Below are 72,089 nucleotides of genomic sequence, written 5' to 3'. Positions count from 1 at the left end.
ATACTTTGATGAAATGCTTGTTTCTGTATGAGCCCAGTGTGTCGTTTACATGGAGAAATGGTGCCACCGCCTGGGACAGACCCGGCGCCATGGGCGGGCATTAGGGGGCCGGGCCCGCCCACTGAGTCAGCTGTGCCCACCCTGGATTTTTTTTTTTTTTTTAATCAAAGTCGACTATCCAAATCCTTAGTCGGGGACAGCCCTAGTGGGCACCGATGTCAACAACAACACTACTGAAGCTAGCATGGCACTCTGTGAGAATTAGTTTTCTACCCTCAAGAACGTCTTTACAGAACATCGCCTTATCAAAAAAGTTCAGGAATGAGTGGAGAGGGGCAGTGTTTTAAGAAGATTTCACTCTGTCCCCAAACGCCGTTTGCCGCTCTACTAATGATGGTGAGTAGCCTGTGGAGGAATTTTGTTTGCTTTTTTATGCACCTTATTTTTGGCAATTCAGTTCAGTTTGTCAGTGAATTCAGAAGTGTTGAATAAATAGAGACTTTTCAAAGATATAGAATAGAATAGAAATGTATTATCCTGAGGGAAATTTGACTGCAAATCACTCAACATTAAACATTTAGACAGAACAAGTCACGAATAAGAATAACAAAACAAATGGCCTAATAATAGAATAAAATGAAATAGAATAAAAATAGAATAAAAGATACAGTAAATAAATACAGTAAAAATATACTGAAGTCTACAGTAGGTGTAATATTGCTATATATATATAGTGCTGTTTAAAAAGTAAGAGTCCAGGAAGATGGTAACTGTCACTCTGTGCTCAGTGATGCAGTGAGGCACAGTGATGCATTGTATAGTCTGATGGCTGTCGGAATGAAGGACTTCCTGTGCCGTACAGTGCTGCATTTAGGTAGGGTGAGCCTATAACATGCTCCTCCTGTCAGCCAAGTCTGTGTATAGTGGGTGGGAGGGGTTTTCCCTTATGGCCTGGAGCATAGCAAGGTTCCTCCTCTCCGCCACCCTCGCTAGAGTCCAGCTCCACCCCAACCACGCTACTGGCCTTCGTGACCATCTTATCCAGCCTGTTTGTGTCCCCTGCTCTCAGTTCGTTGCCCCAGCAGGTCTGTTATATATATCCGTTCAGTCTGTTTTTGTATAAGTGAATGTTCTTTAAGATAGAGAGAAATTAGATTTTTAAATTGCCTCTCTAGTTTAGTTCAGCACCGTGGGCAGCGCCAAGCAAGCCACAGTGCCGTTGTCCCAGCTGAAATGTATAAAAGGGAACCTGTGTTGAAAAACCATTGTGCCCCCCCGAGAACATTTTATGCCCCCCCACTAATTTGTTTCTGCAGCCTGGTCTGGCCTGGAAAATGCGGTATTGCACACCTGGTATTATAAAAAAATATCGAGGTAAGGGGGGCCCACCCTATCCGCCCCCCTGCGACGTCACTGAACACGCACCCAAATCTGTCCCGTGCACCACTATCAACAGAGTTACGCCACTGGTTCCACCATTGTGGAGCGAGGACAGAGAATAGGCAGCTTCTCTTTGATGACTCTCCCAGAGCTCGGATAGGAGTGGGTCTGAGGCGGCTAGAAGATGTAGAGCGGAGGGGTCTTTCAATAGACTGATGATGAGGATGACAGCCTGGTATTTAAATAAAACCACTGAAACCCCACCACCTCAGCACCGCCCAAGGGCAGTGATGCAGTGGTGGTCCACAGGGAAGCATACTAGGACCGCTACTATTCCTAATTTATGCAAATGACATGTCGTCAGCTTGTGACTGCAACTTGTTCCTGTTTGCGGACGACTCAGCCCTGCTGGTCTCTGACAAGAACAAGTTACAGGTTGAAAAAGCCCTCAGCTCAGAACTAGGCAAAATCTGCATAACAAACTCAGCAAGACCGACGGCTTCTCGGTTACAGTGGGTGACAATATTGTCACAAGGAAAGATGAAATTACCTACCTGGGTTCCATCCTAGAGGCTAATCTTTCCTGTGACAAAATGGCATCCAATGTAATAAAAAAAAGTCAACCAACGAACTCGATTCTTGTACCGGATCTCCTCTCTGGTAAACAAGAATACCCTGAAGACTCTGGCAGGAGCACTCATTCAAGGGTACTACGACTATGCTTGCACCTCATGGTACCAAAGCACCTCAAAGGCACTAAAAAACAAATTACAAACATCTCAAAACAAGTTAGTCAGACTACAGCTTGACCTGATTCCTGGAACCCACCTCACCCCTGCCCACTTTGACAACCTAGGATGGCTTAGAGTAGACGACAGAGTACAGCAACTTGCAATGGGCCTGGTCTACAAGATACACTATGCGACCAAGGTACCCATGTACATGTCAAAATACTTCCCAAAGGTCAGTGAATACCACAATCACAACACCAGAGGGAGCTCCACAAATCATGTTAAACCCAGATTCGGCTCAAACAAGGGACTAAACACGTTTCGCAATTATGCCACATCAATGTGGAACAGACCACGTGAACGGATCGGCGCGGCCGAGAAATCCGCTCTTCGCTCTTTAAAGCTTGGTCCGCTCCGCTAATCACTCATGTTGACCCCGCCCCCAAGTCGCTCTCCGCTCGCTCCCCGCTCACCTTGAATCGAGCGCTCCCCGCGCCAGATCGCTCGGCAGTTTTTTTTCTTCTTTTTTTGGAGCATGGTGTAAATGAGCTCAAACTACAACAGTCTACACCCCCTGGGCCCCTTAACAATTGTTTGTATTGAGCCGCATTGTAATTGTAGCCATTCTGCAATGTTAAATAACGTTGTTTATCCATTCACTATCTCTATTAAGCGATGATAGGCTAGCCGAGCCACAATGCTACGGTCGCTGCCATTAACGTTAGCATGTAAGCTAACGTCAACAACAATGGCGTCGATATACTTTTTCTAACTGGAGTGAGTGTGGGCGTCTCTACAGTGACAAAGCCTGAACGAACAGCCTATCACAGGTTCACCATTTTCATTGGTTGAAAATGGCCTTCATGTTTGTACATCGCCATCTGTTGCTTTGGCATTGTACTGCATGTATATATTACATCAGTGTTTGGAGCGGAGGAGAACTCTCGCTCCGGACGTCGCGCCGACTCATTTTAAAACCCACTCCTCGCTCACGTCAAAACCGGCCGCTCCGTGCCCCGCGCCGCTCACGCTCCGATCCGCTCACATGCACTGATGTGGAACGCCCTACCCAAAGCTGTAAAGGAATGTGAATCACTACCCACTTTCAAAAACACTCTCAAAGAACACCTACGGGAGACTGCAATTCAAAACTGGCCCCTACAAATGTCCTAGCCCAGTTGTACAGTAAATTACCAAGTATGGCTTTGTCAGTATTCCAATGTACAGTGTACAGTGTCCCCCCCCCTACCCAATCCCCCACCCCCACCTCCAATGTACAGCCCATCAGCATCATCTGCACTGTACTTCACTTCGTGCACGTGCACTGAATAAAAAATTCCACCATGTACCTTTACATCCCAACATTCGTCTGGCCACACCCCCATCCGCTTTCCTTCATAAGCAGGTGTGTGGTCCCCTACTCGCCTCCTTCCCAAACTTTCACCACAAGGCGAGATCAAGGGCCGCAGCGATGTCTGATGCTGAGCGTCGCCATAATTCATAGAACTTGGTTATATACATAACCTTACGTTCTATTTCATTATGGCTTTCGCTCAGCATCATCTGCACAAGAGAGGCTGAGCGGGAGCCATAGCCCGACAAATGTACCCCGCTGAGGCCCCCCACAACCATCAGACCGGGGAGGACTGAGCCCCCCGACCCTCCCTAATGGAGGATACCCCCCCTATTGGAGGCTTACGGGAGGGAGATGGATCCGACCGTGCGAAGAGGAACTCAAGCAACTCAACGCACAGGGTGAGCAGACCGTGGCTTGACCCCACGACTACACACACGCACAACCCGCATGCCACCAGGGAACGAACGGAAGGAACAACCTCGTTACTGCCCCCAAAATCACGGGGTCAAGAGCAAACCCAACCCCGTGGCAAGGCTGTAGCAGCGGAGCGCGAAGGAAGACCTAGACCCACTGAAGGGACTGGATCCCCTGGAAAAAGGGGGCCCGGAGAGGTCAATGACGCCAGGCATCAAGACCCCACCAGGCGGTCACTTAGTGACACCGCCCCCCCACATCGCCAGCGTATTCGGATAAGGCCCCTCCAAGAGCGGGCCCTTTCCCCCCAATAGCACACCGCCTGGCACACTGACCCTGCAGAACAGGCAGTCAGCATGGCCGTAAGCACACAAAAAGGTTAACCAACGGAAGCAGGCAGCGCACCGGGGAAACCAGGCAGCAGGCTGTAACCTGAGCCTGGAGCACTGCGGACGAGACAGGCGCCAAAGGAGTCAGCTGAAAACAGACCCCCGGCGGAAGGGGCGTATGCTGGCGTTGTTGATCACCATGACAAAGCCTCCATTAAAAAAAACCCACCCAGAGGGGTCGAGGCAGAAAAGGCTGACATGATTGGCAGACGTCATGAACGTGCAGGGGCACACTCAACCGGGTAACCCGGGAGTTGACTCTGCTCCAACACACCAGGGAATCAACCACCCTCTCGGTGCACAGACGGTGGTTGTTCCTATAACCCCTCAAGAAAAAACTCCAAAACACACCTGCGGGTATACACTGGCTATACCGCAGTACAAGTGTTTCAGTTAGGTTATTCCAGGCCTACGGGTCGACGAAACATTACTTCGGACCGGGCCCGGCGGCTCGGGAAGCACAGAGTTACCAGAGGAGGTCCAAGACCACCCCAACAGCCCCTCTTCGCCACGCGTGAGAGAGGAGCGAAAAGAATGGCGAACCAGCCCTAAGCACACCGCACTTGGTATTCCCAGGCGGTCTCCCAACCAAGTACTAACCAGGACCGAACCTGCTTAGCTTCCGAGATCGGACGAGATCGGGCGTGTACAGGTTGGTATGGCCGTAAGCCATTACGATAGTGCAGAGTACAACATGTACCCAACAAAGGGTCTCCATAACGCCTAACCATGTGACACCCGGGCCGACCCGGCATTATTCCCCCCGAAAAAAGCACAAGTCCCTCAGGGTACCAGAACAGCAGATCTGCATCCCCGGCGGACAACGGGTTAACTGACCTGGACCAGCGCGACCAGACCAGTCCCGTGCCCTAACCACGCCGACATGCCCACTCCAGAAGAGGGGGTAGGTATGCGTGTCGATCTAAAACATGAAAAGAGGGCGCCACCCAGACGGTCCCATTTGTACCGCGCTCAGTGGCCCACCCCAAGGGCGTGAGACCCTTCTACCTATGTTCTGATCTATTCTGTTAACATCCCCCAGATATGAACGAGAATTCATCGAGACAACCTAGTAAACTGGCGCTCGGAAGAGACAAAACTCCATCCCAGTTGCCCTATAAAAACGCTGTTTTAATAACGAGCAACCAAGGCGCACTTAGCCCCTGCATGATTCTTAACAGAAACACCCCGAGCCAGCACTATGTACTGTACGCGTCGAGACCCAAACACATCAATGGATAGTCTAGCAAGACACCAAACATTGTTCCTCCAAGTCGCCTGGGAGAACGACACAGAGCCGTTGTGCTTCATGTTCCTTCCTCTTTTTATTTAAAAAAGAAAGAAACACAGACTGACATGAATCCCACGTGACGCAGCTGAGGGTAATTTTTTTTTACATTTTTACATCCCACCACCCTCGCCACAGGGAGGAGACGGAAATCCCCAGAGAGACTTCCCACGCGAGCTATATAGATTGAAAAGAATATATTGCAACATTGAGCTATGTAACACTTGGGTTAGGGCTCTCCGAGGAGGAGGCACTGAACCAATACACACTCAATAATCGAATTGAATCGAATACACACACAATAGAGCAGAACTCCTTTTTGAAGTTCTACTCACCTTGACAATCTGAGGAGGAGGCTCTGAAACTCTGAGGAGGCTCCCTCACAGGGAAGGAGAGTCCGAACTCACAGAAGGCACTTCTCCCCGAGGAGGAGCTTTGTGAGGATGAGCTCTGACAACTCCCTGAAACAGATCCATAACATGGACCTGAACAACCCACGGAAGTCTTACCAACAGAGCTCAGTGACGTACTCTATGGCGCGGGAATTTCCGCGGTGCACACGCCCAATCTTACATCGTATCCCCACAAACACAGTGACACAATATATTGTAAACAACATGTCTGAGAGGAGGGTGGGGAAGCCCCAGGGAAACCGGGGGGATCACCCCTCCTTCCTTACCCTTGATACGACCAAGTTGAACAGGTAACCGTGTTAATATGTGAACACACTGTTCATTGTCATTACAGGCTGAGAAAAGAATTCATTCCTCAATCACATGTCACTAAGCATAGCTTCATAGGTTAATTAACCCCCTTAGTTGTGAGTTCACGTTACATGAACACACATGTTCTCATCACAACTAACCAGATCATTTTTACACATGTAAACAACAACCCGATTTCTATGGAGAGAGAAGCTATACCAGTGACAAGACAATTCACACACAACACGCGTCGTATCCTCAATGTATTGCAGCAACACACGTTTTGGAAAACATCGTTATTACAAAACATTTAGAAGGGAAGGAAAGAAGAAGTGTTTAAAGTCCGGTCGGGACTCCTACCCTGAGCGCAGGCCAAGAGAACTGCAATCTGGCTAACGGGACACCGAAGTTGAACACAGCATCTCCTGTGTTGGTGACGAGGGTAATGTCGCTGCGCCACCCAGCCGCTACGTTTCTCCATGTTGACGCAGTCCTCGCTGGCAGGGCTCCCGGTGTAGGTTCGACTAACATCCTCTGTCAAAGATGACGTCGTAGTCAGAGTGTTTAAGGCATGTTATAGTCATAGAAACGTTCAACAGTGTAGCATTAAGCTAACAGCCGTCCGACTGATAGCAACAAGCTAACGTTTACTAGCCTGGTAAACACAGCGAGCTAGCGCCGCAGCTAACAGCTGACTGGCTAACACAGTAGGCCACAACTAGCACGCCAGCTAAACAGCTATCCGACTGATAGCAACAAGCTAACGTTTACTAGCCCGGTAAACACAGCGAGCTAGCGCCGCAGTTAACAGCTGACTGGCTAACACAGTAGGCCACAACTAGCACGCCAGCTAAGCAGCTATCACCTGAACTGTACACAACAACATAACAAGCCACACTTCAGACAGGCCGCTGTCCAAGTCCCTCCCCTAAGAGGGAAAAGAAAAAGAATGTCAAACACAGTTTTCAACGGTGATCCAGACATACAGCGGGGCCAGCACAATTCCCATTTTGGGCTGCAGCCGGCTTTGAGCATGGAACTCCCGATAAAGAAGATCCTATGCCCACATTTCCTCGTTAGGGTGTACTTTCATTTTTTTTTATCCACTTTTTCTCCCATTTTCTATATATTCTCCCATCCCAATTTCGTATCATCCAATTCAACCTTCCCCTGTCACGAACGCTGTTTCTTGCCTCCCACAAGCCGGCTGCAATGTGGACTAAGTCATACATAGCACAAGTCCCCTCCGGTACTTGAGGTAACAGCAGTCGCATATTTTCACCTGCGCAGCTCGATCTCTCAGTGGCGAGGAGTAACGCGTGGGAGGCTCACGCTGCCCCCGACACTTCCTGATTCTACTGCGCAGGCGCACCAACCGACCTGTAGGAGTCGCTGTCCACAGCGCCCGATCCCCACCCATCAGTTTCCCACCCCCTAATACGGCCAATGTGTATTAGTACGGACGACCAGCTAAACTGAAAGCAATGTGGAGCGCTGGGCTCGAACAGGCGAGCCCAGCGTCTCCAGTATTCGTGGCGAGCGCCTTGCCCACTACGCCACGTAGCCGCCCTGGTGTACTTTCATTTTTATGTGAAAGGTGGGGCCTGCACGGGACAGAGAAGCATCCGCTCGAGAATCATGGGTTCACCAGGACCTGGTCGCGGCCCACTAGATTGACCATCATGGGCGTCAGACCAAGATCCTCCGACCGCCGTTTAAGCCAAGCAGAGGACCCCAGTCTGGAGTCGGCATTTCGTAAAATTGTCAGCTAACCCCCACAGCATCAACAACAACCAGAGCTCGCAAGCAAAACAGTACGTACCCCACCCTGGAAACAACCGCTTCTCACAACAGTCGGTGCTTCCCACAGTCCAGCTGTATGGCCGGAGGGCAACCCCATCCAGCCGCAGCAAGGAGGACTGTAGCTGGGGAGCATGTCAGCGGCGTGAGCTCCTAATACGAAAAAGCCGTTGAAGGTCAGAATGATCATCATCTTCCAGACACTCCAGTAACGAAGACAATATCGCCGTATTTTCTCGAAATAGTGAGAGAGAAAATAAAGATATGATGTCAACGTATCTTCCCGTTCTTTTGTTTTCCAACGTTCTTCTACTAACAACCTCGTCAAGTGGGGATCTACCGAAGGCACTTCCTTGTGGTGAAAGTGAAGAAGGAGGCGAGTAGGTGACCACACACCTGCTTATGAAGGTAAGCGGATGGGGGTGTGGCCAGACGAATGTTGGGATGTAAAGGTACATGGTGGAATTTTTTATTCAGTGCACGTGCACGAAGTGAAGTACAGTGCAGATGATGCTGAGCGAAAGCCATAATGAAATAGAACTGTCCTTCTATAAACTGTAAGTTACATTGTTAATTTAGTTTGTATTTACTTTTCTAGTAAATTCAATTAAAGAAATTGTAACTACAATATTGTATCTACAATTATATTTAAAACATTGTTTGTTTTTCAATCATATCTGTTGACAATATAATTTCTTTATATATTGAAGGCTACATCCTGCTACCTTTTTCAGCTTCTCTATTTCAAGGCAATATTTACAAAAACTAAACTAAAACTAGTAATTTCCTATACAAACATGTTTCCTACTATTTATGCATAATAATCATCTGTTCTGTGCGACCGCAAGGGAACATGTATGCACATGCGTGGGAGCGTGTGTGCACGTGGCGTCCAGGCAGTTCTGATATTACGACTGCATCCCTGCCCAAGGGCGTTATGCAAGGACAAATAATGGGGAGGGGGCAGACATGTGTGTGTTTTGCTGTGCTGTCTGGCACTTTACCACCTATCTATCTCTCTCTCTTACTCTCCTTTGCAACTTTGCATAAAATCCTTTGCATAAATTCACATAAAAAGACTATGCACAATGCTAATAAATTGAGAGAACATAGATAATAAAGCCACAGCTGAAAGGAACCTAGCAACGTGGTAATAGTTGTAGTTGTAACACAATGCATAGGAAGCAGCATTCACTCACCGACAGCTCCCAAGCTACTATGTTTTATATTTTTTGTGTGCCTCATTTTGCTTGTATCATTGTATAGCTTTTTGTACAATATCTTTTTATTCTTGAGGGCCCACAGGGGGTCACAGGGGCCCTTAGCAGGCACTTAGTTGGTTGTGTCGGCCCAACCCTGAATAAAACAAGTACCACATTTGCATTGGTGGTACAAGAGTGTGGCTACTTCTTTTGAACTTTATGATTGATTATTCTAACATAACAGTGACCACATTCACTCTGCCAACTTTTCATGTAGTTGTTTTTATCTTATTTTTGTATTTGTTTTAAGACTTTGGTCTCTATTGCACAATTTATCTCAATTGATTGATTGATTGATTGAAAAGTTTATTAACAGATTGCAGAATGGGTACAGTACAGTACAGCTCAATACATACAATTGTTAAGGGGATGCAGACCAGAGAAATACTTGTGTCTTGTTTACATCAGGGTCCCCCATTTTCAATTCATCATAACATATATGACATACATGACATACAGATAGATAGTACTGCTACATCTATGACATATCAGATTTGCAAATACAGTACTGTTTGTGATACAAAAGTGTCCAGAAAAAGAGTGTATATACATTTGGCGTAGAAACTGTACATTGGAGGAGGTTGGGTGGGTGGGGTGGGGTTGGGTGGGTTGGGTGAGGGCTGTACATTGGAGGTGGGGGGGGGGGGTTTGGTAGGGGACACACACACATTTTACACTGTGCATTGGAATACTGACAAAGCCTTACTTGGTCATTTACTGTACAACTAGGTTAGGACGTTTGTTAGGGCCAGTTTCGAATTGCAGTCTCACGTAGGTGTTTTTTGAGAGTGTTTTTGAAAGTGGGTAGTGATTCACATTCCTTTACAGCTTTGGGTAGGGCGTTCCACATTGATGTGGCATAATTGCGAAACGTGTTTAGTCCCTTGTTTGAGCCGAATCTGGGTTTTACATGATTTGTGGAGCTCCCTCTGGTGTTGTGATCGTGGTATTCACTGACCTTTGGGAAGTATTTTGACATGTACATGGGTACCTTGGTCGCGTAGTGTATCTTGTAGACCAGGCCCATTGCAAGTTGCTGTACTCTGTCGTCTACTCTAAGCCATCCTAGGTTGTCAAAGTGGGCAGGGGTGAGGTGGGTTCTAGGAGTCAGGTCAAGCAGTAGTCTGACTAGCTTGTTTTGAGATGTTTGTAATTTGTTTTGTAGTGCCTTTGAGGTGCTTTGGTACCATGAGGTGCAAGCATAGTCGTAGTACCCTTGAATGAGTGCTCCTGCTAGAGTCTTCAGGGTATTCTTGTTTACCAGAGAGGAGATCCGGTACAAGAATCGCGTTCGTTGGTTGACTTTTTTTTATTACATTGTATGCCATTTTGTCACAGGAAAGATTAGCCTCTAGGATGGAACCAATCACAGTCTTTTAGGTCAGCTTTTTCCAAAGGGACAGCAATGTTTTGAATGTTCCTTATCATTTGTAGCTCGTTATCCAGGCAGTGCAAAAAGGAAACCCAAAAAAACACCACTGCAGACGTCTGTTTATTGATCGGCCGTGGTAAACACATTTCGAACCCCTTTTTTTTTGATAGAGTGAAACATGAAAGAAAGTATTTCATACCACATTCATCATCTAACATCAGAAAAGTAGTTTATTAGCGGTGAATCCTAAATTAGTGCATGTGACTTGAAGACAAGCTCTCATGTCACTTAATTTGACCTCTGCAAAGTACACATTGACTTTTGATGATCCATCGCTATAGTTACTCAGTCCAAGGAGCCACTTTATTGAAATGTATCATCAGCCATCAGGGAATAAAGCTAGATCAAAGGCCCTCAAAATGTCCACTGGATTCATGTGTGTGTGTCTGCATGTGTGTGTTGGATGTAATTAACTGGATTGTAGAGAGAGATGGGGGCAGGACAGTTTTAAAGCTTAAATTTGTCAAGCCACACTGACCTTGGCAACAAAGTACCCCACCCCGGCCCCACCCCCAGCCCCCTCCTCCAAACATATTCACCATAATTGGGCCTAATTATACGACATGTAAAAAGAGAGGGAAATTATAGAGGAGCATTCAATTCAACAATGGTTGGAAAGATTGAAAAACGGTATTATGGCAGGTCAAATGGAACCAATAGTGTCCATAATCGTGTGTGTGCGCGTTCATCAAAGCTATTGAAATGTAACCATGAGTAATTTTCAGTAATTTTAAAATGACCAAATGACACCAATTAAATGACCATAGTTGGAAATAGCTGTATAAGTTACTACATAAAGCAAAAGACAAATCAAACACCATGTTAATAAATATGCTACTATGTTGTTACAACACTAATGCCTGGCACGCACTAGAAGATATTCCAAATCCTAACCGATATTGAAACAGTGGTAGACCCCACATATAACGTCATATTTCACAGATATTTTGTCTTTCATTCGCTAGAATGCACACATTAGTCAACTGAGCACCATGCACGTGAAGATTACAACTCTCTGAGCGTATAATCTTGCAAGCACTGCAGGGCTTATTAACACAGCCACCTGCCAAATGTAGGTATAGAATTCAGCTAAAATTGGCTTTTTTGTTCTTTTGGTGCCGACACCTCCATCATGTTTGCCATTGAAAACTGCCCGTGGGACTGCCCTGTTTCTCCGTTAGATTATTTTGGAAAGTTGTGCATCGAGAGAAAAGAGGGAAAGAAAAAAAGGCACACAATTTGACATTTCGACACAACCCTGGGCCATGGATAAAATGTACCCGGATTGAGGCATGACACTGTTCAACTCTTTGGTTTCTGTTCTGCAGTTCCCCAACACTATAGGCATTTGTTTGATACTCCTGATATTTATTGGCTTGCAAGCAGATCATTAGGCTTCTGAATTTGAATCTGTCACCACCTTGGAATAGGATAATCAAGCTGATAATTGGTTCCAACCAGCCTGAAATCAGGAATGCCCCTGTAATTGTCAGGAGGGGAAAATCTGGCCTAAAACCATCCCAATTCTCATTCAGTGCATTCCAGGCTTAACCTCTTAACTCATTCTGCGCCATTGCTTAATGCGCCAGAGGGCGCTATTACGCCAGAACTGTAAGTCAATGGGGCGCTTTGTTCACTTGCGAGTGCTTAAAATATATCTTATATTATATCTATGGGTCTAATACACCCTTCGGTTGTCAGTGAGTTGCTTCCAGTCAACATCCATGAAACAGATTGTTTTTTCATATGTACATTTCCGTTTTATACCGTTTTGAATATGAATACAGTTTGGGTGTTTCTGCGTAATTCCGGGAAAATATGCGATAATAGCCCTTTAGTGGAATACACTAAACACGTTGAAATTTTTCGCCTGATTATCGAATCTTCCTGAAATCAACGCTAGATCATCATTATTATCCTTCCTCATGCAAGAATGAAAGGAGCCCTGGACCGCGGGGCTCTGCCGCCACCTCCTCCCACCCAACGGCACACAGCCACACACACACACACACAGAGACAGAGACAGCGTCGATCGCGGTAGAAATATCAGATCAACGTTCAAATTTATATATAGTGTTCTTACCTTGTCTCTGATGTAATGCAAAAGAAATAATCCAATTATCTGATCGCCATTCCAAATACTGCTTGTGGAGGTCCGTCCCACATTACCGACCGTTACACATGAACGGGCGGGCGGAGTTACTGTTCCATACCATCGTTGCAAAGGCCTACCTCGCCTGAGCACCTAAACCCTGCCCGCACGGCTCGGATCGTCCCAGAAAAGAAACTACACCATTTCCAATGGAGTGCAATACCAGCTGGAAGGCGGCGGTAGGCGGCGGTATTTGCCCTTTTGCGAGCTCAGACCCATTCCCAATGATAACATCAGGCTGGATGGATGAAAATGAATGGATATAGCTAATAAAAGAAATAACGATTAAAACCCGAGTTTTCTCGTGATTGGCACTGAACGGTTGGCGAGTTAACCTGACTTTTCTCATGGCTGGCGTAGAATGAGTTAACAGGCGGGCATATTTTTTTGAAAACGCCTGAAAATTGCATACCCAAAGTAATCTGCAATGTATTTGTTAAGAGCTACAGGTGTCTCCATCTATCTAAACACCTATTTGAGATAAAACCCTGTGGCCGCTCGATATCCCTCAGTGAGGCGCTACACTCACTAAGTTCTTGAGTCAATTCTCAATCCTAATCATGCCATGTATTAAGCCCCAGAACCTCTGATTAGTTCAGCAACTCCATGAACCAGTAGCCTTGGTACTCCTCACAACAGCGTCCTGTTGTGATAAATCTCAAGGCTGCGGATAATTTCATGAACTTGCCGACACAGAGTCTCTGATGCTTGCTTGGAATCCCTTCCATGCGCCCTCATTTATCAACAATTCTTAGAAAGTGTTCTATTTTTGTTCTTAAGCACAGAATTTAGAATGTGTGTACGCACAGAAAAATCGAGATTCATCACACGTACGTACACGGGTCGTACGCACACTCCGTGTTGATAAATACCATTAAGTTCTACGCTCCACGCTCGTGCCTGATTTTAAGTATTTCCATATAGCACCACCCGTAATTAACCATATACGGTAATGGAACACCCCCATGAAATGTGGAAAAGTGGACTAAGCTGAGCGAAGCGTGTTATGGGAGAAATACGAGACAGGCTGACAGACATGTACACGTACGGTGATGTCGGATATGATATCTATTAACTTAAAGACCATATTAACGAATAAAGACTGTGCTGGAATATGACTGCCTTTTTCCGTTTCATTCGATTAATACCCAGGGATTAAAGTTCTCCTCAATTTTATTCCAAATCGCGACGGATTTTCCGTAAATATTCTACCTGCTGCATATGATTTGTAGAGGCATACAATCTATTTTGATATCGGTATTGGGTAGCCTATATAAACAATAATACGCGAGCATATACAAGAACAATGAATCTCACTGCCATGTATGATGTAGCCTACGCCATGTGTAGCCTGCCTATGTGATCAATACAAACTTGAACTTGAATTCCATCATGTCTGTGTGCGGGTCTGCGGGAGCAATGTAAATAAGAATGTGCACTGAAAAGTTACAGTATGTGGTTGGTTGATTATTTGTATCAGTAAACCCTTGCAAAAAGTATCCGTTTTATTTAATGAATTGAAAACATGCAGCATGCCTTTCCTCCCGGCATGCAGCAACAACATGTAGCAGGCAAATGCGCATCACTGAGTGTAATCCCTTTCTATTCACATAACTGCATTTGTGATGGAGTTTTGACAGCTACAGTAACAGTCTATTGCTCGATCCATCTCCAATATCACGATGGACCGTGCCATGTATAGCCTGCCTATGGATCAATAAAAACGCAAACTATTTATATGTTGTGTCTGTCCATATGTTTGTTACTTTGTTATTTCCCCCCCCTATCTATGTAAAGCGACCTTGGGTCTCTTGAAAGGCGCTATAAAAAATGAAGCTATTATTATTATTGTTATTATTATTATTATCACGTCTGTGCACGGAGCTCACAATTTTTTTTTAAATACTGTCTTTTAGTCTCAGTGAAGTTTCAACGGAGGTAATCTATTCTAACCAACAAATTAGTAGAAAGCATTTCGTTGTGACCAATCTTATTTGGAAACATGACACACAAAATAATAGTATTTCGCTTTTTATTTGAAACAATATTTAATCGTGTTTGGAGGTGGGTGTTCTGCGTCTGCCCCCCGTGCCAAACAAGCAGGCCAACCTCTTGTTCGGGCGTGAGCCCGTTATAATTACACTACTGTCGCTATTTTACAATTAACTATAATGAATTACGGGTCATACAGAAGTTGAACACGCCAGTGTTGAAACTAATGCACGGAAGCTTATTTCGGCGTTGCAGCCTGCAATATTCATATTCTACCACCGGGCGCCAGGTACGCACGGCCGGAGCTGTGCGTAGATATACGCACAAAGTCAAGCACATGTTCAAATTGATAAGTCCCACACTTTGCTTAGAAATGATCGTATGCACGGGTTACGCACATATCTGTGCGTATGCAACGTTGATAAATGAGGGCCCAGGAGATTTGCTTAATTCTTCATGGAAGTTGCCAAGTCTGTTTTATTTAATTCTCATTTCATAGTCACTGGTTATCCATTTCATATGAAATATAAACTTAAAAAGAGTTGTTAACCTCTTTATTGTTGTAATAAACAGAATGTCTGCTTGGGAAAACTCCTTTCATTGAATCGTCATAATTACAGCAATACTATTTAATAGTTAGTACTATTAATAATAGTATAATATTAGTGTATAATATTAATAATAATTTCCAAAGGACCAGGTCAAAACACGCTCAATACAAGGGTATCCACATCAGAGCCCTACTATTTTGACTCCAACCTGGGTACAGACTAAAGAATACTGAATGGCCATTGGGTATAATTTTTGCCAGAAGCAGTACCAGCAATTAATTTAATCTGTAATCAGGCTACCAGGTCATCTTTATTTCCATCACGCTTACCTCAGATGTAGAACGGTTGAATCGTTCCCATTGTGAAAGCAAGGCGTGGCCAGCGTTTTGAAAGATCATGATGGAGCTTGTGTAAGAACGCCGTCCAAGAGTTGAATAGAGTATTTAACAAAATTTGTTTAATTAGAAAAAAGTAGTTACAATAATACTGTCTTGGAAAGATCCAATCCAGGAGAATAATAAAGCACAGGTACAAAAATTCATTAAAGTCGAAGTCAACATCTTTCTCAAGAAGAACAATAAACCTCCATAGTTTAAAAATCATCTCAAAATGTGAGCTAAGAGCCAGGAACAGCTCTTCAAATCTAAACAGACAGAATAGTGCTGGCCATCATAGGGAAAAGCCAGCATTTAAAACATTCATTTTCAAGTCCCGTACACCGCACGACATTGAAATGAAGATAAAAAAGTCACAAAAGCAAGCCGAAGAGGAGGAGAGGACAGAGCAGAGAGAGAGCACAATGTACGGATATTTCATATTTATACTCAAGTCTGCATCATATCTTCAAACGTTCAAAGCTACTTACTATTGGTCTGAAAACAATGTCATTCTATCACCCAATCAAAACACTCCTTCTTCTTCCATTTGTTACTGTAACTAGAAAAGTGAACTAAATTATAATTATTAACTAAAACTGAATACTCTCACTGGAAAGCCCCTCTGTCATTGGAATGTGACCTGCAGCAGTAACACAGCATGAACATATATATATATAAGATATATATTAGGGATGCTCGATATTGGCTTTTTTACCGATACCGATATTCCGATATTGTCCAACTCTTAATTTCCGATACCGATATCAACCGATATCAACCAATACCGATATATGCAGGGTTTCCCCCCCCCCAAAAAACTGAATAATTTCAGGTAACTAATAATGTCACTGGATATATATATAACAAATATTGTTATTGTTTTTATTTTTTTTAAACCGATACCGATATTTTCCGATATCACATTTTACTGCCGATATCGGCCGATAATATCGGTCGGCCGATAATATCGGACATCCCTAATATATATACATGTACTTTAGCATATACAATCAACATATACTAAATCCTTTTTTTTATATATGTTAATACTTCATAAAACATCGATTAAACACACGTACAGCCGTGTGCAGAGACCATCGGTAGTGTGATAGTAAAGGGTTAACCCTCTGCTGCACCAATCGGCTCGCTGCAGTATAGGATTTTTGGACACCGACCGGAGGTCGAACTGTTGTAAAGTGAGACAGCAACAACTCCTCTCCCGAGATAAGGTCATAGCGACCAATCAGCACACAGCAATATATAGGGTCCTGGCGCACCGACCGGAGCAGAGTGATAGCAGGCTACAAGGCCACACACAGGGGCCCCTTGAGGGAAAGATAATGCACCCTAATATTGATGCAAGCCTTCCTGCTTGGAAGTATGTATACAGTATGTAAGTATACTAAGTATTGATTATACTTTCTAGTTTATTTAACATGTGCAATCAACATATACTGATCATTTTAGTTATACGTTTATACACACAGTGAAAGAACGTAGTGTAGGCACAGAGTGTTACTGTCCTTGGAAAAGCTCCTCATTCTGCCATTTGGAATGTGCCCTGCAGTAAAGAGGCCTGTCCGGGGGAGAGGATTTTGGAGCATACATTACAGCAGTAACAGAGAATGAACAATTGCACTGCTGTGATATACAAGATATATATATATACATGTACTTTAATCATCTCATCAACAGTGTTAAATTCTGATCAATCGGCCAGTATCACATCTTCTTGTGGTATCACCTCTCCATCCAATCCCTCTGCGTTGTGTACTTTTAATGATCCCGACGTCTCATATACTGGCTGTACAATCCTTATCTCTCCCCGTTAGTGCAAACCGCCACCATAATGTTTCACCACCTTTGTAAGAATTCGACACCTTGACAGCATACCTTTCTTGAAAGAGCGTTTATTGATATAAACAGAAGCCTCAGCCCAGATGTTATCAGATTGTATTTTCATTGCTATCGTCTCTGCTGTTATTCAGTCCAATGGTGGCTCAGGCCTTGTCTAGCCAGAACCCTTCTCCCGTTAGCCGAAGCTAATGATGATGTGTCATCCCCCCCCCCCCACCGGCAAGGGTGAGAGGGATGAGAGTCTCTGATGGTTTCTTCCCTCTTAGTCTCAGTCAGATTGTAGTCTGCCCCTACCCGGAACCACTGTTCGATTTATAGATCTTCGTCATCGCAACGACAGCCCCGCCCCTCTCCTGGCGACGCGCTGTCATGACAACTGCTAATAACCTTTCACACATTTCAAAACGTTTCATTACTGTTTCATTAAGGATGTCACCCCTCTCCCTCGCTCTGTGCTGGTATCAGCTTGTTGATGTACTGGGGAATTCAAAACATTCTGCTCGCTGGCAGTGAGCTGCCAGCCACCAGATCGCTATTCCACCACCGTCTGCTAAGGCAAACACATTTCAACCTCTCTGACCTGGCACCTTTAGATGCTACCATCTCCCCCCAATCTATACATCACATACATTGAAAAACACCCCAAAACACCCGTTTTCCCTAAGAAAGTAGGCACAGAGGTCACTGTCCTAATAACATCTTTGAGGGAGAAGCGGGATGGCAAATGCTGGGTCATGCTGGCTGTGACTCTCAACAGTATTATACTTTATACTTATAGCACATGCATGAGTCTGGTCTCTTTTGAAAGGAAACATTCTGAATGTTCATCCACAACAGGAATAATCACTCTGTGCTTTTTACATTTTTAAGTTACGTTTTTTTTTTTACTTCCATTTGAATTATCTTGCAAACAGAGGCCTCTTACAGGTTCCAGCTGATGGGTGGGTCCATAGCCTAAAGCCGTATCTAGTACAGGTCCAAAGTTGATATTGGGCTCTAATGAAAGGTCACATCACACATAGAGCTAGATTCTATCAGATTCACTCTCAATTAGAGCTGCCGCGGTATTGATGTTTTCCTTACCGCACACATTTGCGAAATATTTCCTACCGCTGCGGTTATTACCGCACACACACACACACACACACACAAAAAAAAAGTTTGAATGCATTTTTTTTTGTAGTCTACTCTTTATAGCATATAGCCTGCCTCTAGTCTAAATGTCTATCTTTAGAGGATGACTTTGCAGCATGAATATTGTTTGGGATTCGGCAAGCACGCATTCGTTAAAAGTGAAACATGGATTCGAAGTATCCCCTCTGTGTCGCGACCCTTTCTTCTTCTTATTATTATTATAACGTTACTACTTATGATTACAAAGGCATTCGTTTTGTGGCATTACGTTATATAGTTACACGTTCGTATTTACCGGACCATAGCAAGGCAAGCGTTACTCAATTCATATCTCAGTTCCTTTCTTTGCTCAGAGCGTGCAGAGTTGTACCCATTCTGCGGTCTGTTAATAAAGTTTTCAATCAGACAAGTGTATAGAACGAAGGGCTTTTATTATAACATTTTGTTGCAGTAAAATCATTATTACGGTACGTCGGTAATCCACTCCGGTCTCCGGTGGGAGCTAACGTATATTAGCCGTGTTGTGACTGAGCTCTGATCAATGGCTGAGATTCAGGAAGTAAAAGCACTGCAAGACGATCCATCGTGTGACGCGTCTCTCTTCTGACCAATCAGTGGTCTGCAATGTTTCACATGACTTTTCTGGTACCCAATAGGGTCGCTTGGAACCTCGATAGAGGAGTAGGGTATATCTGCAGAGCCGCAAGCCCAACGAGAGAAGGGTGCTTTATTATTATAAAAAAAAACAGCTGTGACGCGGTATTCAGCCTACTCTTGCGGTGGGCGTGATGTAACAGCGATACCGCGGTAATGCGGTAATCGCGGCAGCTCTACTCTCAATATTACTGAAACAGAGTAAGTGAAGCATAAACGCATCCCATTGACAAACAAAGCACAGGCCCCTCCCCCTTCAAGCCCCAAACTAACAAAAGAAATATTTACTTTAGGAAGAATAATGTCAGAGGGATTACTCCTTCTTCTCGTCGAGACATAAGACCTCTTCCAGAATTGATTATGTTTTTTCTTCCCCACATCTCTTTGATAGCTTTGATGTTGACTTATTGCCCATAGCACTTTCAGACCACAAAGGTATCCTCCTCAAAGGTTCACTCAGTAAAATAACATCCTGTGCCCCTAGATGGCGTTTTAACTCAACACTTCTGAAAAACGGAGAGTTTAACTTGCAATTTAAAGAGAAGCTCACTGAATTCCTGCAGTTTAATGTTGGCTCTGTACAGGACCACAGAATTCTATGGAATTCGGTTAAGGGTTTTATCAGAAGTAACACTACTCTCTTTGCATCCAATCTCCGCAAGGGACGTCTCTCCAAGCTGGAGGAACTGAAAAAGCTTCAAGCCATGTTGATCTCTTCCTTGAAGCACAACTACTCTAGTCGACTGGAGCTTCAAATTACGGTAGTGAAAAAAGAGATTAACTCCATTTTAAGACAACAATCTGAATTTCAGATGCACAGAACAAGACAGCACTACTACTTTCACGGCTCCAGGCCTAGTCACCTACTAGCTATGAAGATACGTGCCAGTGAGCAATTTGCGGATATCCCTTCCATTAAGAACCAACAGGGGGAGGTAACCACCAACCCCAAAAAGATTAATGATACATTTCGCTCTTTTTATTCCAACTTGTGCAAGTCAGAGGTTTAACCTTTTTTTTTTTTTTTTTTTTTTTTTTTTTTACCCAGGGTAGATAGTGCTAGGTTATTAGCCGCACCAATCGCGCTGGTTGAACTTAGAGGGGCGATTGCGAATATGCAACAGGGCAAGGCTCCCGGATGGGACGGCATTCCACCGGAACTCTATCTTGCATTTTGGGATGTACTCAGTCCCTTATTACTCTCCATGATTTTACACTCAATCAAAGAAGGCAATTTTTCTAGAGATGTCAATATGGCGCTTATATCTGTTTTACTTAAGAAGGATAAGGACCCCACCGAATGTGGCAGCTACAGGCCCCTAAGTCTCCTCGGAGCCGATCTTAAGCTATATGCCAAGGTTCTAGCCACCCGACTTCAAAAGCACATGACATCTCTAGTTCACCCTGATCAGACCGGCTTCATAAGAGGCCGCCTGGTTACTGACAACATCAGACGGTTACTGCACGTGATTAATGCCAGCAAGGATATTGCAATCCCTACAGCGGTCATGTCCTTGGACGCAATTAAGCCAATTCACCCTCCCCTGTCTTTGAACGTTGTTTCTTGCCTCCCACAAGCCGGCTGCAATGTGGACTAAGTCATACATAGCACGAGTCCCCTCCGATACTCGAGGTAACAGCCGTCGCATCTTTTCACCTGCGCGGCTCGATCTTTCAGCGTCGGGGGTCTGGGCTTTGGAGGGGCCCCGCCCCCGTCGCTTCTTGATTCTACTGCGCAGGCGCACCAACCGACCTGTAGGAGTCGCTGTCCACAACGCCCGATCCCGACCCTTCAGTTAACCTCCCCGTAATACAGCCAATGTGTATTACTGGAGCAGGAGGCATCCTGTTCGAGCCTAGTCTCCAGCATTCGTTGCGAGCGCCTTGCCCACTGCGCCACGTAGCCGCCCTGGTGAGGGTTTCATTCATATGATCAAAGTTCTATACACTGGGCCTTCGGCCATGATCTTAACGGGAAAGTTATGTTCACCACTCTTCTCTGTCTCGCGCTCTTCTAGACAGGGTTGTCCTCTTAGTCCCGGACTCTTCGCTTTATCCCTCGAACCTCTAGCTCAATACATAAGACAATCCCAAATTATATCTCCTATTTCAATTCAGGGCACACATCACCATATTAGCTTATACGCAGATGATGTACTCCTGTTTATGCAGAATCCCTCTGTCTCTCTACCTCATCTGCTCGGCGTGATAGATGAATTTGGGTTGGTGGTTCGAATCCCGCTCAAGCCCATGTCCATCCCATTGCCGTTGTGTCCTTGGGCAAGACACTTAACCTACTTGCCTCGTATGAATGTGTATGCATGTGAATGAATGTTGGTGGTGGTCGGAGGGGCCGTAGGCGTTGATTATTCGCCACGCTTCCGTGAGTCTGCCTCAGGGCAGCTCTGGCTGCAATTGTAGCTTACCACCACCGGTATGACTGTGTATGAACGAATAATGGACTCTGTGAAGCGCTCTGAGTCAGAGCAACAGTCAGTCAGAGAAGAGCGCTATATAAATCCAATCCATTATTATTATTATTATTTAAGATCAACTGGCCAAAATCTGCTTTTCTTCCACTTAATGAGCTTGCGAAAGCTACCATCCTACTGGCAAACATACTTATGGTGGAGCACTTTAAATGTCTCGGGATTGAAATATTCCCCACTATTAGCCAGACGGTAAGGTATAATTACTCCAGCTTGGGTGACAGGATTACGAATGACTTTAACAGGCCCGTGCTTCAATAATTAAAATTAATATTTGACCCTCCTCCTGCTGGTTACTGGCAGAAATTGCACTCGTTCGTTTGGAACAATAAACGCCCGCGCTTGAAGAGATCAACTGCCCAAAGGAGTAAACTCGATGGGGGCTTAGCATTTCAAGACTTTAAATATTATTTTCAAGCTTTCTCTGAGACCTTTGATCACCTGGTTTGACGCTCAAGCAGCTGTATCTTGGCGACCATTGGAGGAGAAGTTGGTGTCCCCATATAGACTTCAGGATATTGTGTATACCAACATATCAATTAAACAATGTAAATTACGATTTGGCCCTCTTATCACACATGTGATCCAGACTTGGCGTGACACTCAGAAAGTGGGTACAAAATGCCATCAATGGCACACGCATTCCCCTCTATTTAATAACAATCTTCTCCTTATTGGACAACAACCTATTAGATACCCTAGATGGGAAAAGAAAGGCATACACACATTGGGGGATATCTTCGATAACTCTGGTCTCCGCTCTTTTCAGGATATATCCAACGGATATGATCTCCCCGGAACCTCCCTTTTCTTTTATTTACAGATAAGAGCAGCTCTGAAGGCTTATGGCGTGCCATGGGACGCTCCACTAGTGCATCACTGCTTTCACAAATTATTTTATGACAAAGAGACATCGAGAGGCTTCGTTTCTGACTTTTATTGCCATTTACTCATGTCCTCGTATAAAGACCTTCCCCTGGATATGATTTGGAGAAAGGATGTCCCGGAGTTGGATGCAGATTTTGATTGGGATGCAGTCTGGGAAAATGTTCAGTTATCCTCACACAACCCAGATCACCAACAGATTCACCAAAATTTTATTCACAGGACTTATTTAACCCCTAGACGATTGAATTCAATGGGTCTCAGACCTGACTTTTTATGTACCTTGTGTCCAAACGGCGCCACAGGTACATTTATGCATATGTACTGGGAATGCCCTCCTGTTGTGAGTTTTTGGGAAAATGTTACACATCAGCTCTCAGACATTTTCTCTTTAACCATACCTGTATCTCCTTCTGTATTGTTATTGAATGATCTCTCTCAATTACCGACCTCTATACAGGTGAAAAGACTCATTTTGGCCGGCCTCACAGCCGCAACATTTTTTATTGCCTCACGTTGGTTTCACCCTGACAAACTCTGCCCGAAGGTATGGTTTCTCACCTACCTTGATGTGATCTATTTGGAGATATCCACGGCACGTGTTGTAGGGGTTAAGGAATCTAATATCGCAATTTGGTTAGCTGCAGTGGCAAAGTTAAAAGAATGCATATAAGTTTGGGAATTTGTTTTGATTTTTGTTTTTTTTACTGAATAATGTATTGTGAGTGTGACTCATGTTGAGGTCCTTGGGTGAGCGGGGGGGGGGGGAGAGAACGAGCGAGTGTCCATGTAGGATGATCACTGTACAGTCTGTATCAGTTATTGTCTTGTCATGTGTTGTTAAGTTATTGTCTTGGGAAGTCTTTTTATGTATTATTATTATTATTATTATTATTATTATTATTATTATTATTATTATTATTATTACTATTATTATTATTATTATTATTATTATTATTATTATTGTATTGTTTGTGATATGTTTTGTTTCATGTTGGGAAAAAAAAGAAAGAAAAATAAAATAAAGATATTTGATAAAAAAAAAGGAAGAATAATGTCAGAACGAAGCATTTGAAATACATGGCTTCCGAGTCATATATCCCCATTTGCTGAATTTCATTGGCTACAAAAGTGGCCAATAATTTTCACCTGTCAGACGTGATTGGACCGATTACCGAAGGCAAAACAGGAGGTGGTCACTTTTTCAGAATGACGCTCGGTGCATGTTAACACTTTCAATGATTAGCCTTATCCTCGTAGCTAGAGCGCCAGCTATCTAGAGCCTATTTTCACTGTGCATCACAATGTTTGCCGAGCTATATCTATATTCTATATTATAGCTATGGATACAATACTATGGTCATTTGACAGTAACTATCTTCTGTCCAAGATGCAAAAAAGAATAAATTTGTTCATGAATACGTTTGCACGTTATCTTGTGGTGAATATTGTATAGTTTCAGAATGATCCCGGCTAATTCCAGAAAGCTGTGTAGTGGGGCGCTATGTGAATTCTGCTAAAGTCGTTGGCGTTTTTCGCCTGGACACGCTACTATTCCCAAAACAAATGTATATAATATGTATTATGTTTCATCATGAATGCATCAAAGGGGGCGGGGGGGATTGTTTTTTTTATTCTTTGATTGCCAGTAATGGCTTTCGTTTTGAACACCACACACGCTGATCGGCCTGATCGGTATGAAATCATTGCAGGAGTTGACGTCAGATGTTCCTTACCTTAGATCGGGCTTATTCCAAAAAGAATATTCCAACTGTCTGATCGCGATTTCCAGTATTGATGTCCATCTGGTCCTGGACATAATGTGGCACAACTTATCCATCAAGGGGCATTGGACACATTTCCAAGTGATCGTGTGAACCGCTAGACTTGCCTGAACCAAAATTATGCGCCTGGAGGGGTTTAGATGTAACACACGACCTGGAACAGGGTTGTAGTGTAATATTGATATTAAGATCGAATAAAAGAAAAAACGATCTAAAAACGTATATATACGTTTATGGTGCTGAAACGTTGGCGAGCAAACATGTATACGTGATTGGCCGTTAAAGTGTTGAGATGTTAAGCAATGTAACAACCTTGCATGTATCCAATTATATTGTATAACATGCTGTATACATGCATGCTACAAACTAGATAAAAACACAGTATGACATGCTGTCACCTCTTTCTCATTGACATAATACACAGTTTTGTGCTGTCTGACACAGGGCATTTAAGGACTTTATTGGATGTTCACAAATGTATATCAATTCATCGTCGACTTCATTGTTTTTTAGCACACGTCGTGGTTATGTTGGTTGCTGGTCTCGTAGCCACATTGGAGGCCTCACCACAACAAGCATAGCATTGCCAAGGACCTCTCATATAACTCATTAATAATGGTAAATACTAGGGCTGACCCCTATTAATCGATTAGTCGACTAATCGGTCGAAAGGAGCCGTAGTCGACTGGCCAACCTCTTAGTCGAATATCATTTAATTTTCATTTTTATTTTTTTTTATATTTTTTATCATTCTTTCCAAAAGAAAAGAGGCCTAGAAGCGTAGCTAACGCTAATGGCACGCATACCAGAGGCTAACTGCCTATGAAAACAGGCACAGAGGCACTGAAAGAGGATTTCACCCATCTAATGAACTAGACTAGACAAATATCAAGATGTATCCATCAGTGGACCAATTGCATGCTTTTGCAGAGGACAAGAAGCCTTCAGTCGACTCCTTCAGACATTAAGCACCCCCCACAGCCCAAATGGAATGATAACAAAAATAAATAAATAAAAAAATATATATACGTTTTTTTTTTGGCGACCAATAGTCGACTAACGGCACATTTTGGGCAATCCTAGTCGACCATCCAAATCCTTAGTTGGTGACAGCCCTAGTAAATACATAGCTACTAATGTTTGCATCCACATTTCAAAACACTATAAGCCACGGTTGAGGCTACTCCATAAACAATGAAAGGGGCTTTCAGTAGAATCAAGAAGCGACGGGGGCGGGGCCCCTCCAAAGCCCAGACCCCCGACGCTGAAAGATCGAGCCGCGCACGGCTGTTACCTCGAGTATCGAAGGGGACTCGTGCTATGTATGACTTAGTCCACATTGCAGCCGGCTTGTGGGAGGCAAGAAACAACGTTCGAAGACAGGGGAGGGTTGAATTGGACGATATGAAAATTGGGATGGGAGAAAAATAGAAAAATGGGAGAAAAAGTGGATAAAAAAAAAAAACAATGAAAGGGGCTCTGACTTTGAGGCCATAAACTGTTTTACTGCTTAACCTCTTACATCCAAATGAGGTTTTATTTCTGCATCAGCCCTTCTAGTAATACTAACACACAATTTCAATTATGTTAGCTTAATAAATACTAGCTACTAATGTACACGGTATTGCGCAAAATACCACTCCAGACTCTTGGGGCTCTTGTTCCGTCAATCTAGATCCAATCTCGAAAATGATTGTGGAGGGTTGTAGCTAGGGATGTCCAGATCAAATTGTTTTGCTCCCGATCCGATCCCGATCATGTGATTTTGAGTATCTACCGATACCGATCTTTCCCGATCCGATATAAAAAGAAAAATATTATAAAAAAGAAAAATGTTCTCCCATCCCAATTTCTCACATTACATTTACCCTGAATTTTGACGTTATCCAGGTGAAAAGTTAACTTCATTCAAGCGAGGCATTGCAACCGGAGTAATCTAAAAACTCTGCCTCCAACCTGCTGCTTCATGAGAGCAATGGCGCCATAGTCTGTAAAAATCTGGTGACTGCAAGTTCTGCAACTAGTGGATGTCCCTCATCCTTGACAAAATTTGATGTATAATTAAATCAAAGGAAATGCGTTTATTTTGGCAAAATTCTTCTGCTCTGTGTGACAATAAATAAATTAATGATGATATGCAATTTAAAACCAAAACTAAGGCATCAGTATGAGTTTAAGACGTGAACATGGTCATGTTTGTTGAATATAAAAAAAAAGGTAAAAAAATAATAATAATAATCCAGATTTTTTTTTATCCCGATCTTCTGAAAATCACGTGATCGGCCCCCGAAAGCCCCGGGACTTGTAGCCAATGAGTGTGGCTTTCCAATGATACCCCACCTGGGGATGTATGAATCAGGGATCTGGTGAAAAACTAACAAACGGAAACAGGAAGAGAAAAACAGCCGAATGAATTGAAGTCTATGAGAAAACTAAAATTTTCTTTTGTACATGTCACGTTTTTTATACTCGGATACATGAAAGTTGTAATAAGATATTTAAAGATAAAAGAGATGAAACACTTTTGAGGGTATTTATTATAAAAAGTGAATAAGCAAGGTACAATTGAAATCAAGTTGGTAAAACCGGCCGGTCGTGTAGAAAAGAAAAACAGTCAAGTCAGTGTAGTCCAGTCAGTCCAGAAATCTCGTCCGTGGAGTCCAGTCAGTCCGTCCAGTCTGTGAAGTCCAGTGTCCAGCAGAAGTAAAAGCAGAGAAGAAGTGCCTCCTTCCCTGTCAGGGTGCTCTTCCTTATTAGCGGCCCCACAGTCGAGTGTGTATGTGTCCCTGTCCTGAGTGCACATTGTGTGTCACTCTCACATTCAGTGCATGTGTCAACTTAATGTGTGTTGGCGAATCTGCGCTGGAGGTGTGCATGTTTTGTGCATGTGAGTGTGTCTATGTGTGCGTGTGTGCTGAGATAGAGGGAGAGAGACAGAGAGAGAGAGAGGGGGCTGTGTGTGTCTCATCGATAACGATCTGTAATTGATGGAGAGTGTGGTATTTGGGATTTTTATAATCCTTTGGGCGGTCGTATATTTAGCGACTTGTGGCATTTGTGACAATGAGTTGAATTCTTTGATCTGGGCTAATCTGGTGAGATCCCTCACCAAAGGGTCTAATGGACTTAAGTGGATGCACTGATTGTGCCTAGCCTTTTGATCTGGTCTGCAAAGGGAGAGAGGCAAGGGAACCCTGAAGTCCACCACATGCTTCCTCCGACACATGTGGAGACAGCCAGTGGCTCTTTTTTCACCTGGCAGCGAGGACTCTCATTGGTGAAGCGTAACGCGTGGGAGGTCACGCTGCCTTGACCATTTCCTGCCTTTCGCCTAGCAGGCGCCCAGACCTGACCTGTAGGCGACGCTGTCCACAACGCCAGATTACCACCCACGACTTCCCTCCCCCTAACTCAGCCAAACGAGTTAGTATGATGACCGGCCCAAGCCGCAGGGCAATGCTGACTCCGGGAGTCGAGACCGCAGCCTCTTGTGTCCATGACTGTATTGTGACCTGTATCCCTATCGTAAGTTCTATGTGCTTTTGTTGTGTTTTTATTCTAATGTTATTTATCTTGATTTTATTCTGTTTTTATTGCACAAAAAAAATTCACACAGGATTTTAGCCTGTACCTTCTGACAGGGGGACAGCCAATGGAAATTAGCCTTTTGGCTAAAATTGGGTGCATTTATATTTGTAAAATGTTTTATTAATGTACACTGTCCCCCTTGATCAAATAAAGTAAACCTAAAAAAAAACTTGCATTGGTGACGAGCGCAATCTCCACTACGTCACCCGACCGCACTTAATCACTCATTTCTGAATGGATCTTTATGACCTCTGGACTACTAACTACTACAGAAAAACTTGAGTAACACGTTTTTCTACAACTCAAGTTCAGACCTATGTTACTCTATTACGTTAGCATGTACGTCAAATGTATTTTCCTTTCTCATGCATGTGTTTGCAAAAATAGTATGCAGTCCTCAAAAATGAAAACTAAAAAGGCCACTTTTGGGGGCGCAGGTTAAGAGGTTAAATTACTTACCGTTCACTAAATGGGCAATCCTTGAAACAGAACTTGTACGTTCCGCACACACACTTGTAGAACTGGTACCTTTAAAAACAAGATGGCTGTGTTTTGGTGCTAGATCGGATGCCTCAGGCAACACTAGCTTTACGTGACCTGTGACATAGCTTGGTCGCTTGCCGTAAAGTCCTTTACTATGTCCTAACATTTAGTTGTCCTGGTGTGTCTGTAGAGGTGAACTGTCTGCACCAAAGAATTTAGGCAATTGATGACATGATTTATTTTACTCAGCGTTAATCATACTCACAATATTGCTGACTAAAACTGGGCCCCATTCCAGAACCAATTGGCCAAGGGTGCATTTGATTTTAATGGGGTGGGGGAGGATGGCATTCAATCAGCATACAAATATGTTTATTCAGTCATGAATAATGATGAACTTTACATTTTTTAAATGGTGTATTGAATACCCTTTGTTTTAATATTTTCTAATGTGCACATTCATGACCTCTAGAGGAAGAAGCCTATTGATTTTAGTGACCCCATGACATTTCTTCTAGTGCCACCATCAGGCCAAACTTAAGATTTTTGAACTAGTGTAACTAAAATACCTTTCATTCAAATATGTTCTGATTTGCTGTACACATTCATAACCCCTATACATTTTGCTGACCCCATGAACTTTCCTCTAGCACCATCATCAGGCCAAACTTCCAATCTCCTGATCCATTAGTCATGAAACTGGTATCAAGATTCTACTCATGCACAACAACTTTTCATTTCCCCCATGTTGAATTATTGGAAATGTTTTGTGATTTAGATCATTGATAGGCCAAACCATATGACCGCCAGATGTAATCAAATGTATTCGTTATTTGCAATTTCTATCAAACTTGACAAACATGTTTGCTTTACAAGGAGGATGTGACGTTCTGAGTCACCTCGCCTCATGGTGGTTCTATTATCATAAAACATAAAAACATGAAGCTTCTATTCCCAGGCCATCAGGATGCTCAATGACAATGACACTATGTAACAACCCATTATCTACACACACTGCACACATCCACATGTACACACTCACTTTAAACAACCACTCGCTTACCACTCACTTTATTCACTTTAGACACTTTAACACACTTTATATTTATCTATAGAGATTTGCACTACATTCATACCTCATTTGCACCTGTCGTTTAAAATGGTTGTATTTTTCTCTGATAATGTTTATGCCCACCGGCCAAAAGGGTGTGATGTGCAGAATAAATCAATTGTCCACGAGGTCGCTCAGAGTAATCAAACAATCTGGAAGTTTTATTGTTACCTCACAGGGCATTCAAAGCTCTTCCGATGTTATAAATATACTCTTTCTCCGGTATTTTTTAGTACAGTTCGAAGGGAAATGTCCCAGCTGTTTACCCAAGTATCAAAATGTTCTCTAAAAATACAGCTTACATGAAATCTGGACTAAGCAAAGTCTTCATGAAAAGATATGATGTTCTGGTCTGCAGTCAGAAAAGGGGCATGTCTTTATCGATGGATAGAATAAAATTTCAGCATTTCAGCTCTTCCTCCATACGTCTGGTTCCGTCCTGTCTCCCGGACCGTATTTTATAAATGAAACAAAGCCCGCCTTTCTCACGTCAGATGTGGTGACGTCAGAAAGACAACAACCAATAGACCTATCGCTCAGCCACGCCCCGTTTGAAAAGTCGGACAAACAAAGTCGACCGTGAATGACTGTTGACGATGGCCGCAGGCAGCCCCTTTCCTGACTGTGATGCAAGCCTTGCTTCACAGTCACGAAAGTGGCTAGGCCGCGGGAGATTTACCACAGCAGGTAATAGACCTGTTTTTTAAAGATAACACAAATATTTCATCTAGAAGCAGACAGAGAGGGTTACAATATGCAGTGGAAAAGTACGTTCATGAGATACACATTTACCTTAGACCTCCATGGTGAAGCAAGCATTAGCTATATATAACGTTAGCTAGCTACTCTCAAGCATTACTTACAGTTGACTTGATTGAAGATTACAAGAACTATGACGATAATCCATGATTACTACTATTGCTGATACATTTTAGTGGAGAGGGGAGCTATATTCAAGTAGCAGCTAGTATGAGCAGTGTTCTAAAACAGTAGCCTATTTATTTTCTCCCCTTCTCATTTCTGTTGAAACCATAGGGCACCAGGGTACTGTGCACACATCATTGGGCTCATGTACAGTTTAGACATTTCTCGTGCATAAAATGAAGACACTGCCTCCTGTACAAGTCGGCCACAACAGAGGGAAGAAGGTAGCAGGCCAGCCTATAACCTCTGCAGTGGTGGCAAAAGTGATCCCCACCTACACTCCTAACAGGTAGTTTCAAAGCACAATAAAAACACATACATTTCGTAATAAAGGCAAAATGGTGCTCATTCACAGTTAATTGAAATCTTTTTTGCAGTTTGATGTGAAAGAATAATAGCCTAGGCACAACATCTGATACATTTCTACAGTGAATAGTTAATACTATGCATAACACAGTTAACCGTAACATGTATCTTTCTGCCTTCAGGAAAGATTCAGGAATCAGTGAGGAAATATATAAGACACAGAGGAATGAGAGGCACACCTATAAGCTACATCGTTAACCAGACCCCTATGGGTAGCAGTAGGTGGAAAGGACTACCCCATTGGTTGTGTTATGTTAGGGATCCTCTCTGACACAATTTTACATTTCTTTATCTTTGATATAGCACGTTCAACATGTATCCTGTGTGCAGCCACTTTTTTTTGTCAGGCAGACATCTGTAGAGGGCATCTGCCTTTTTCCTCTGACGAAGGGTGGGATGTTTATTTTAAGTCCAATTTCTTGTAGGTCATTTTTTAATAAAAAATCCTTTATCTACCATAAGCCCATCCCCTTTCATTAGCTTAATAAAGTTATTTCTAATAAACTATTTCTTTGTCAGACATAGATCCAGTGAAAAGAGTTGAACAAAATATTACAGAACCTCGTGGATCACATGCTATGAGGGATTTCAATGGGTTTGCAGACTTGTAGGTTGAGTAGCTTTGGAAGTTGGGGTTTGAATTCTTTACTCTGTACAGTCTAATATTTCCATCGTTGTAGGAAATTCCTCTCTGTACTTTCCTGGCATTTGTGCCATTATTATGTCTCTATGAGGCCATGCGGGTAGTTCCCCTAGAACTGTGAACATGTAGTCCACCCATGCGTTGAACAAAGTACCAACACTACGTTCATCAATCATAAATGCCAAATCTTTTAAATCATGATTTTGTATCAGTTTCATAAGAACAAGCAAGAGCTGCACACGCAGGGGCATTGTGTTAATTTGCCAATCACTTCTGCTATATGTCAATGGGACTGAAGTTTGCTGTGCTGTTTCACTGCTAGGTATAAACACAGTAGCCTACATAGATTGTTGAATTGATCATAAGTGAATCCAGTGACATATTTGAAATAGGCTGGTACACGGCTGTGCTGCAAGACCTCTGGTGTTAATCTATTTGGTACTTGATTATGTCTCAGAACAGTATTTATACTCGTCAGTGATTCGATTTGTGCTTGTTGATTTCTCAATCTTTCATCTCGCTCCTCTTGTCCACCTTCCATTGGGGGAGCCTGCTCCACAGGCCGGCTCCTCTACACCCTGACCTTCTTAGAGAAGAGAGAGGAGTAAGAGGGGAGGAGAGAGGGGTGATGGATAAGGGGAGAGATGAATGAGGAGAGAGGGATGAGGGGGAGAGGTGAATGAGGGGAGAAAGAAATGAGAGGAGAGAGGGATAAGGAGACAAATTACTCCTTGATGTTTCAAATATTTTCTCTCGCTGCAGCTCCCACAGACCAACCCAGGCTTACTTGAGGTGAAATGTCCCTTTGCAGCAAGGGACATGACGGTAGCAGAGGCAGCCACAGCCATAAAAGATTTCTATGTGCGTAAAGACGGAGAAGACATGCACATCTCAGAGAGGCACAACTGTTATTACCAACTTCAAGGGCAACTACTACTTAGCGGATTCAACTTCTGTGACTTTGTACTTTTTACAAGAAGAGATATATATATATTGAGAGAGTTCACAGAGATATTCAGTTCATCAATGACATGATTGTAAAGCTGCACACATTCCATGATGCTCACTTTAGTCCAAAAACATAAATCAGACCTCTTTCATTGTCACTCATGTCCTGTCTTGGGTTAACCTGTGTCGTCTCTGTGAGGGCAGTAACATCTCCAGCACACCTCATTCTGTGAAAAAAACACAAAAAGCTGAGTATTAGCTAAGCATAGACAGATAATAATAATAGTTTATTTATGGAGCATCTTTCATACATAAAATGCAGCTCAAGGTGGATTTTATTGACAACAAACATAACAACTTTGACAGATAAACATTTGTATTTGCCTTGTCAGAGATAAAACGAAAAGTCCAGGGCCCTCATGTATCAACGTGGCGTACGCACAGATATGTGCTTAACCCGTGCGTACGACCATTTCTAAGTGTGGGATTTATCAATTTGAACGTGAACTTGACTTTGTGCTTATGTCTACGCACAGCTCTGAGCATGCTTAGCTGACGCCCAGTGGTAGAATATCGTTACTACGGCATATGCGCTCCTCAGTTCATGCATTAGTTTCAATGCGGAAATAAGCTTTCGTGCATTACTCCTGACACTGGCGCGTGTTCTGTATGACCCCCGTAATTCATTATAGTTCATTGTGAAATAGCGATAGTAGTGCAATTATTGTCAAACCCTAAATAGCATTAATTTCTGAATGTAGGATGCAGGATGGTTAACGTTGCATTTGGCCGATAAGTTGTTGGCTGATAAGGAACGCATGACTCAGGCCTAATCTTATTTAATTAAATTGTAATGTTATTATATCTGTCATCAAAATATCACTTAAATGCAGGTGATCACAGTTATCCACTGAAGCCATGCATGGCTAGAATCGTCCCTGACCAACAACGACCCAATTGGAGCGCAGATTGAAAGAAAATCAATCAAGAGTTTCAATATACCCAGGTGTTCTGTATGACCCGTAATTAAATTAGCGACATGAGTGTAATCGTCGGCAAACCCTATAAATTACATTTGGAACATGGATTTCAGAATGTATTCAGTATGGATAACGCAGTGCTTGCATTGTTGGATGATTTGGCAATGGGCCATGGTGCGCTCCGCAGGGAGCGCGTCTTCAGGGACAGGGCAGACCTGTTTGCCGAGAGCACAGAGTGGCTCATGAGCAGGTTCCGCTTCCCCAGGGAAATCCTGCTCGACCTGTGCCAGAATCTGGGACCCGTATTGGAGCGCCAAACAAGGCGCACACATGCTATCCCCGTCCACATCCAAGTCCTCTCCACCCTGGGATTCTTGGCCACCGGGACGTTTCAGCGGGAGATCGCAGATCGCTCGGGCATCTCCCAACCCTCACTCAGCAGGATCATGCCCACAGTGTTGGATGCCATCATGTCCCTAATCCCCGACTACATCAAATTCCCATACACACACGCAGAGCAGGTCGAGGTCAAGAGGGCTTTCCACGCCATCGCCGGTTTCCCCAACATAATTGGAGCAATAGACTGCACACACATAGCCATCAAAACACCATCACAAAACAAATTCAATTATGTAAACAGGAAGGGGTTCCACTCGGTAAATGTCCAAGTGATCTGCGATGCCCGTTTGGCACTCCTAAATGTCGTTGCCCGGTGGCCAGGAGGAACCCACGACTTGTTTGTGGTGCACAACAGCTCTGTGGGCATTCGTCTCCAGGCTGGGGTTGTTGAAGACGGGTGGCTTATTGGTGTTACACATTTAGGCCTATATTTAATTAAATTGTAATGTTATTACTGTTATCTGTAATTAAATTATATCTCTTTTAATGCAGGGGGTCGTGGCTATCCACTGAAGCCATGGCTGATGACGCCGCTGACCAACCCCACCACCGAACAGGAGCACACCTATAACCGGGCGCACGCACGCACAAGAGTCACCGTGGAGCGTGCAATTGGTCTCCTGAAGGGTCGGTGGCTCTGCCTGTCTGGCACGGGGGGCACACTGCAGTACCGGCCTGAAAAGGTTTGCAACATCATCGTGGCCTGCAGTGTGCTCCATAACATGGCCATCAGGCATGGCATCCCGCTGCTAAACCCAGAAATACCTGACGACCCCATGCCAAACGTGGAACAGCCACCTCCAAACGCCACTGGAATGCAGACAAGAGCTAGGATCATAGAGCAGTTTTAAGTAAGTCTACCCCATGCACTGTAAGAACTGAGATTTGGGTTAATTCATATTAATTAAATAATCATTAGTAACCTATACATAAAAAAAGACTGTCGTTTGAAATCGAATTGAGCTGATTAATGAATTGGAACCATTTTTTAATTGCATTTTACAGTTTTAGTTGAATAAAAGTAGCTATATAAAAGTGACCAGATGACACTCAGTTTACCGTGCATGCAGGGTATCAATCAAACTTTAAAAGAACGGAACGAAAAAAGGCATTCATCCAGCTAATAATTATTTAATTATAATAATGACACCAACGCCAAAAGTGTTTTTACGGTCTTTATTTCTCCTTTTCAGCGATTTTCTGGAGACTGTCGCCGATGCCCGACAGGACCGCGACCAACTGGGGCAGGTACTCAGCCACAGTCTGGCGTGTGAGCCGCATCTCGTCCCTCATATCGCTCAGGAGGGTGATGGTGGTCTCCTGATTAGACATCACGGCCTCCGTAAGGACCGGGTGGACCCTCTGCCCCCTGCGTGCCGAAGGGGGTCGGCTGCAGGACGCCTCCTGCTCCTCCTGGGTGTCGACAAAGTTATTTCTATGCCAGTCTTCTTTACTGATGTGACAATTCCTGTATGAAAGGTGCTATACAAATAAAGTGTATATTATATTATTACCTTCCACCTGTTGGCTGGATGGCCCAGCCACATCGTATGTGTCGGTGTCGGTGGTGCGTGGAATGCCTTCCACCATCTCGTCCCCGATGATGCTGGCAATTTGCATGTCCAGTGGGGACAGCTCACTCTGACTCTGAATTGAATTGATTGAAAGACTGTATTAATAGATTGCAGAATGGGTACAATACAGTACAGCTCAATACACACAATTGTTAAGGGGATGCAGACCAGATAAATACTTTCGTCTTGTTTACATCAGGGTCCCCCATTTTCAATTCATCAAAACAGATATATCATATATGATTGACATACAACATACCTGCCCCCCGCCAGTCGCACTGGCATTCTTCTTATAATCCGCCAGGCGCTTCTTAGCCGTCAGCTTTACATCAAACCATTTTTTTTTTATCTCCGCAACGGTTCGCTGCTGCGGAGATATGGAATTCACAGTGTCAGTGACTGCCTCCCACGCAGCACTCTTCCTCTTTGTTGTTATGCCAAGGCTGAAGGAACCAAAAAGTACCCCCGCCTTGGCATCCACCTCCGTGAATAGGACATCCACCTCCGTCTCAGTGTAGTTGTGTTTCTTAGTTCGCTTGGCCATTTTCCAACATTCCACGCACAGGAATTTCCTCATGGTATTTGAAGGGGAGGGCCTGTTACCATATTTGGCTAATCGGGGCGGTTTTGGTATGCAAATACGTGAAAGTGTGCACAAGCCTCGGTGTAGGAGCAAGGTGATATTTATCATGACAGGTGTGCGTAGGACCTGTGTAAGCACGTGTGATAAATCCTGTTTTTTTTGTGCGTGCACATATTCTAAATTCTGTGCTTACGTGTGGAAATAGAACATTTTCTAAGAAAACTTGATGAATGAGGGCCCAGGACTTATTTACATCGTTGTCCCTTGTTGTTACTGGTTTCAAGTGGCACTATGGCATCTGAAGTGCATCGAGCATTCTTAGTGCATAATCTAAAGTGCATGTAGTAGTATTTATGTTTCAGTTTTTTTTTTTATAAAAAAAGCATCATTCATGCTCATTGGTGCATTAAAAACAATTATTTTCATCAACAAAGTGCATAGAGACATTACTCATCGTTCACCAGAGGTTCACCAGGTTCACCAGAGGTTCCTCTGGTGGTTATAACAAGTTTGTCCTTAGCCTTATTTTTGAACCCATTAATGATGCAGTTCTTTATACTATCAATGGTGGTCACTACATTAAATCTATAACTATAACTGTCCTTGTTGGTCATCATTTCCACTGTTATGCACCTGGCTGACTGGCAGCTAACGTTAGCTAGCTGGGCTGGATATACGCTAGCTAGTTGGCAGTCAAAGTCAAATGTTAGCAAACTAATAGTTTGGTCTACGTTTCTAATACATGCCGCCAAATATTATGTCTTTATGAATTGACCTTACCTTTGAGCAAACATAAGTGTTCTTGGAAATGGTCTTCACATTCAGTTGTGTATGTGGTCGATGACACAACAGAATCCACCGCTTGCATTTCTCGAGTTTTCTTTTGGGCTTCAGAAAAGGTACAAAATATACTCCTCCATCCAGTCTTTCAGGGTACCTGGGCCCTCATTTATCAAGTTTCCTCAGAAAATGTTCTATTTCCACACGTAAGCACAGAATTTAGAATGTGTGCACGCACAAAAAAAACAGGATTTATCACACGTGCGTACACAGGTCCTACGCACACCTGTCATGATAAATATCACCTTGGTCCTACGCAGAGGCTCGTGCACACTTTCACGTATTTGCATACCAAAACCGCCCCGATTAACCATATACGGTAATGGAACACCCCCATGAAATGTGGAAAAATGGACTAAACCGAGGGAAGCGTGTTATGAGACAGGCTGACAGACGTGTACACGTACGGTGATGTCGGATATGATATCTATTAACCATTGCTGCCTGGGCAGCGCAAACACTAATAAAGACTGTGCTGGAATATGACTGCCTTTTTCCGTTTTGTTTGATTAATACCCAGGGATTAAAGTTATCCTCAATTTTATTCCAAATCGCGACGGATTTTCCGTCAATTTTCTACCTGCTGCATATGATTTCTAGAGGCATACAATCTATTTTGATGTCAGTATTGGGTAGCCTATATAAACAATAATACGAGAGCATATACAAGAACAATGAATCTCACTGCCATGTATGATGTAGCCTGCCTATGTGATCAATACATGAACTTGAATTCCATCATGTTTGTGTGCGGGAGCTCACAAGGCTGTTGTCACAATGGGTGGTACAGTAATAACAGTCTACACAATATCACGATGGACCATGCCATGTAGCCTATGTTCTACATGATCTGTGACGACAAATGTTCTAGAATGTTTGATTATGACATTAATAATAGTGTCAGCATGCCTATGATCAATAAAAACGCGAACTTGAATCCCATCATCATATTTACATAGTCTGTCCACTATCTTTATTACTTTGTTATTCCCCCCCCCCCCCATCTATGTAAAGCGACCTTGCATGGGTCTCTTGAAATGCGCTATGTAAAATGAAGCTATTATTATTGTAACTGAGGGGTACAATTCCCTGACTGTATTACTAGATATGATACTTACTACCACTACCTTTGTACTTAATATTCGGCCACCCAGTACACGGCATAAATATATTATCATGAACACTCTCACGTAGATGAAACGGATCCAACACAAATGTACGAATTAGAAACAGGTCTTTATTTCTACACAGCGATGGTGTGTAGAATAAGCACTTAATCACTTAATTACATTTATGAATTGAAATAGTATGCACTTTTATGGCAAGGAGTATTCGTCGGTATATCAATAGAGAATGTCCAATCTCTGAAGGCGCAGGTGGTAAATATACGACCTGGAATAGTTAAGGAATAACAGCAATGATACTTTAATGATTATACTAGATACACTAGAGGGGGTTAATCCGGTCGCTTGTAAGCCGACAGGAGTAGGAGGGGGGGGGGGGTAGAATCCAGCTGCCTCGTCCGGCCAAGGGTATCCCAGGTGAACCCACTGTAGTGCCGTTCAATGCGCCGGCGATCCTTGGACCACGAATGAAAGCAGGTGGACTCTTTGTGGGCCGGCTCTCTCCGGTCCACGGGGGAGAGACGTGAAGCGACCTCGTCTTGCAGAGCGTCTCCTCACCTTGCGTCCTCTCCAGGGGGGGGGGTTCCAACACACGGCAGTGTCGGGGGTCTTTATCCATGGAATAATCAAAGTATCCAAAGCATAATCCGTGCCTGGGAAGGCGGGCTGTCGTCGGTAGAATAATCCGGTATACAGGTCCACTCGCTCGTCGGCTCTGGGGCTCCTCGGGTGCAGCTTCACATAGGGTCAACCACCCTGGGTAAGCAGCCAGTTCTCTGCCCGAAACGATGGGGTACTGACTACGGTAGTATTCTCACCGCACGAAGCACTATATATTAATAGACTATTATTAGCTTAATAGACTACGTCCAACTCGACGATATAGTGCCAAATATGACTATTCAAATATTAATATACACGATGTCTCAATACCGATGGTAGGCGAACTTGGCCTTACTCCCACACGTGGCGTCGCGGGGAGGCTTTACGTCTGTGACTCTATTGGAGGGTAAGAAACTGGACTGAAAAGAAAGTCCTACTTTAGTAGCGCAGTATATATACGCACTATGAACAAATAGTCCCATTAGTGGTGCGGTAGCCAAATTCCTACGCGGAACTAGGACTTGTTCGTACATGTCGAGCGGTACGTTTGAACTGGGTCTGAGGGGTATGGCAGCCTGGCACCAAGGTCTCGACCAATAGTAGAATGGAGACTATTATGGGATGTTCAGTAGGCTAGAATGGATATTCGATGCATATTGTACAAGGAATATACAAGGGATATCAGGGAATATTAGAGAATATACAAATACAATTAAATATATATATATAAATAAATATATATATTCGGTTTAATCTGGCCCTTCACAACAGCCACCCCCTGAATAGGTCCCGGACCTAATCAGTTAAACAGAGACAGATTAATCGCGTTGTCTATTTACACATAAGGGTTTGCTGTAGGGGTCAGTCAACTTCACAAAGTCATAGGGTTGTAGGGTCATGGTCATCATCGATTGTGTCTGGGAGTCGAGGCAGTTCTATGAGCCTTGCCACGGGACGGGTGTAAGTGCGACCCTGGACGAGCACTTCAGCTGCTCGGACCTTGCCGTCGGCACCGGTGATCACTTTGCTTACGCGGCCGGCCGGCCACATAGCTCTGGGCAGTGATTGATCAATAATCATGACGACTGTTCCTTCTGTCAAATTGTCTCTCTCCTTTACCCACTCCTGGCGGGTCTGTAGAGACGGTAGGTAGTGTTTAATGTCATCCGGTAGATTGGGGGCTCTGCGTAGGCGACCACCCACTCTGATGAGGGTATGAGCGTCGCTCTCGGGGGCCAGGTGAATTAATCTGCTGTCGGATGGGACGGGCTTTCCTCCCTGTAGACAGGCCAATTCATCGGGGAACGAGTCTCTCTGGGCTCGCTGCAGTAGAAGCAATTCTGCTTCCTCGTAGTTAGCTGCTGACATATCAGCGGGGGACTTGCACTCCGGGTGGTACCGCAGGAATGTTCTTTGTTGTGCACTCTCTATGGACGTGCAATCGTCTATGTTAGGGTCGGTGGAGGCTACGGTGCTCAATCCACAGAACACAGACTTCTTAAATTCCACCTCCTCTGGACTTGCTTCCCTCGGGATAGGCATGGGCCACTGTCCTTCCGGGAGTCTTAGGCATGCGGGGCCGTCACTGTAGACATTGCGACGGGTGAGGTCATCCAGGGGCATCCCCCGGGTGATGACGTCAGCTGGGTTCTGTTTTGTATCAACGTAGCGCCACTCTGTTTCTCCGGTTAACTCTTCGGTTAAGTCTTGAATCTCGGTGACTCTGACTCCCACGAAGACTTTGTACTTGCATGAGTCCGATTTGATCCAGGCGAGTACCGTCGTGGAATCTGACCACAGGATTGTTCTAGACACCGGTATGGTGAGCTCACGTTGGATGAGCGTGGCTAGGTGCGCTCCGGCTAGGGCTGCGCAGAGCTCTAGACGTGGGATAGATTGTTGCTTGCGTGGGGCTATTCTCGAGCGGGCGAGGACAAATGCTGTGTAGATCTCTCCCCCCTGGTCTTGGGCCCGCAAGTAGGCTACTGATCCGTATGCGACCTCTGAGGCGTCACTGAAGACGTGTAAGTCCATTTTACATGTCTCTGGCCTCACCGTGGGTGGGAAGTAGCTTCGGCGCATATTAACGCCTGGGAGTGAGTGGAGCTCCATCTCCCACTCTCTCCAGGTGGATGCAAGGTGTGCGGGAATGGGGTCGTCCCAGCCCTGGTCCTTGTCCCACAATGCTCGTACAATCATTTTTGCCCTGGTGGTGTACGGTAGAATACATCCTAGCGGGTCATATTGTCGGGCGAGTGTTGTGTACACACTCCGTCTGGTGGTCGGCGCCGCCGCCGGCCTTCCCTGCTCCGTAGTCAGGGGCTTGTGTCTGTAGTGAAGCGAATCTGTTTTGAATCGCCACACCAATCCCAGGGTCATCTCCTGAGCTTCTCCCGGGATTGTAGCCATCCAGGTCTCGCTGCTGGCTGCCTTGTCCTCGGAGGAGAGGCTGCGCAGTACTTGCGGATCGCTGCTGGCCCACTGCCTGAGATCAAAGCCGCCTTTGATCAATGAGGCGCGGAGTTTAATCAGGAGAGCCTCGGCTTCTTCCTGGGTTGAAAGGCTTTGTAGACAGTTGTCTACGTAGAAGCTGTTCTTTACGCTGTGTCGGACCTCTTCGTCCGCTGCTGGGTCCTCTGCTACATGTTTCTGTAGTGCAAATGTCGCACAGCAGGGGCTGCACGTCGTTCCGAAGGGGAGGACTTCCCATTGGTAGATGGCTGGGTGCTCATCTCCTGGCTTCTCTCTCCATAGGAACCGTAACAGGGGCTTGTCCGCCTCTACTAATCTCACCTGCAGGAACATTCCTTTAATGTCCCCGCTGATGGCCACCCTTTCCTGGCGGAAGCGGAGTAGAACGCCGAGTAGGGAGGGGCCGAGTGTGGGACCGGGCAGTAACTCTTTATTCAGATTTTGGGATCCGATCTGGTAGCTGCAGTTAAATACTATGCGGTCTTTACCGTTGTGATGGACCTTGTGGTGGGGCACGTACCACGATTCAGTGGTCTGGTCAGCCTCTTTAATGTCCATCTTTGTGACGTGTCCCGCTGTGATGAGCTTCTCAATCTCAGCGCGGTATACACTCTCTTGGGCGGGGTTCTTGGCTAAGCGCCGCTCCGTGTTCAGCAGGTACCGTTCTGTGGCGTCTGTCTTGGCGTGGAAAGTAGGCATTCCTTCTCGCCGCAGGAGTGGCGTGGCGTATCTCAACACGCCGTTGACCGGGACTCTCTTGGTCCCTGTCTCGAGGAGATGAATTGCGTAAATGTCATCTTTAGAGCGAATGTCTTTCTTTCCGTTCTTAAAGGGCATTTGTTCCAAGGTCCATAGCCGCTCTACGTGTTGCAGGAGTGCGGTTTCTCCCTCTGTGACTCGGGAGTGGAGACATCTAGTGGCTGTACTTCGGTTGAGAGATTTGGCGAGCGGGCCTTGGAGAGTCCATCCCAAACGGGTCTCGACTGCTGCAGGGCAGCCTCGGGGTCCGGTATGAACCCGGTCTATCGGGACAATGAGGTCTGCATGGTCGGAGCCTATCAACAGGGTCGGCATAGCATTGTCTATGAGCGGGATCGGTAACTTGCGCAGATGTGCATATTTCTCCATCAGCTTGGCGACGGGGTATGTGTACCGCGACAGTCCTATTTCTTGGCTGGTGAAAGCGTCTGCAATCTGGTACCGTCGCTCAGGCTGGCCGCTTGCTGCGATAGAGAATGAGACATTCTCGCCCTTTATCGTCTTCAAATCTCGTCTTATTGTCCGAATTGTCATTTGGGTTTCGCTTCCCCGCAGCCCTAGCTGGGCCGCAGCGGAGGCGAGCAGCAGGGTCTTCTCTGACCCGTCATCGAGGACGGCGTAAGTGTCCAGGACTTTATTCTGGTAGCTTAGTGTCACGCACAACTTTTAGGAGTACTCGGGCTCCACTGCTGCTGGCGGGATCGATGTACATGACGCTCGCTTTGCGGCTGGATGGTGCAGGTGAAGGGCGCCGTCTGTTACTGTCGTGAAGTATGTCCAGATGGGCTCCATCGCACTTGGTGCACCTTTTCTTTAAGCGGCATTCGGCTGCCATGTGTGAGCGCGCACAGCGAAAACAGCGCTTGTTGGACTTTATCCATTGACCTGCTTCCTCCGCGTTCAGCTTGGGGAAGGAGTCACATTGCGCTAGCCAGTGTTCTTTCTCACAGTAGGGGCACACTATCTTCCACTTCTCCGTTCTGGAGGGGGTACTGTGGCTCCTGCTGCTCGGTACTGACTCCGATTGGTGCATCACAGTCACCGATCTTCTTCCATCATTTAGTCGTCTGGTTCCTTCTCTGGAGCCAGGGGTGCTCCGTCCGAATGTATCTAGCCGTAGGCTGCTGACTTCTCTCGCCAGGAAGTCTGCTAGATCGAGGAGGTTCGGTTCGGGGCCATTCGGGTCTCTGTGGTCCCTCTGCCGCCTAAAGCGCTCCTGACGAGCGGGCGGCAGCTTCTCCAGGATCCTTTCCACATTTGAGTTGGCGTAAAGTTCATGCCTCCCCTTCTCTCTTTGCGCTCCCAACATCCCTACCAGGGACTGCACTCTGATGGACAGGTCGTCCAGTGCTCGATTGTCTATTGCTGGGGGTAAGCGGTCGATGTGTCGGATCTCCTGGATCACGTAATCCCATATGCGCCCATACCTCTGGTCCAATGCTACCAGCGCTGCTGTGTATGGGGTGGTGGAAGTCGCGTAGGCGAGCGCTATATTATGTGCGCGGGGTACCTTTAAGTGCTTCAGTAGGATGGCGTATTTGTGGCGTTCATCCAATACATCCACCAACATGGTCTCCAGACACATGCGGAGTTCTGTATACTGGGCCCGGTTCTCTTGGGTGAAGTCGGGTACCATAGGCGTGCCAATGTAAGACGCTGACTGTGGATACATCGGCGAGCGTTGGGGGAGAGGCCTCCTAGGCGAGTCTCCTCCCGCTCCTTGGTATGGGCTGGTACCGGCAGTGTACCATGGCCCGCTTGTCCAGGTGCTGTTCCTCGGTGCGGGTCGTGCGTCGTGCTCACCCGTGTATAGAGTCGGGGGTCTGTAGCGCAGCTCCGCGGGAGTATAGCCTGGGCTGTACCGGACCTCCTGGTCCGGTAGAGTACTGTGCTGTCTTCGGGCGTGGTTCTCCTCCTCTTCCTCTTCGTCTTCAGTTAGGTCATCCAGTGCTTGTAGTCTCTGGTTTAGCCTCTCCACAGGATATGCTGCTCCTTCCCGGTTGCTAGGTCTCGCTTGGACCGGTGGGGGGAGGTGGTCTGTGGGGGGTATAGACCTCGTCTGTTGGTCAAGTTCAGGGTTGTTTACTCGGCTAGGGGATGCCGCCCTGGAGGTGTGTCTAGACGAGTTCCTGGAGCCTCTGGCGGAGGGAGAAGGTGTTGTCCGTCTGATCAGCTGTTCTATTAGTTGCGACTGCTGTCTGTCGCGCGCTGCGTCCCGTTGAGCACCGGCTCGTTCTCGGGCCACATTCTCTTCCATCTGAATGCGTCTTATTTCTAGACGTATCTGCTCGTGTTCGCTTCGCTGCTGGATCTGCAGTCGGTCGCGTTCAGCAGCGGCGTTCAGGCTGATGAGGAAGGCCTGCTGTAGGGTCCTCTCTGCCTCGCTGGGAGAAGGCGGTTGTATAGGGGAGCCTTCCCTCGGGGTACTCCTTGCGGAGCCTTGGAGCTCTATCTCCACGGTGCTCTCCCCGTCTTCTTCCGTGCCGAGTTCTCTCTCGGTAGCGTTGTATTCCTCCCGGGACTCATCGGGGACTACTTCTTCAGTACTGGCGGGGTGTGAAGTCATGTCTGGTTCCCACTGGTCCCCACCGTGAACTTGGTCAGTTACATTAGAGCCCGTAGGGGCCTCTATGGTCGGGGTAGTCTGGGCGTTGGGGTTAGACATACTTTTACTTTCTAGTTTTACCGCGTTTACTGTTAGTAGAAGACTAGGTTGTTGACTGACAGCGTAAGCCTCTAAGTACTGAGGGAGCCGTCGTTCGCGCTGCGGGCGTTGGTTAGGAGGATCGTTTCGTGGAGTGTTCATCATAGGCCATTTCAATATTAATAACACTATATTAATATTACACTAATTACCATCCGGCTCGAAGGACCAATTGTAACTGAGGGGTACAATTCCCTGACTGTATTACTAGATATGATACTTACTACCACTACCTTTGTACTTAATATTCGGCCACCCAGTACACGGCATAAATATATTATCATGAACACTCTCACGTAGATGAAACGGATCCAACACAAATGTACGAATTAGAAACAGGTCTTTATTTCTACACAGCGATGGTGTGTAGAATAAGCACTTAATCACTTAATTACATTTATGAATTGAAATAGTATGCACTTTTATGGCAAGGAGTATTCGTCGGTATATCAATAGAGAATGTCCAATCTCTGAAGGCGCAGGTGGTAAATATACGACCTGGAATAGTTAAGGAATAACAGCAATGATACTTTAATGATTATACTAGATACACTAGAGGGGGTTAATCCAGTCGCTTGTAAGCCGACAGGAGTAGGAGGGGGGGGGGGGTAGAATCCAGCTGCCTCGTCCGGCCAAGGGTATCCCAGGTGAACCCACTGTAGTGCCGTTCAATGCGCCGGCGATCCTTGGACCACAGATGAAAGCAGGTGGACTCTTTGTGGGCCGGCTCTCTCCGGTCCACGGGGGAGAGACGTGAAGCGACCTCGTCTTGCAGAGCGTCTCCTCACCTTGCGTCCTCTCCAGGGGGGGGGGTTCCAACACACGGCAGTGTCGGGGGTCTTTATCCATGGAATAATCAAAGTATCCAAAGCATAATCCGTGCCTGGGAAGGCGGGCTGTCGTTGGTAGAATAATCCGGTATACAGGTCCACTCGCTCGTCGGCTCTGGGGCTCCTCGGGTGCAGCTTCACATAGGGTCAACCACCCTGGGTAAGCAGCCAGTTCTCTGCCCGAAACGATGGGGTACTGACTACGGTAGTATTCTCACCGCACGAAGCACTATATATTAATAGACTATTATTAGCTTAATAGACTACGTCCAACTCGACGATATAGTGCCAAATATGACTATTCAAATATTAATATACACGATGTCTCAATACCGATGGTAGGCGAACTTGGCCTTACTCCCACACGTGGCGTCGCGGGGAGGCTTTACGTCTGTGACTCTATTGGAGGGTAAGAAACTGGACTGAAAAGAAAGTCCTACTTTAGTAGCGCAGTATATATACGCACTATGAACAAATAGTCCCATTAGTGGTGCGGTAGCCAAATTCCTACGCGGAACTAGGACTTGTTCGTACATGTCGAGCGGTACGTTTGAACTGGGTCTGAGGGGTATGGCAGCCTGGCACCAAGGTCTCGACCAATAGTAGAATGGAGACTATTATGGGATGTTCAGTAGGCTAGAATGGATATTCGATGCATATTGTACAAGGAATATACAAGGGATATCAGGGAATATTAGAGAATATACAAATACAATTAAATATATATATATAAATAAATATATATATTCGGTTTAATCTGGCCCTTCACAACAATTATTTTGTTGTTGTTATTATTATTATCATGTCTGTGTGCTGAGCTCAGTGAAGTTTCAACGGAGCGAGGTAATCTATTCTAATCAACAAATTGAAGTAGAAAGCATTCCGTTGTGGCCAATCTTATTTGGAAACATGACACAAAATAATAGTATGTTGCTTTTTATTTGAAACAATATTTAATGGCGTTTGGAGGTGGGTGTTCTGCTTCTGCCCCCGTGCCAAACAAGCAAGCCAACCTCTTGTTCCCGCATGAGCCCGTTATAATTACACTACTGTCGCTATTTTACAATGAACTATAATGAATTACGGGTCATACAGAAGTTGAACACGCCAGTGTTGGAAGTAATGCACGGAAGCTTATTTCCGCATTGAAACTAATGCATTAACTGAGGAGCGCATATGCCGTAGTAACGATATTCTACCACTGGGCGTCAGCTAAGCATGCTCAGAGCTGTGCGTAGACATAAGCACAAAGTCAAGTTCAAGTTAAAATAGATAAATCCCACACTTTGCTTAGAAATGGTCGTACGCACGGCTTAAGCACATATCTGTGCGTACGTCACGTTGATAAATGAGGGCCCTGGTGTCCAAATTACAGGTACCCCACGCACAGCGTTTCACCATCAGATATTAGGTAGATAATAACATAGAAACTGAACTCTTCACAGTGGTTTCGATCACAGACGTTTGGTTTGATGCGCCCTACAAATGGCTTTTCTGTTGTTGTCCGACTTTTCTCCCAGCAAGGATTTTCGCTGTGATATGATTGGACAAATTCTATTTGGGGCGTGGTTTAGCGACAGGTCTATTGAGAGATGCCTGTGCCCATCTTTGAAACGAGAGAGAGCTTATGGCCCTTCCTCTCGGCATGCAACGTGGCTTTTAATCACAAATCAATTCTACTATAAAATGAGACAGAATACTTATCAAATTCGATACCCTATATAGAATTTCTTTCATATTATTTTCAGACTTGAACATCGGTCTAACCCATGAGGAATTTGTACATTGTAAAAGACATTTGCATACATAAGCATTATTGAACACTTTAACTAATATCTTAAAATTAACGGCTGATCAAACATTCTAGCACTATCAGATAATCATCAACAATGAATGTTTTAAACACTGAAACCTTGTTTGTTTGCAAAGATCATACTGTATAAAAATGAATATAATTAACTCCAGTTTACCACACAATATGAATTAACTTCTTGATATGTATGTTTTCACATTAATGAATAAAACAACTCTTATGGTCTTAATTCTGTTCCGGCCACTGATATCTACCAATTACACATTTGATCAAATTCAGTCTCACATTTTGGGGCGTCTTTAAAGCAGTTCTGTGTCATACTAGCTCCCGCTCAGCGTCTATTGCATATATCTCGCTTCAGCGTATATACACTGAATACATTTCAAAATGTACCTTTACATGCCAGCATTCATCTGGCCACACCCCCATCCGCTTACCTACATAAGCAGGGATCGGACCACACACTCATCTCCTTCTAAAATTTCATCACAAGCTAAGTGCTGCTCACATGCCCACTTGACGTGGATACAAATATTTACTCTGAGGAAAGGAAGAACAAGGAGATACGTTGACATCATATCTTTATTTTCTCTCTCACTATTTTCGAGAAAATACGGCGATATTGTCTTCGTACTGGAGTGTCTGGAAGATGGTGATCATTCTAAAAACCTCCATCGGTTTTCGTATTGGGAGTTTACGCCGCTACATGTCTCCCAACTACAGTCCTCCTTGCTGCGGCTGGACGGGGTGAAACCCTCCGACGGTGCAGCTGGACTGTAGTGACGCACCGACTGTTGTGAGAAGCGGTGGGTTCCAGGTTGGTGAGTAATGTTGCTTGCGAGCGCCGCTTGTCTGTTAGTGCTATGGGGGCTGGCTGACAATGTTTACGGAAACCGGCCCCAGATTAGGGTCCTTTGTTCAGCCTCTTAGGCAACGGCGGAGGACCTGGGTCTGAAGCCCATTATAGTTAACTAGTGGGCCACGACCAGTAACACTGGTGATCCCTGTGTTTTCTGGACGAGTGGATGTTTCTCTGTCACCGTGTAGGCCCCGTCTTTCATATACACATGAGAGTATACCCTCACGAGGAAATATGGGTATGGATGTTCGTTAGCGGAAGATCCGTGTTCAAGTCAGCTACAGCCCAGATGGGAATTGTGCTGGCTCCGTCGGATGTTGGTAAAATCACCGTTGTAAAACTGTGTTAAACATCTCGTTTCTCTTCTCTCTTAAACAGTGAGGAGGGTTTCAGAACGGCGGCATGTCTAAGTGTGGCTTGTTATATCATTGTGTACAGGTTCAGGTGATAGCTGATTAGCTTGCGTGCTAGTTGTGGCTTACCTAGGCTAGGCTAGGAAACGTTAGCTTGCTGCTATCGGCTGAGGCGGCCGTTAGCTTAATGCTACACTGTTGAACGTGCTGTGACTATAACATGTTTTAAACACTCTTGACTACGACGTCATCTTTGACAGAGGATGTTCGTCGAACCTGCCCTGAGCCAGACCGGTGAGGACTGCGTCAACAAGGAGCACCGTAGCGGCGGGTTGGAGCAGCGAGCTGCCCGTGTCATCAAACACAGGAGGCTGTGTTTACTTCGGTGCCATGTTAGAGACTGCAATTCACTTGATTTGCGCTCCCGGTAGGCAAGGTCCTGACCGGACCTTGTACACTTCTTCTTTCTTTCCCTTCTAAATGTTTTGTAAATAACGATGTTTTCCAAAACGTGTGTTGCTGCACTACATTTAGGATACAACGAGAGTTATGTGTGAATTGTCTTGTCACTGGTATTTAGCTTCTCCATGCAAATCGGGTTGTTTATTACAGATGTGAAAATGATCTGGTTTGTTGTGTTGAGAAACATCATGTGTGTTCTTGTACTGTGCACTCACAACTAAGGGGGTTAAACTAACCTATAAAGCTATGCTTAGTGACATTATGAGTAAAGAATGATTCTTTTCTCAGCCTGTAATGACAATGAACAGTGTGTTCACATATTAACAGGTTTACCTGTTTAACTGGCCGTATTAAGGGTAAAGTTGTTATGGTTTGTAACCGACCCCAATCGCACAACACAAGACAGGTATGGTGGTTTGCCAAGAAACAGATATTTATTGTGAACAGGGAAAAAGGGCACTGTCCCTTTAAGGGAGAAAACACAAAACACTGGAATAACACCAGAGGGGAAGGTAAGGTGCCTTTAAGAGGCGGGCAGGAAAAGGGAACACTATGGGAAAGTAAGGGAACGCCTAAGGGAAGGTTAAGGGAACGCCTTGGGACAGAGGAACTAGAGACTAGGTAAACCAGGGACAAGGAGAACTAGGGAGAGAGGACTAGGGACTAGGAGAGCTAGGGATAGAGGACTAGGGACTAGGAGAACTAGGGATAGAGGACTAGGGACAGAGGGGACTGAGGCCCGCGGAGGCGGGCTGGGGAACAGGGAGGAACTGGGGACAGAGAACCGCGGAGGCGGGCTGGGGACAGGGAGGAACTGGGGACTGGTGGGAAAACATCTGGGCCGCTCTGCAGAACAGAGGAGAGGGTTAATATTCAAAGGGAACAAACAGAGCAGATGCAGTACAGTCCAAATAACAAAGTAACAAAGTAAATACTATCTTCGTGTGAATAAACACACAGTGGGAGATGAAATGTCCAAAATAATATCCACGAGAGAACAAAACAGAGTGGGAGATGAAATGTCCAAACTAAATAACTAAGTGAGAACTAAAGGAGGCAATACGCTGGGTGAGTGACATCACAATCAAAACTCACCCAGGCGTATGCGTAATGGTACAGGAACAGCAGCGGGACGAGGGCAAGGGGCATTACGCTGAGTGAGTGACATCACAATCAAAACTCACCCAGGCGTATGCGTAAAGGTACAGGGACAGCAGCGGGAACGGGGGCAAGAGGCATTACGCTGAGTGAGTGACATCACAATCAAAACTCACCCAGGCGTATGCGTAATGGTACGGGGACAGCAGCGGGAACGGGGGCAAAAGGCATTACGCTGAGTGAGTGACATCACAATCAAAACTCACCCAGGCGTATGCGTAAAGGTACAGGGACAGCAGCGGGAACGGGGGCAAGGGCACTACGCTGGGTGAGTGACATCACAATCAAAACTCACCCAGGCGTATGCGTAATGGTACGGGGACAGCAGCGGGGCGAGGGCATCGCCACCGGGTGGCTGGCTGTCGGAGCCGAGGAACAGAGTGCTGGAACAGCGGCGGTGGCGAGGATGTCGTCCACCGGGTAGCCGCTGTCGGAGCCGAGGAACAGGGTGCTGGAACAGCGGCGGTGACGAGGATGTCGTCCACCGGGTAGCCGATGTCGGAGCCGAGGAACAGGGTGCTGGAACAGCGGCGGTGGCGAGGATGTCGTCCACCGGGTAGCCGCTGTCGGAGCCGAGGAACAGAATGCGCGCCACACCTTGGTGTGCGCGTCGGAACAGTGGCGGTGGCGAGGATGTCGTCCACCGGGTAGCCGCTGTCGGAGCCGAGGAACAGAGTGCGCGCCACACCTTGGTGTGCGCGTCGGAACAGTGGCGGTGGCGAGGATGTCGTCCACCGGGTAGCCGCTGTCGGAGCCGAGGAACAGAGTGCGCGCCACACCTTGGTGTGCGCGTCGGAACCGAGAGACGCCTCGGGGTGCGTCTGCGAGGAGGAGTGTGCCAAGCACGAAGGTCTGGAAGATGGGAAGGAGATGAGTGTGTGGTCCCATCCCTGCTTATGTAGGTAAGCGGATGGGGGTGTGGCCAGATGAATGCTGGCATGTAAAGGTACATTTTGAAATGTATTCAGTGTATATACGCTGAAGCGAGATATATGCAATAGACGCTGAGCGTCACTAGTATTAACATAACTTGGTTATATACATAACCTAACGTTGCTTCTGCTCGCCTGGCGATCTAATCAGGAGAAGCCCCCCTGGCTTCTCTGTCTCGCAGCTGTGTCACACCTAGATTATAATAGCTTTAGTTCATTGTTTACAAGAAATGTGGCTGGGCCTTGGCTTCCTGCCCCCCTAGGTCATCTCAAACAAATGGTCGCGTTAACAAAGACTGTATGTTAATCACAACAGCTAAACAGTGTTTCACTCTAAATTACACACAGCTGCTTCTAGACGGAGCGTCCTGTTTTAACCAGAGCTCTCTTGACCTCTGGGCCTGAGACCTGAAATTGTATCTAATCAGTTGGTTGATTAAATTAGATAAAGTAGATTTAATGCTTTTTAAATACGACACACCCTACCCTAAGTTCTGTACCTCTGCATTGTACCTCAGTGTTACTAATTTTACTCTGTATTGTATATTGTATATATGTATATTGACTTTATACACACACACTGTTTCTACAATCACATATTTTGAAGTTCATTGATATGGTAAACTTTAAAACTCTGCAAGTTATGTACATAATCAATTACTGGTAAATGTAAGAAGCACATTTCTGGATAAAGAGGGGGGATAGAACCTCAGAGGACCATTGAACTTCAAAAAACCTGTGATGAAAACAAACAAAACATAAATCAATTCAAATCTAGACTAAACAAATCTATTTTCGATAGGTACAGAAGGGAAGAGGAGCTTTAATTGCATTTAATAAAAAATACATATGATACTTTATTGTACGTTATATCATATTACATTATATAATCATATTATAATTAATTTGTATATTATATTAAATTATATTTACACTATATACTATTATATTATGGTACTATATTATATTGTATATATTATGTACTATATATCTCATCTCACATTATACATGTGTTGTATACACTATTATATACTATATACTATTATATACTCTATACTATACTATATTGTAATGTGTACTGTAATGTGTACTATATGTATGTACTATGTATGTAAATGTAAAAAAAAAAAAAGTCTTCAGGGGTAGGGCCCGACAAGCCTAGTGCTTCTCCCTAGCCGTTTTCCGACAATTAGACAATGCTGCAATAGCAGCTGGTAAAACGTTGGCGATTTATGGAATGACCATTGTTATGTGTCCAAAACCCGAAATAAAAAATAACAGAACTGAACTGAACTTTACTTACTTCTTAATGACTTTTTTTGAATCCCATGAATACTAAAAGCTTCATCTGTACTTTCTTTTTACTGTATGTAGCACACTATCAGGCGCTCATACAGAAACAAGCATTTCATCATAAAGTATCCTGTATTTTGTTTTGACAAATAATAAACAAACTTGAACTGCTCCTTAACTCAATGGACGCCATACCCGAATAAAGTCGGGTTAACTCACCGACACTTGAGCGCCAAACCCGAGAGAAACCTGGCTTTCATCGTTATTTCTTTTATTCAATATTTCCATTCATTATCCATCCAGGGAGCCTGGTGTTATCATAGGGAATTAGTCTGAGATCCCAAAAGTGCAATACTGGCTGCATCCTACCAGGTGGCGGTATCAAGCACCCTTTGAAACTCTGTGTATTGGGCTGTGCGTCGATTATATAGGCCCGCCGGACTTTTCCATGTCGGGCAAGGGGAGCGGTTGTCCCGAACGGCTTGAGGAGCGTCAAATGCTCCAGATTGATGATGTATGGCGGATTATGTTGGCGACACGATCGACACCAATACTGGGACTCGCGATCAGATAATTGGAATATTCTTTTTGGGGCAGATCCAAGTCATGGTAAGGGATGATATCAATCTTGTGTTGATCAAAGCATGCCTTCATTGCGATCCAAGCGTATGTGTGTAACGTTAGTCCATAACGTATTCCGTTGGTGACGATCAAAGCATCGAAAAACGACCCCCCACCCTTTCATGCATTCATGATGGAACATAATACCTATCATATGCATTCGATTTTTTTATTGTAGCGTGTGTAGGGAAGGAACGCCAATGCATTTAGTATAATACACGTTGGGGGTTATTACCAGCCTCCCATGAATTACCCTAAAACCATACTTATATTCACCACGGTATAAAACGGGAATGTATTGATGAAAAAAATATTTATTTTTCACATATTGAACGATAGATACTCGATGTCAAATGGGCAATAGTATTGTATCCATAGCTATAATATATAATATAGTTATAGCCCTGCAAACACTGCCACGTATTCCTATATTTTAGAACGCTGGCCTTTTAGTCACACATTACACAGCGCCCTCTGGCGCTGACCGAGTTAACGGCTCAGATTATGGGCATTGTCAACATTTTACATTTATATTTACATCTAGTCATTTAGCTGACGCTTTTATCCAAAGCGACTTACAAGTTCTGTACGACAAGTCATCAGGAAGGGCACAACTCTATCAGCTGAGTAACAATGTTCATCAAAGTGTTGAGTGCTACAATGTTTGTAGGTTAGTTTATTAGGACAAGTGCATGACAGTAAGGTTAGTTAGGGTTAGAATTTTTTTAATTTCAGATAATGGTTGAAGAAGTGCGTCTTTAGTCGACGGCGAAATATTGGACGGGTTTCGGCTGTCCTAACTGGGGTGGGTAGTTCATTCCACCATTGTGGGGCAAGGAGTCAAGGTCAAAAGGTGGATTGAGATTTGGGCCGTTCGAGGATATAGCCGCTGTCATATATCTGATTCATTTTGGGTTTACACGTGTATACGAGAGTGTGCCTATGTTCCCACAGCCCTATATTCCCACATTTCCTTTTTTCATGAATTTGTATCAGATTTTATAGCCCTTTCTCTTAATTAGGTAGACAATTACACCCAACCTATTATCCAATTGCCCTCTGTTAGTCGAGGGTTCGTCCGGGAACATAGGGCTCTGGGACCATTGGGCTGTGGGAACATAGGGCCTATTTAATTTATTTTTATAATCTTAGAAATGTGAGAACATAGGGCTGTGGGACCATTGGGCTGTGGGAACATAGGGCTGACCCCGTGTATGGGCCATTCTACTGAATTGGTTGAAAGTCAGGTTGGAAATATTTAGAATTTCTTTTTTATCCACTTTTTCTCCCATTTTCTATTTTTCTCCCATCCCAATTTCGTATCATCCAATTCAACCCTCCCCTGTCTCAAACGCTGTTTCTTGCCTCCCACAAGCCGGCTGCAATGTGGACTAAGTCATACATAGCACGAGTCCCCTCCGATACTCGAGGTAACAGCAGTCGCATCTTTCCACCTGTGTGACCATCAGATAGATAATAACATAGAAACTGAACTCTTCACAGTGGTTTCGATCACAGACGTTTGGTTTGATGCGCCCTACAAATGGCTTTTCTGTTGTTGTCCGACTTTTCTCCCAGCAAGGATTTTCGCTATGATATGATTGGACAAATTCTATTTGGGCCGTGGTTTAGCGACAGGTCTATTGAGAGATGCCTGTGCCCATCTTTGAAACGAGAGAGAGCTTATGGCCTTTCCTCTCGGCATGCAACGTGGCTTTTAATCACAAATCAATTCTACTATAAAATGAGACAGAATACTTATCAAATTCGATACCCTATATAGAATTTCTTTCATATTATTTCCAGACTTGAACATCGGTCTAACCCATGAGGAATTTGTACATTGTAAAAGACATTTGCATACTCGAGGTAACAGCAGTCGCATCTTTCCACCTGTGCGTCGCAATCTTTCAGCGTCAGGGGTCTGCGCTTTGGAGGGGCGCCGCCCCCATCACTTCCTGATTCTACTGCACAGGCGCACCAACCGACCTGTAGGAGTCGCTGTCCACAACGCCCGATCCCCACCCATCAGTTTTCCCATCCCCTAATACTGCCAATGTGTATTAGTACGGACGACCAGCTAAACTGAAAGCAATATGGAGCGCTGGGCTCGAACAGGCAAACGCAGCATCTCCAGTATTCGTGGTGAGCACCTTTCCCACTGCACCACGTAGCCGCCCATGAAATATTTTTAAATTTTGTATTTTTTATTCGCAAAACTTTGTCAGAATATTGTACCATATCTTTTTTTCTCCCCATTTTCTATTTTTCTCCCAACCCAATTTCGTATTATCCAATTCTTCCCTCCCCTGTCTTGAACATTGCTAGACTATGCCTCGCACTGGTCGGTTGTAGTGAGGACAGAAGCCTTGCATCACGTGTCCCCTCTGGTACACGAGGAGGCAGCCTGTCGCATCTTTTCACCGCAGCAGCTCGAACTCTCAGTGGCGAGGAGTAACGCGTGGGAGGCTACTTCCTGCTTCCGCCGTCACCAAACCAACCTGTAGGAGTCGCTGTCCACAATGTCCAATCCCCACCCACCGGCTTTCCCACCCTCTAACCCTTGCCAATTGTGTTAGTATGAACGACCGGCCAGCCGGTAGCAACACCGAGAGCTGGGCTCGAACCCAGCATCTCCTGCGTTAGTGGCGAGCGCCTTGCCAATCAGCCGCCATATTGTACCATATCTAAAGTACATATATCTAGTGAGCGTACCCTCAACTGTTATATTGTATTTTCAGAATCTTTTGGAATGTTTTTCCTCTCACAAAAATTGTCAGTACTAAAACATAGTAATACACTATAGTAAAAAATTTGTATTAACCTGTTAACCTGTTAAGCCTTGCTTTTCTTTATCATAAATCGATCAATAGAGACCATATTAGATCCCCAATTATCATATCATGGGGTATCATTGGAAAGCCACACTCATTGGCTACAACCCTTTGCAAAGATTTTCGAGATCGCCAAATGATTGACGGAGCTAGAGCCACGGGAGTCGGGGGTGGTAATGTGTACTTTTGCGTACTTTGGGGCACGCCTACACATATCGGCATGTAACTCGAGAACCGCTGAACAGATTTTGTCACCTGAAAGGGCAATCGACAGGCAACAAATAGGGATTTAATTCTATCTATATATTGTATTAAAAGAAATGCACAGCCGAGCCACTAGAGGTCGGCAAAGAATCATCCACATGTGGGCCCTTGGATGTTAAGAGGTCAATGTTTTAAAAAAAAAAATTGTAGCCAAGAGTAAAGACCATAACCCTATCAAAAACAGTAGTCAACGTGTATATTTTCATTTTTACCAATGTTTTATACGATTTATTGGAAATACAAATTTATCGGAAAATGCTAATTATCGTAAAAACCGCAAGAAGAAAATCCAGATTCAACCCTGCCATTGGAAAGAGGAGCATTTTCCCTATCCATAGATGTATGATTTGGCCATAATAAGTTCAAGGTCAAGTTCAAGGTCAAATATGAATTTATAATTGAAGTCGATTATCATTAATTACTGTATCTACAAATCCTTCTGTTTAATCATCTTAAATCATTTGCTTAGATTTTTTGTACACATGATCTCAATAAGGTGGTGAATGAGCTCAGTGAGCATTTTCTCCTACCGGTATACATTTTTGATCATCATCATCAAAATCATAAATCATAATTAATTTATTCATTAAATTTACAAATTTACAATTTACAGACACAATATTTCTGACACTGGAAATACATACCCCCAGGTCCCTAGATGTTCCTAGATACCAAGAACATGCAAATTGACCTTGCAGAAGTGGAGCAATCTTCCATTTACTTAGGCATCTACCTTTAGGCGAAAACGTCTACAGATTAACAGGTTAATATTGTGTTTCCTTCCCTTCTCTAAAGAGTGTTTGAAAAAAAAATCATGGAGGTTTTCACAATTAAATCAATACAAATTACATTTTTACTAAATAACAAAGTTCAATTGATACAATTAATCAAAATCTAAATGCAATCTTTCTCTGTAAAATGCATAACACTGATCATATTGATTTGAGAGTTAATGATTGATGAAATTGAACATACATTTAACATTACATTTACATTTAGTCATTTAGCTGACGCTTTTATCCAAAGCGACTTACAAGTTCTGTGCGACAAGACAGCAAGAAGGGTATAACTCTTATCAGCTGAGTAACAATGTTCATCAAAGTGTTGCGTGTTACAGTGTAGGTTAGTTTATTAGGACAAGTGCATGACATTAAGGTTAGTCGGGGTTAGATTTTATTTTTATTTTTTTTTATCATTTCAGATAATGGTTGAAGAAGTGAGTCTTTAGTCGACGGCGAAAGATTGGACGGGATTCGGCTGTCCTAACTGGGATGGGTAGTTCATTCCACCATTGTGGGGCAAGGACTGAGAATAGGCGGCTTCTCTTTGATGACCCTCCGGGAGCTTGGATAGGAGTAGATCTGAGGCGGCCAGAAGATGCAGAGCGTAGGGGTCTTGAGGGTGTGTAGTTAGAGACCATTGACCAAAGGTAGGCGGGAGCGGTTCCCTTTGCCGCACGGTATGCTAGGTCGAGGGCCTTGAAGCGGATACGTGCAGCAATGGGGAGCCAGTGCAGGTCCCTAAGAAGTGGGGTGACATGGGCCGACTTCGGTAGGTTTGAGATCAGGCGGGCCGCTGCATTTTGAATGAGTTGAAGAGGCTTGGTGGCAGTGGCCGGGAGGCCAGCTAGCAGTGCGTTGCAGTAGTCGAGGCGGGAGATGACTGTTGATTGGACGAGGAGTTGGGTGGCTTCTTTTGTCAGGAAGGGGCGTATCCTTCTGACATTGCTCAGAAGGAATCTGCAGGTTCTGGTTGTCGCTGCGATGTGAGCAGAGAAGTTCAACTGGTCGTCGAGGACAACACCAAGGTTCTTGGCGGTCGGCGACGCGGTCACAGCTGCATTCTCGACTGTGATGGAGAGGTCGGTCAGGGGGGAGGATTTGGCCGGCAGGTGGAGCAATTCTGTTTTGCTTAGGTTCAGTTTGAGGTGGTTGGTCGTCATCCAGGCGGAGATGTCGGACAGACAGGCCGAGATCCGCTCAGAGACGTGGATATCTGAGGGAGGGAAGGAGAGGAAGAGTTGAGTATCATCGGCATAACAATGATATGAGAAGCCATGAGACGTGATAATGTTACCCAGTGATTTAGTGTAGAGGGAGAAGAGAAGGGGTCCTAGGACCGAGCCCTGGGGGACACCCGTCCGGAGGGGGCGGGTGGCCGACAGAGTCAGTATCAGTATCATAATATTTTAGTTTATAACTCAATATACTTAATTTTTTACAAAACACCCAGTGTTTCGGTAGTGACTGCACTTAAAACAAACAAATACACACACACAAACTAAAGAAGGTTAGCAAGCACATGGCTAGCAAACAGCTTTGAAAACATAATATTTAGCATAAAACCTGATTTTCAGACTTTGGAACACATTTATTTCAAAAGTATAGGATTTAGCTACTTACCATTCCATTTTGAGACTACCGAAATGATCACATCATTGTGACAAATCTGTGTGTGACAAATCTGACAAATATGGCAAACTTTTGAGCATAACTAAAGAATGCTAGCAAGCACATGGCTAGCATATCACATCGTTGAAGAGGTGTACACACATAAAACATAATATTCTGCATGAAACCCCAAAAAGTTTACTTAATTGAAGAGAATAATGTGTTCGGTGGTGACAATTCTTAAAGTTACACCCTGATTTTCAGACTTTGGAACACATTTATTTCAAAAGTATGGGATTTAGCTACTTACCATGCAGCCATGCGGGACAGGGAGGCAGTGTCACTGCCTGGTAAAAAATGCAGGGGTGTGGCTAAAAACCAGGCTCAGCCAATGGACTAAAACTCCTAAAAATGACCCTTCCTACCAAGTGTCATGGAGAGGGACCCTGTCGGCCACCACCCCCTGCGGACGGGTGTCCCCCAGGGCTCGGTCCTAGGACCCCTTCTTGTCTCCCTCTACACTAAATCTCTGGTTAACATGATCACATCTCATGCCTTCTCATATCATTGCTATGTCGATGATACTCAACTCTTCCTCGCCTGTCTGTCCGAAATCTCCGCCTGGATGACAACCAACCACCTCAAACTGAACCTAAGCAAAACAGAATAGCTCCACCTGCCGGCCAAATCCTCCCCCCTGACCGACCTTTCCATCACAGTCGAGAATGCAGCTGTGACCGCGTCCCCGACCGCCAAGAACCTTGGTGTTATCCTCGACGACCAGTTGAACTTCTCCGCTCACATCGCAGCAACAACCAGAACCTGCACATTCCTCCTGAGCAACGTCAGAAGGATCCGCCCCTTCCTGACAAAAGAAGGCACCCAACTCCTCGTCCAATTAACAGTCATCTCCCGCCTTAACTACTGCAACGTAGGGGTGGACGGTATAAACGGCATAGAAAGTACACCGGTATGAATTTGTGCCTCCCGGCGACTGCCACCAAGCCTCTTCAACTCATTCAGAACGCAGAGGCCCGCCTGATCTCAAACCTACCGAAGTCAGCCCATGTCACCCCACTTCTTAGGGACCTGCACTGGCTCCCCATTGCTGCACGAATCCCCTTCAAGGCCCTCAACCTGGCATACCGTGCGGCAAAGGGAACCATCCCCTCCTACCTCCGGTCAATGGTCTCTAACTACACACCCTACGCTCTGCATCTTCTGGCTGTCTCAGACCCACTCCTATCCGAGCCCCGGGAGGGTCATCAAGGAGAAGCCGCCTTTTCTAAGTCCTTGCCCCACAATGGTGGAACGAACTGCCCACCACAGTTAGGACAGCCAAAATGAAAAAACGAACCTTACTGTCATGCACTTGTCCTAATATACTAATCTACACTGTAGCACTCAACACTTTGATGAACATTGTTACTCAGCTGATAGAGTTGTGCCCTTCCTGATGACTTGTTGTACAGAACTTGTAAGTCGCTTTGGATAAAAGCGTCAGCTAAATGACTAAATGTAAATGTAGTGACATGAAATCTATGGACAAGATTTTTTAGAATAGTTTTTTAATTTAAAAATTAAACCCACAATAAATCTAAATCTTTCAACTTCTGTTTAAACTTAATCATGAAGATCTTTGAAATTACACCATTGAACTAAATCTAAAAATAAATTAAGTGTTATTTACATACATTTAAAGGGGACCTGCATTATAAATGGCTTTTCTCGGTGTTTAGCATGTTTTTATAGTAATAGGAGTTAGTATCAATGTCTCTAATTATCATATTGACTCATCAGTCTAGTCTCGAGTTCACGAGATCCTCCCTCACTCAACTAAGGCCCTTGTTACACACACTGTTTTTGTGCTCGTTTTTATACGTTTTTGAATACGTTTGCTGTCCCTATTACAGTAGATAGAAATGCCGTTTTTGCCGGAAACGTTGTGGCCCTACTGAACACGCTAAATTGTGTTTCCGTTTTGGAATAGCGCCAAAAACTCGCCGACAACATGTCGTGTAATCTGCGCGGAGCCGTTGTTGCTCAAAGCCCATGCGCAGTAGATACCATCTGCGTGCCCTTCCGGTGACAACAGAGCTGTCTCAAATAGCTGCAGCTACCATCCCAGATAGCAAAAGGTGTTAATTCAATGTTGATTTATGGTCAAAATGCTTGATTTTTGGTTAAGGTCGACGATTGATGGTGGATCACCCATTAACTGATGAACCAATTGACCAATGTTGAAAACATGTCATTGAATCAATATTGTTTTGTGGTTGCATTTTAATGATTGAAATGCCAATATCTAATAAATGTTGAATCAACGTATGCTGTTCAACGTATGCTGTTTGTCGTCATTAAGTTGGACCAATCCGAATGCCCCCCCCAATTTAAACAGATATGGTACGTCCCAGCCACATACCCTAGCTTCCACTATCTAATGCAGCACTCTCTCATTGTGAACTGGCAACAGAACAGCAACGTCGACATCCCCCGGATTTGATTCTACTGAGTGCTTTACAGTACGTTTTGGCAATATTACTTTTATCTTAACTGTGTTCAGTGAAAAATAACGTTATTGTGAGTGTGACCGGTGTACTCTTGACGGCGTTGTGCATGTGCATGCTTCAGTTTGGTAGGTAAATATATATATTTCCTGACTGTAGTGAACTAGGTTAGATGTCTGCCCCACTTCCAGTGTTGAAGTTAAGCTAGGCTAACGGTCGAGGCGTTCCCTAAGCCCAATGCATGCAGAGAGACGAGAAATGTATGTATCTTCTTATAACTCCAGGGAAGATGTCAAATAAGCTAATTTCACAAAATGTTGGAGTTTTCCATTAAATGCTTAAAAATGCAATGTGTGTAGTGCACTTTGGCTTTGTTGGATGGTATGGGAATGGCTTGTAAGGAGAGATCATTATGAGTACCGTAAATTCTCATTCCAGCCCTTTGAAGATGAATGGTGAGGTGGTGCTGTGGTCAGTTGTACAGTTCCCAAATGGTGGGACAGCAGTAGTTCTAGAGAGCTGGTTTAATGCTAAAGACCAGACTGTGTTATGGCCCCCTAAACACATAAAGCTCACAAAAGCCCTTCGAGATGGACTGCAACCAGATGATAAATGGATCACCTATAAGGATGTACGTGAGCTTACTACGTGTGGTGAGTAATTCGTGCAACACATACACAAAAAGTGAGGACGTAAATTGTGACGATGCACGATGACATATGATAAGAGGTGTTATATATATTTTTTCGTTAAACACTGGACTGCAGATATGTTAATTGTCATTTTCTCTTTGCTCTTTCCAGAGACCCATGATGAGGCCAAAAAACAAGAGACCAAGTACACCTCAACTATGTGTCCAACCTCTGAAATTGAATCTGAGGACGAAGGAGATCTCCGCCAGAAAAGAAGATCGAGGTACAGTGTTCACTTTATTAAAGGGACAACTCTCCCTAGGGTGTTGTAAATAATTGCACTGGTGTTGTAGTTGCAAGTAGTGCTAAAAGGATAACACACAGTGGCCTGAGGGCCTATGTATTCAGAATTTAGCCTTGACTAATAAGCGTAGTATCATAACTACATTATATAATAATAATAATAATAATAATAATAATAATAATAATAATAATAATAATAATAATAATAATAAACAGTTAAAGGGAAGATGAAGCAGTGCGATAAATACATATTCATAGCATCACATTAGTATTTAGATAAGCCACAGAAGAAGTCACGTTATAAAAATAAGCAGTTTCTAAGAAAAAACGATTTGTTGTGTACATTTCTGAAGCATTTAGCATTATGGGCGCGGCCATTTTGTTGCTGACGTCATACCGTGGCTTGGGTGTATACACTCTGGTTAGCTGCCTATATTGAATGGGTCAGTCAGCAAATAAAATGTTGCCTACAAAACAACGGGACCGCGGTGGTTCTGTTTGTATTGCTCCTGGCTGTTCAAACTAATTTTACCATGTGAGAGAGAGGAAAGTTGGTTAATTTCCACAAACTACCAGTGAAAAAAACAGTGTTGTTGACATGTTGGCTCGGGCTGCCTGCACCCAGACGGCGCGACCAGCCTGTTGGACAGGGAAGGAGGATCTGCAGCGAACACTTCATTGCCTCGGATTATGTTGTTGGGGTGGGATGTTTGTCCAGAAGACCACTAATCAGCTGAAGCCGGACGCGGTTCCCTCGGTCTTCGACAGACAGACCGGCGTTAGCTCTCGGGAGCGATCGCTAGCTAGTTGGCACCAGCCGGGGCCAGGCGTTAGCTCTCGCTAGCTAGCGTTAGCAACCGGAGCGTCGCGGAGCATTCAGCCTGCTGGCTACCTAGACCCACTTCAACCAGCGTCGCGGAGCATTCAGCCTGCTGGCTACATAGACCCACTTCAACCAGCGTCGCGGAGCATTCAGCCTGCTGGCTACACAAGCTGTGTAGCCAGCAGGCTGAATGCTCCGCGACGCTCCGGTTGCTAACGCTAGCTAGCGAGAGCTAACGCCGGGCCCCGAGAGCTAACGCCGGTCTGTCTGTCGAAGACCGAGGGAACCGCGTCCGGCTTCAGCTGATTAGTGGTCTTCTGGACAAACATCCCACCCCAACAACATAATCCGAGGCAATGAAGTGTTCGCTGCAGATCCTCCTTCCCTGTCCAACAGGCTGGTCGCGCCGTCTGGGTGCAGGCAGCCCGAGCCAACATGTCAACAACACTGTTTTTTTCACTGGTAGTTTGTGGAAATTAACCAACTTTCCTCTCTCTCACATGGTAAAATTAGTTTGAACAGCCAGGAGCAATACAAACAGAACCACCGCGGTCCCGTTGTTTTGTAGGCAACATTTTATCTGCTGACTGACCCATTCAATATAGGCAGCTAACCAGAGTGTATACACCCAAGCCACGGTATGACGTCAGCCATGACGTCAGCAACAAAATGGCGGCGCCCATGTTGAAAACAGGGATATTATATTATATTTTTCAGACAAATAAGATAGATTTCACATTTGATTATAGAACCCTGTCTTACACAAGGTACACAACAAACAAACTAGGATCACATTGCTCACTGCTTCATCTCCACTTTAAACAAATTAGTCTGACCATGTACCGACAAATTGAGCATTTTAATTTGATTGGACTTCTGCGTTTCTTGCAGTTATTCTATAGTTGGCCCAAAATATATACATTGTGAATAACATGCCAACTAAAATATGTTGTAGGACAGACCCCAAAATCGAGCCGGTCTCGTAAGGCGCTAAGATCCGGCAAGCCTCCAGCTGTGTGGCCACTAGGCCAAGAGCCTACAATGAATGGTATGTTGCTATGAATGTTAAAATGCCAACTAGATGACTGTTTAAACATGATTTGTAGCATCTTCAATTCTCACCCTGGCTTACCTTTTTTAGATTCTTTGGATGGTGGCATGATCTACAGCTATTTAGATTCATTGCAGACTCCTGATCCAAATAACAGTAAGTGAACCCATATCTGTGTTCTTGTGAGGAGCTTGCTGGCAGGAGCTCGCTGGCATCATGCATGCAACAGAATACATGTTTACAATGTATGCATGCCAGCCCACTACAAAAATTCAAAGCCTTCACAACTTGCAAGCAATGTCACAATAAAAATGTGTAGTTGTACATAATGCTTTTATATTGAGCACAATTTCCACCATGTTTGAGTCGCAACTTATTTTGCATTTCCCCTTTGTAGATCTGGTTACTAGCAACTACCGGCAATCGCTAACTCAACATAATGGTGAGTTATCAAGCAGTCTCATAACATAATATTCTGGCATGTTTAAAATATCTGTATTGTCTCGCATTGTCTTTGATATTTTTATTAAAGTAGTATTTGGCAGTGCACGTGAAATCAGCTGAATGGAAATCAAACATTTTCTCACATGGGGGATTACAATAGCGTCATTTGCTAATAACTTTGTGTATTTCCCACTGTGGTTCAGCCGAGATGCCAGGATTGGATATTGCACAGTACCACCAGCTCCAGCAGGCCTCACATGTCCAGCAGCTGCAAGATCGACAAAATGCAAGTAGTGGTATGATACTGTACTCTTTCAGTAACAGTGTTTTGAGAGACAGGGATACAACTCCTTACACCCCTTCCTGACATAGAGTGATGCAAGCGAGCGAGCAAGAAAAAGTGATTAAAATGTATTTGTTTCAATCAGACTATCCTGACCTGCCGCGAGCGACAGTGAACTGAGCAGCGATGTCGTTCACCCCTCAAATATTCGCTCGCTGTGTCTCTAGTTGAGCGATTACGCGGCCGAGTCCCGCCCCTAAAGTGTTTAGCACTTTCTAGTTCAAAACGTGTTAGAGCTTGTATATCTGCTATTTATGAAACGTTTTGAAATTGTTCAAATATACCATTTACATATGGACAGGAGGGTTAATGTGGTTAAACCTAACGACTGGTATGGGCTGGAATATCAGTGCATGCATAAAGTGTGTGTATAAACAAGTTGGTTGCTCTGTGTTCATAAAATAAATGTTATGCTGTTTCTAACGCAGGGCCTTCATTTTCTTCTCTCTGATTTAGATTTCTCGCCTGGCTTTGGTAGGAGGCACCAATTCAGAGAACCTGATCAGACTGATGTTGAAAACTGCTATGACCAATGCCCTGGCCAGTGGGTTCAACTGGGCTGGAAAGAAAGACAAGCGTTGTTCAGAAAGCAAGAAGCCATTCAAGCACACAACACTACAAGCCTGCATGTTTGGTGAGCTTCCAACCCTGCAAACTACTTCATAGGTTAAGTTTAGGTAGTGAGGCATGACTGTCTGCTGGTGATTCAGAATATAATTATGCTGTTGCAAAAACTTAAAAAAAAAGTGTTATGTTGGAATAAAGTGATGAAAGTGCAACCTATAAGAAATGGACAACGTAATTGGTGAGCTTTAGAGGTGCATGGATACACATTGTATTGCCTAGATGGTGTCAGGCTAGGCGATTGCTTCTCTTTCCTGTCCAGTCTAACTGGATGCTGACTGTAGCTTGTTACTGTAGACCTACAGAGTGAGTAATTGAGTGATTAAAAAAAATCACACTCGTGTGAAGTGAGGGGTGCTCTTATCATCGTACATCATCTCACCTCTCTTCCTCACTTTTTTATTTTTGTGTCTATCAGCTGCTGCTCGACAGTTTGACCTCAAGCTGACCGACCAGGACTACAGCGAAACTGTCAAGAAGTGGCTTCGTTATGCGCCAGACCGGGAGGGTGGCATCTCAAGGAACCGAAGTGACCCAAACTTAAGTCAAGCGAACCAGAGTCAAACTTAGTGTACCCCAGCACACACTGTTTCCCTGGTTCATACAGTACAAGGAATTACCCTCATGGACACTGTTCTTCCATGGACAGCATCTACTTGAATGACTTGCTGCTTCAGCCTGTTCTTGGAACCGAAGTGACCCAAACTTAAGTCAAGCGAACCAGAGTCAAACTTAGGGTACCCCAGCACACACTGTTTCCCTGGTTCATACAGTACAAGGAATTACCCTCATGGACACTGTTCTTCCATGGACAGCATCTACTTGAATGACTTGCTGCTTCAGCCTGTTCTTGGAACCGAAGTGACCCAAACTTAAGTCAAGCGAACCAGAGTCAAACTTAGGGTACCCCAGCACACACTGATTCCCTGGTTCATACAGTACAAGGAATTACCCTCATGGACACTGTTCTTCCATGGACGGCATCTACTTGAATGCTGCTTCAGCTTGTTCTTGCAGTGTTTTTATTTTTTTATTTTTTATTTTAACCTTTATTTACCCAGGGTAGGTTCGCTGAGCACGGATGCTCTTTTTCAGCTACGCCCTGCTTCACATTCACAGAGTTCCATTCACACCTGGGAGCTGCCCAGTACAACCACAGTCTGACACTGTTGGCCACTGAGCAACTCCACTGGAGCAGTTGGGGGTTTAGTGCCTTGCTCAAGGGCACTTCAGCGGTTGGTGTTAAGGGTATGGGAGAGAGTTATATGGGAGAGAGTTATAGAAACATTAGGGGTGTAACGGTACACAAAATCCACGGTTCGGTACGTACCTCGGTTTTGAAGTCACAGTTCGGTATTATTTTCGGGGGGGGGGGGGGGGGGTACAAAAAAATTAGCTTTTCATTTATCTATTTATTTAACTGTATTAAACAATATAAAACGAATTGGCCATAATTGACTGAGCAAACTAATGCTTACTGCTGTAACCTACTAATAACACTTAAGTAAATCTGAATATTATTATATAGCAGATGCCTTGGAGGATAAGTCGTGGACAACTGTAGATCATCTGAGCTCCACTGTGTTTAAATTCAAATCCTCTGCCGTTGTTATTTAACCCTTGTGTCTGAAAACTAAAGTATTATACTCTTATTAGGGGGATTAGGGGACTAAATTGAAAAACTCCATAAAAAGATTATGTTGAAATAATTTCCCACTTTCTTTTCCATAAATATTTTATTCAACTTCAGCCCTGATCATAACAATTTTTTATATTCTTTTTGTAATGAAATACTCCCACTTTTCTGAAAAGAGTTGTTAAATATGACAAAAAAACAATATGTGGTGGTTATGATCGGGCTGAAGTTGAATAAACAATTTATGAAAGAGAGTAAAAAAAAATACAAGATAATTAAAAGACTATGCCACATATTATATTGGCTACAAACATAATCACTGCAAAGTTATCAAACAAATAAGAATCTGATCAGACACAAGGGTTAAGTTGTTGTTCCCCTTCTAATTTCCTCAAAAACATCTAGTCTAGTTAATGTGATCAATATTATTTGACAATTGATGCTTTTTGTTGGATATTTCAGTCAGTGAGCTCATACTTTGAACGTTAAAATTATTGAGACAACGCAATCTTGTCTTTGTTGTGCATGAATACGTGTGCTCACGCGTTATTGTAATCTGATTACTTTTCCCCGAAAATAGTAATCTAACGCGTTAATCTTTAAAAGCCAGTAATCTGATTGCAGTTACTTGTCCAAGTGGCTGTGCGTTACTATTTCGTTACTATCTCATCATAAATTCATAATGCAGGCGGAATGCAGTATTTTATTTCGTTTTCGACAGTCAAAAATACATTTTGAGCTGTTTTTCTTATTTGGGAGTGACGTCGTGTGGCAGTGAAAGGGTTAAATACACAATGTGTCCCACGGCGTGACTGGACCCTCTGTCTGTGAGTGACTCTGCTTTGGTCCAATCACATTCCCCATCCACAGTCTGCGAATCAGAGGCAGAGTAGGGCGGGTCTTCACAGCACGTCATGTGACATATGCGCCAATCGTGTGACAGCAGGGCTCCGTCGTTACAGCCTCGTCTGCTCGGAGAATTCCACCCCAAAACGCTCGTCTAAACGTAGCCTCAGTCACTACTTCACGTTTGTGTCAGCTAAGCCGGGTGAAAAAAACATTCATATGCGGAGGAAACAAAATACTGTCTACCGCTAAAAACAGCACATCCAATTGCATTGAAAGCATCTGGAATCACAACACTAGCCGACGCTTCGACTAGGTACAGGAGGACTCGGAGGCCAGCCAAACAGCAAAAGAGAGAGATTGTTTCTTTCCCTTTTGATTAATGTATATTTGATGGTGGCAGAGCAAAAGCTCTTATTTGCCAGATTTACAGTTAATTTACATGTTAAAGAGAGACTGATTGTATGTTTATAGAGAGACATTTATAAAAACAATTTAATAGTTACAGTTGATATAATTGAATAGTTCAGCCTGCATTTGTTAGATGTGATACACTGGTTTTGTAAAACCACTGGCTGGCTGCTCTAATGCTGTGAGCATCATAGACTGTTGCTTTACCATACTTGATGGTACAGAAGCTGAAGCACTAGTTTAACAATTTATGTTATGTGCAGAGAAACAAGTTAAAAAAACAATTTATGCACTTTCAATAAAGCGTTTAAAAAAAAACTGTTGGGGGAACGACGACGACTTCGTAACCTAGTTACTTTCAAAGTAACTAAGTTACTCTGATAATCAAGTAATCAGTAAAGTAACTTAGATTACTTTTTAAAGGAGTAATCAGTAATCAGTAATCAGATTACTTTTACAAGTAATCTGTGGCATCACTGCTCACCACACACGATACGTGTGTCACTATTCTGGCAGTGGCTATATATAGTATTGTTAATGAAAGGTTTGTTATAAGGTCTGTTATTTAATGTTTGTGTAAAATGTTAACTGGTCACTGGAAGTATGATGAGACCCTCTTGAAATAATTTTTTTTTTTTTTATATTAAAGCCATGTTGTCATTTGTGTTCACACATTTTTGGAAATATGGTCATATAAGAATTTTGAACAACAATAGTGTGTTTAACAGCAGGAAAAAAACATGTAATGTTATGATGTATACATATCAGCAGCAATATTTTAATGTAAAATGTACATTAATCAGTATTGATTCCTTAACTTTACAAGTTACAAGTAGATGTACAAGTTACAAATGTACAAGTAGATTACCATTTAGATTATGGTTGAATAAACATTGATGCCTAACATTGATTCAATATAAAATCAACTAAAATGTGCTTGTAGATTACCATTTAGATGATGGTTGAATCAACATTGATATAGTATCAGTTATGGTTGACACCTAACGTTGATTCAACATGTAAGTCATAGACAACGATTTGTATAATTTCGATGTCAGGCTTCAACATAGATTCAATATTTCTGCCTAACCCTATTTCAACGTTGATTCACTAATTGTTTGCTATCTGGGATGTGTTGTCAAGTTATTGTTATAAGGACCCCAGTCCAAGCTACAACAGTCTGCATTCCCTTAACAATTGTTTGTATTGAGCCGTATTGTATTGTACCCATTATGCAATATGTTAAATAAAGTTTACATCCATTCATTCTGCTAGCATTACCGATTGCATGAGCACTGCAGCTGGCTAACGTGAGCTAGCGTTAGCTATCAGACCCTGTTAGCTCAAGCTCCTCTTTCAATCTTAACAAGCATTAAACAAAATGGCCCAGTCATCTATTCACCTTTGTTTAATACACACAGCATTGTCTCTAATGTTATCTAGCTACTGATAGCTCCCGATATCATCAGTTTGGTGCTGGCTGGTTAACGTGAGCTAGCGTTAGCTTCTAGCCACAATGCTATACTGTTATACTGGCATATTCCATTCACGTTATCATGTAGCTAACAATGTAGCTAACAACATCGCCAATCCTTTTTGAAACTAAACTATCCGCTCTTGGTGGTCACTTGTGTTGATGTTAGTTTTGTTTCATCAACAAATGAGAGGCAGAACACACAGTGAATGTATCCGTTTTGTTTATTGCACTTTTATTACACTTTGCTGAAAAATAAGTGCTGCATTGGGTAAATAGGCATTTAAAGATGGCATTTAAATAGGCATTTAAAGATTTAAAGATGCATTTTCTTTGCAGGAAGTGTATTGGCACATTCAAGTTCTGATTGGTTGAAAATTGCCTTCATGTTCGCCACCTACTGCCACCTACTGCTACGTTGCGACCCGGAAACGCGAAACTCATCTGAAAATGAAACGAAGGTGTAACCGCAGCCAGGCCCGGACTGGCCATCGGGAGCACCGGGAGTTTTCCTGGTGGCCTGGCCTGCACAGATTACAAAAAAAAAAATTATAAAAAAAAAAAAAAAAAAATTGCCAGGCCATTGTTTCTAGTTGTGGCGGCGGCGCGGCACGATAGTTAGATAACCTAGATGGGTGGGGAACAACCAGGATTTCACTGTCTGCGTCAGAGTTGGAGAACTATCTGACTCTCTCTCTCTCACGCGGATCACACACACACAATGGAGCCGTGCTGCCGCTTGTGATTGGTGGAGGCGGGACCAGGCGATACAACTGATTGACAGCGGAGGCGGCGAATGGAATGGCAGACGGCACTCAGATGCAGAATAACAGCCAGGCAATGAGCCAGGTAGTGAGGGACTCGGGAGAGATACAGTAGAGCGAAAGTCAATTAACGTTGATGTCAAGATGGACAGTGGAAGAAAGAGAAAGGGTGGAGGAGAGAGGGATAAAACAAAGAAAAAGAAAGGCCCTTACAGGAGAGAGTGGTTAACTGTATTATAATAGTAAATAGAAAAATATGTTGTGCTCTTGCTTTTTTCTTTTTGAAGGTGGAGAGAGTAGCATTGCTAGTGCCACAACAGTTTTATTTGAGGTCCATAACAGTACATTGTACTAAGCAATTGTTGGCTCATTAGTTTGTGATTCACATGCACTAAAATTCACCAGAATGCAGGAAATTAAGTCTTTGTAACAAAAGGACCCCCAGACCCCCCGCTTAAAAAGTGGCCTGACTGGGTCTATATTTCGCGCTATATCTCCCGGTATGAATTATTTCCCCAGTCCGGCCCTGACCGCAGCCTAAGCTGTTCTGATTTGACAGTTTCTGTGACGTTAAGGTTTCTGTGACATTAACATAGCACTGATTTGCATAACTAACGCCCCCTCGTTAGCGCACAGTGAAACCCGACACTTCCTCAAACGGGAGAGCGATAGAGAGGGAGAGAGAGACATAGAGAGAGAGGGAGAGAGAGATAGAGAGGGAGGGAGAGAGAGAGAGAGGAGAGATCGCTCTGAGAGAGCGTGTGTGTGCGTGTGCGCGCTTCGAGTCGCGATGCAGGGGGACTCGGGGAGAGACAGAGGAGAGATCGCTCCGTATGAGCCTCTCTCTCTATCTATCTGTCTCTCTCTCTCTCTCCCTCGAGTCGGGAGCACTATATATCACTGTAATATCTTTGCGCACGCTCCCACGTGCATGCCCGTATTCAGATCCGTACAATAATAATCACAGAGGTAGGCTATATATTGTCATTTGAAACAAGTTACCAATGCATTGTCCCGTGGGATTATGCCCCCCACGGCGAAATTAATTAGTATCCCCCTCAGTCTCTCTCTATCTCTCTGTCTGCCTGTTGCAGACTGTGTGGATGACTGTCACTCAAAATGCTTATGGGCGGAGCCAGGCCAACACAGCCTGAAATCCAAAGTGAGAAAAAACTTTTGAGTACTTGATTAGAAATATAAAACAATGCATTTTTTTTTAATAAAACCTTACAGAGGTGTTCCATAGACTCACAGGAATTGTGTAAAGTTGCCCAAATAGTGCTAGGAATAGCAATGCATGTCCCCTTTAAATGTATGGGTCTGGGTTTGGGACAGATACTTCTCAATAGAAAGTACCCTATAAATGATGATTTTGTACATATTGTGACGAGCCTGGTGGGGTCCAGACTCGCCATGGTTAAAATACAAACACATTTAAATGTCCACACAAGAGTAATATCAATCAATACGAATATTTATTGAATTAAGGCAGAATCCAGTTTGAGTCAAGAGAATGGTCGTAATACAGTCCGATGGTCAAAAACACAAAACAGGCTCGCCGAAAGAAAAAGGGATTGCTCAATACTCAGGGTAGTCGTCCGGTCCAAGGTCAGGACACAAGGGGGTTTTTCAGCCAGTCCAGGGTCCATACACAATGAACACCTTCTCGTCTTCACCTCTCCTCTCACT

The sequence above is a fragment of the Notolepis coatsorum genome, assembly GCF_963971535.1.
Source record: "Notolepis coatsorum genome assembly, chromosome: 7".
NCBI lineage: Eukaryota > Metazoa > Chordata > Actinopteri > Aulopiformes > Paralepididae > Notolepis > Notolepis coatsorum.
This window is presented reverse-complemented; position numbering follows the sequence as displayed.